We start from the raw sequence: 72,089 nt of genomic DNA on the forward strand, positions 1-72,089 counted from the left end.
ATGCATTTCACATCATGGGGTTGTGGTTAGCTTAGGACACAAATTTGAATTCAGGGCTTTGTCTGCCATGGTTGTCATTTCTCACTTAGAATCAGCTGTCCATAGACCATCTCACATTTCCAATGTACCTGGAAGTGGCTGCCTCCGACATTACTTTGCATTAATTGGTGCATAGTAATGAAGTAAAACAAATTAATATTTCTACTTTGACAGTTCTCTGCAATTTATTGCATAATTTGGTAAACCATAGTGTTTTTTCTGACATGCTCTGGTGGTTTCCAGTGATTAAGGGTGTCAGTGTGGTACTGGTGTGCAAGACTCACACTCCCTCTTGGCTATCAAACTTACTTGGAGTTGCTTCGCTGATCATCTTTTCAGGATAGCCACTTGTGATGTCCTGCACGACTTCTTCTCTGAATATAGGATACTACATGGAGGAAATTTTTTATACTTTAAAATATTCTTGAGTGTACGGAGTTATTTTAAAACTCAATCTCACTGTATTTTCATGACACACAACAGTTTCTGACAGACCGGAAGGTTCCAAGCTTACAAAAAATGTTTTAGTTGTATGAAAACTATCACATTCATTTTTCCATAAATACAGTCTACAAATCTCACAAAGTTTAACAAGACAACTGTCTGGACCTTAATTATTGATTCTTTCTCTTACATTCGTAATTGTCCCTTCTCTTCTTTCAACAACATTCAAATGTTCACACAGCAATGTTTCACGTCGCACGGAGTACGGCGCGTTTATTCCTTGAGCTGGACGTGTAACTCCAGGTGACTACCTGACCACGCCGATCATCCGTCCCATACACGTCCGTCCTGCACACACATAACTGTGGTGCAGTAGACACAGTTCTACTTATCTCTAAAATAATACGTGTTCAAGACGGTGGAAATACGAGGGTCTCTAGAATTTACTCCGAAATTCTTTAGGCATTACAATGCCTTCCAGAATTCTGGAAGTTAGAAAAGTATAATTATCAAATTGTCATTACTTCAACAACCCCCCCCCCCAATCAATTTAATAATTTCCTAAATTGCCCATAAAATTCACTATCCCCAGCTTTCGACACAGTCTATTGAAACGTGCACTCTTAGCTAATTTTGGTAAAATATGTGCCATTTGTTCCTCGGAGCTAATGTATTGAACATTCAGATGGCCTTTGTTGTACAGCTCTTGTGTAGAACGGATTTCACATCCACATGCTTCAGTCATCTATGTTCCCATTTCCGTAATTGACAGATTCTTCAAGAAGATGCTTAAGCCATGGGGTGTCTGTCATAGCTGTCGACGAAGCTGGATATTCTGCTTCTATTTCATAATGAAACTCATCTGTCTCCTTGTCACAAGAAACAGTTTTTCAAACAAAAATCTATAAGAAAGTGAAGAAGACAGAAGATCTACAACATAACACAGTCAGAATCAACATAGCATTAATAGCATTTAAAATTTCCTTTTTTGTAACACAGACCAACATCAAGTCTCCCTTTAATATATCAAAGAATTCATTTCAAAAATTTCTACTCTAATTCTGTTGGTTTACTTTGCTGTCTACTAAAACAGTTAAGTGATGCAGTTCGTCTGGTCATAGCTGTCATTTCCTTCATAAAACAGTCAAAAGTTTTTTTTTAGTTTGCATACAAGACTTTTCTTAATCTTTACACCAGGTCTCAATGCAGGAATCAATTTTGTACATCTGTTTGTTCCATAAATGAATTATGTTCCTTCACCACACTAAGGAGCATTCTTAGTGTTGTGAATTGAGCAAGTGGAGTATAGTCATATCTCTTTCAATATTTCCAGACATGTCTATTTTTATTTTGAACATCCTCTTACTGTCAGTGATACTTTTATTTGCTGTAAGTGGTGCATAAGTCAAAGTTCCATTAGATGACTGAGAGCCCAGTTTTTCCATTATTGCTTTTTTTCCATTCTTCTTCTACTTCTTCTTCATGATGCCTAACCTGAACGTCTTCAGACTTCTGAGGTAAGTTTTCCCACGAATGTTTTTGCATTCAAGGGAAACACTGCATAATCCTTGAAAAACCTAAATTTTCTTGTTATTCTATTGCTTTTCCACAAAGTTTCTGCTCGCTTCCACTTCTTCTGACATCGTGGGCCTTGAGTTACCTTCAACAGTTTGCACAAAATCAAGGACTTCAAAACAGAACTAACTTTGAGGAAACTAAAGAATGTTCTGAATTACGTTGTTCACTTGAATGGTCTTCTTCAAGATCCAATCATCACTGCTTTCACCTTCAAATAGAAACTTATCTTTTTCAAAAATTACATCTCTCCCAAATACAACTTTGTGTTGCTTGGTGCACCATATTCTGTGGCTAATTAGACAGTTTCCAGTCACGAAACATTTTAATGGGCTAGTTCCTTTTCAATACTTTCCTTGGAATGTGCCACTATGCAACACACCCAAAGTCATATTTGTTCAAATTTGGCTTTCTTCCAGCCGATAGCGTTTCTAGAATTTGTGCATCTAAAACTGAAGTATAACTATGGTTAATGATAGAAGTATCTACCAGTAACTTTTGACTAAAATGGCTTTCAAACTTCACGTCCAAGAATTGTGCAATGAGCCTTTTCAATGACAGTATGATTTAGTCGCTCTGCCACTCCATTTCGTAATTGAATTTGCAAATATACTCACGACCGTTGTCACTTTTTAATCTCCTGATTTTCAGCAAATACATACTTTGGAAATATGAAGCAAGAATTGTTACCAATATTGTATCGACCACCATGCCATACAGTTCAGTGAGCAGACACATGGGTATTATATACTGCAGGACTGTAGGTTTCGGAGTGTTTTTCTCGTGAATGGCTAGCCATCTGGCCGTATGGCTGGGGCATTGTAACTCTATGGGATAGTGCTGCCAACACATGCCATCCCACTCTTAACTTCATTTCCCAACCCCCGAACTCCCCTTGTTAGTGTGTGTGTATACACGATTGAATCATTTCTGTGAGCAGCAGCTATAGCTATCACCCTTTTGAATTGAACCCGCTGAATTTTTAAAAAAAAGCATCAGCCAGCCATTTATAGTTTATGCACTGACAATCAATTATTTAGTGAACCTGACACTAGAAGAGCACCTTTTAGTTTTAATTTGAAATTCCAGTCCACAAACTATGCTTTCAACATAAATTTCTCCAACCTTTATTCATATTTGATTCACCAGTTCATTCACATCCATCAAAGAACAGATTAATTAACTAAATATCCTGTTACCCTCAAATCCAGAAACCAATCCACTCTGCCACCTGGAAAACTTCCAGTAACAGCTGAGAAAGAAAAATTATTTTCATTTCTGTTTATTTTTTGGAGAGATTTAGCTAAATTTGCAGAACTATACTTCTATGCGTTTGTGGCAATCTAACATTGTATTTTTCCCCAATAATGGCATTGTTTCCCACATCTGTTACACATATATTGGGTTGGTACATAAGTTTGTTCCATTTTTCTGTATGTTTGATAAACACAACAGATACACATACACACCCTACTCATCCATAATATATTCTCCTCCACTATTTACAACAGTCTATCAATGCTGAGATAACTTTTCGATTCCATGACTGTAGAGTTCGAGTGGTTTTGAGGTGAAGAACTCGTCGAGCCATGGTAGGAGCACCTTTTGCATCCGGCAAAGCTTAGCTTGAAGTTTGTTCGATAGGGAGCAGGAAAAACTGAGGGTGCAAGATCAGTTGAATAAGGTGAGTGCAGAATGACCTCCCAACCCAACTCTAGTATAAGGTTTTTGGTCAGTCTAGCAGAATGGGTGCGGGCGTTATCGTGGAGTAGCATCACTTTTCGCAGTTTGCCTGGTTGTTGTCCTCGAATTGCATCCACAAGATGTCTCAGTTACTGACAATAAATATCATCAGTGATGGTTACATCTCGGGGAAGCAATCTGTACTACACCACATCATCACTGTTCAACTAGATGCATAATATTATGGATGCATGCAGGCTTTTATATGGGGAGTTGCTGCTTTGTTTGGGGGCAACCATTCTTTTCTTTTCCTTATGATCTTAGGATAAAGACACCATTTCTTGTCACCTATAAGGCTATAACGATACAAGTTAGGAATGGTCAACGTTGCTTTCAAGCAAACTGATCACTAACAATGAGAAAAGCACATACATCCACCTGCTGATTTATGTGTTTTCGGCTTAGAGCATGTGGTACCTTTTTGCAACCTTCTCCATTGCATGCAAATGTCGCACGATGGTAGAATGATCACAGTTAATAACATTTGCCAGTTCTCGAGTTTGCTGACATTGATTATTGTGGGTTAATGTGTTTAAACAATCTTTATGAAACTTCGACTGTCTTCCTGAATGTACTGAATCACTAATGTCAAAATGATCCTTCTTAAAACGAGAAAACTGCATTCTTGCCATGATCTGTCTCATGGAATTATCCCCCTCCCACATGTGGCATGAATGTTTCTGACTGCCTCCGTAGCTGTCATTCCTATTGAACTGTAATAGAAGAATACATCAGAAATATTTAGATTTCTCCACTAGGCACTCCATTTTCTAGTGTCCAAACCTCCACTCATTATCTCTATATTTCAAAATGACAATATGTGAACTCATATAGCAACAGTGAACTACAAAGTAAAAAATGACAACTCCTAGCATCCACAATATCAAGCAAAATCTTATTTTTAGACAAAGCTTTGGCTGCATCATACATAGCTTGAGACTTGGTTGTCTCTGAATACATCCTTTTACCTTGCTGTCAGATGCTGTCGACGATGGCAATTCATTTACTGTCCAGTTGTTACCTTTAGAATTATTAAGTTTTGCTTCTTTGTCTAGTAATCTACCCTTTAAGAAATTCGGTTCCAATTCCTCACTTGAGAAGGTATTCAGAGCAGTAACAACTACTTCGGATTCTGGTGGAATTGTTTGTAAGAAACCGCATACTATATCAGTTCCTCCAATATTATCATCCGATCCTTCAAAATACCCATTAACTTACGAAACTCCAAAAAATTAATTTCAAGAGTTATTGTCATTTGCATTAAACTTTAAAGGTCGTTCTTAATAAGAGCCGCACCTTTCAGCTCAAATGTTTGAATTAATGTATTTCTCATTTTTGGTGTAGGCCTACTCCAAGCAACTTTGTGAAATTCTTTGGATTACTTGAGACTTACACTTCTTATCGGTTTTGCCAAGCTCTCCCAGAAGAGTTTGCTTCCACGCACACTATACAGCTGTCTCAGCCATGTCCATGTATCTCTTTCACACAAAACTCACTTCCAGCTCACATAGAAGTATTTCAGTCCTAAATTTTCAGTTGCTAATGTTCTTCCCATTAAATAACAGTACCTTGTATTCCTCCTCCTCTTGAGCCATGACTCTAAATTAGGTACTGGATTAATTATTTCCACCTTTATTTGTTGTACTGCAAAACCTGGCACCTGGGTCCATGACCAGTTTGCTAAGAAAATAACAGTTATTTAGGATAAGTAATTTCAACTCGTTACTTCACACAATTTACAATTACAACCACGGGACAAAAATGAAGACAAAATACAAACAGAGCGAAGAAACACAGAAAAAACACATAAAAAAGACAAAGAGAAAATAACTCAAAGGATTATTATTACATTATCATCATTTCCACACACTTTGTATTAGATAGGAAACTCCATGTCCAAACAATGAACAATGGCACCATTTAACCAAGATACAGAACAGCCTACCACCACAAGTAAAAAACATAGCCTTGATTTTAGAAATCTGAAATCATTAACTGATCATTGCTCTGAATTGTGTGAATTTTTGGTCCATATGTGTACAGTGAAATATCAAACAAGCTGCAGTGCATGAATGATTTTTATAAAATTAATAATCACTGTGAATGAGACTTTTATACAATGTGTAGCTATCTCCATACTGTTGTCTTTGTCCATGTTTGTACTGTATTGTAACACTCTTTTGGTCTCCTTCAACTATTATTTATGCTACTTGTCAACTCAGATTATACAACCTGGGTCCAGCAAAAATTGTCATTTTAACAGCCCTGGACATCTGCTGCCGTTTAGGTTACGGAATCTTCTTCTTGATACAGTTATGAAGTGTAGTGGTATGACCGAGAGGGAATTTGTTCTCGCTTGATATGGCTAATCACTATATGACATTGTTTGTCGTCTATCTTGATATACACACTCCTGGAAATTGAAATAAAAACACCGTGAATTCATTGTCCCAGGAAGGGGAAACTTTATTGACACATTCCTGGGGTCAGGTACATCACATGATCACACTGACAGAACCACAGGCACATAGACACAGGCAACAGAGCATGCACAATGTCGGCACTAGTACAGAGTATATCCACCTTTCGCAGCAATGCAGGCTGCTATTCTCCCATGGAGACAATCGTAGAGATGCTGGATGTAGTCCTGTGGAACGGCTTGCCATTCCATTTCCACCTGGCGCCTCAGTTGGACCAGCGTTCGTGCTGGACATGTAACCACGTGAGACGACACTTCATCCAGTCCCAAACATGCTCAATGGGGGACAGATCAGGAGATCTTGCTGGCCAGGGTAGTTGACTTACACCTTCTAGAGCACATTGGGTGGCACGGGATACATGCGGACGTGCTTTGTCCTGTTGGAACAGCAAGTTCCCTTGCCGGTCTAGGAATGGTAGATCGATGGGTTCGATGACGGTTTGGATGTACCGTGCACTATTCAGTGTCCCCTCGACGATCACCAGGGGTGTACGGCCAGTGTAAGAGATCGCTCCCCACACCATGATGCAGGGTGTTGGCCCTGTGTGCCCCGGTCGTATGCAGTCCTGATTGTGGCACTCACCTGCACGGCGCCAAACATGCATACGACCATCATTGGCACCAAGGCAGAAGCGACTCTCATCGCTGAAGACGACACGTCTCCATTCGTCCAACCATTCACGCCTGTCACGACACTACTGGAGGCAATATGCACGATGTTGGTGCGTGTCCGGAGCAAGTGTGGTTGGTCTGACACATTGGTGTCAATGTGTTCTTTTTTCCATTTCCAGGAGTGTATATAAGGCTGTAAAAATGAATTTTACTGCAGATGTTTTCCCCAGTATTCACTAAATCAGTATCTCCTGGCGTAATGGTGTACATTAGAGGTGACAAGAAAATAACATAACTGATAGAAGTAACTGATTATTGAGAAGTAGCAGTTACTGTGATAAGGGCTCATCTGATACTAGCAGTTACTTAAATAACAGTGTTTGCCGCCACCTGTTTACAGAAGATCATACTATGCTTTCACGTCAATTAATCTGAGATCTGGCTATGATAGAGAGGGATATATCATCTGGAAGAAGTTCTACATGTCATGGAAATAACAGAGACTATGCGCCATCTATTGATACAACTATGTGTTATTTTGTGCGCTCTCACTACTTTCAGCACAAAAATTAAATAAAGTTAATGTCAGAGTGGTTGCTGATAGGAGCAAACTTAAAGGCATTGTACATGTACTAGAGTTCCCTTGCATCATTAGTTTGGGCAGTTAGTACAAATAAAGCAATTGGAGCGACAATGGAAATAACTGTCAGAGGTTGTTATTTTTCTCTAGCTGTTATTATTCTCTCACAGTTTCGTTCTCTGACACTTAACAGGCTACCACTACAGGTAACCCAGTGACATTTCTGGAGAGAATAGTTACTGGAGTGAGCAAAATATTTTTGTACCGCTATGGAAATAACTATCTAGAACCCCAGGTGTCCAGCAGTTGACAACTAATGGGATTCTATTCTTCCCATTTCTTGTAGTTCCTGAAACAGTTGACCTTCTATCTGGCCTTCGGTTGTGTTAGAGGGTATTGTTAATGGTTTTTAGAGTTTTACACATATTGAAATATTTGAGCATTGTACGTGATCTAAAAATGGAAAATAGTGGAGTACCTTCTCAAAGAACACCATATCCCCAATGCCTAGTGGCACCATTATGATGAAAAAACGCTGGTGCTGTATGTAATTAGTGTATCTTATCAACTTGAGTACAAAAAAAAAACTTGTCTAATTTCATAAAACTTGTCTATGTGGCTTTACTAAGAAAAATGAGCTTTCTCAATTTGTACATATACACTGCAAATGGACTTTTTTTTATTTAATTAATTATTTGCGACTGATTTTGAATCATTTTCCACATAGTATTGAGCACATCAGTTTTATACAGGGAAATTTTACAATGGAATATTTACACTTCACACACAAGTATGGAAAATTAACCATTTGATCGCAGCATAGATGGAATGAATACAGGTATGCTTACAACAATAGTCAGATCAGGTACTTTGTCAGGAGCATTCAAATAAAAATATAGATTTACTTATATTAGGGTCTACTTGTACTTGGGTATTCTACATGAAATTTTTTGAATAATATATGCTCTTTCTGTTTTGAAAGAGGCCAAGGGTGTTCATTTTGGCCCTTTGGCCCTTTATTTTAAGTGTTCATCTATCTCGTTCATGAATTAGTATAATACATATTCAAATAATGGAAAATCCAGGATAGAATGTAACAATATTACGAGAAAGAAAGCTGCTACTTGGCAGCATGTTCAGCAACAGGGTGGTCCATTTGTTTCTTGGTTGCAGTTTGTTGGTGGCCATTTGTGTGGACAGACAGCTTGTTGGTTCTCATTCCTACATAGAATGCAGCACAGTGGTAGCAACTTAGCTTGTAAATCACATGACTATTTTCAAAGGTAGGCCTGCCTTTGATGGGATTAGTGGTGATGGTGCCTGAACTGGAGTAGGTGGTGGCAGGAGAATGTATAGATGTAGGTGTGTTACAGAGGTATGAGGCATGAGGTAAGGGATTGGGAGTAGGGGTTGTGTAAGAATGAGTACATTATGTACGTTCGTGGATGACAGAATACCATGTGAGGCATGGGAAGGATAGTGGTCTGGATACTTCTCATTTCAGGCCACGACAAGAGGTAATCGAAACCCTTGCAGAGAGTGTAATTCAGTTTCTCCGGTCCTGAGTGGTGCTGAGTTATGAGGGGCATGGTCGTCTGTGGTCAGACAGTGGGATTTTGGGAGGTGGTGGGAGACTGAATAGATAAGGCACGCAAGATTTGTTTTTATACAAGGTTGGGAGGATAATTATGGTCAGTGAAGCCTTTAGTGAGATATTTAGATTGGGGCTGCTCATCACTGCAGATGCGGTTACCGAGTGGGGATAGGCTATATGGAAGGGACTTCTTGGTATGGAATGGATGGCAATTGTTGAAGTGGAGGTATTGCTGGTGGTTAGTAGGTTTGATATGGACGGAGGTACTGATGTAACCACATTTGAGGTGGAGGTCAACATCTAGGAAGGTAGATTGTTGGGTTGAGTAGGACCTTGTGAAGCAAATGGGGGAGAAGTAGTTGAAGTTCTGGAGGAATGTGGATTGGGTATCCTAATCCTCACTCCAGATAGCAAAGATGTAATCATTGAATCTGAAACAGGAGTGGGGTTTAGGATTCTCTGTTTTTAGGAAGGGTTCGTTTATATGGCCCATGAATAGGTTGGCATTAGATGGTGCTATGAGGGTGCCCATAGCCATACCCTGGATTTGTTTGTGGGTAATGCCTTCAAAGCAGAAGAAATTGTGTGTGAGGATAAACTTGTCATGGTGACTAGGTTGTTGGTTTGGAATCTGTCAATCTTTGGGAAAGGGAGTGTTCAATAGCAGGAAGGCCATGGGCATTAGGGATATTAGTGTACAGGGAGGTGGCACCAATAGTGAGAAGCATGGCACTTTGTGGTAAAGAGTCAGGAACTGTGGAGAGTCAGTGAAGGAAATTGTTCAAATGCCTCTGAGCACTACGGGATGGCTACAGGACAAATGTAAGGATGTGGAGGCTTATCTCACTTGGGGGAAGATAGATACTGCCTACAGGAAAATTAAAGAGACCTTTGAAGAAAATAGAACCACTTGTATGAATATCAAGAGCTCAGATGGAAACCCAGTTCTAAGCAAAGAAGGAAAGGCAGAAAGGTGGAAGGAGTATATAGAGGGTCTATACAACGGCGATGTACTTGAGGACAATATTATGGAAATGGAAGAGGATGTAGATGAAGATGAAATCGGAGATAAGATACTGCGTGAAGAGTTTGACAGAGCACTGAAAGACCTGAGTCGAAACAAGGCCCCAGGAGTAGACAACATTCCATTAGAACTACTGACGGCCTTGGGAGAGCCAGTCATGACAAAACTCTACCAGCTGGTGAGCAAGATGTATGAGACAGGCGAAACACCCCCAGACTAAAAGAAGAATACAATAATTCCAATCCCAAAGAAAGCTGGTGCTGACAGATGTGAAAATTACCTAACCATCAGTTTAATAAGTCACAGCTGCAAAATACTAACGCACATTCTTTACAGACGAATGGAAAAACTAGTAGAAGCTGACTTCAGGGATGATCAGTTTGGATTCTGTAGAAATGTTGGAACACGTGAGGCAATACTCACCTTATGACTTATCGTAGAAGAAAGATTAAGAAAAGGCAAACCTACGTTTCTAGCATTTGTAGACTTGGAGAAAGATTTTGACAATGTTGACTGGAATACTCTCTTTCAAATTCTGAAGGTAGCAGGGGTAAAATACAGGGAGCGAGAGGCTATTTACAAATTGTTCAGAAACTAGATGGCAGTCATAAGAGTCGAGGGGCATGAAAGGGAAGCAGTGGTTAGGAAAGGAGTGAGACAGGGTTGTAGCCTGTCCCCGATGTTATTTAATCTGTATATTGAGCAAGCAGTAAGGGAAACAAAAGAAAAATTCGGCGTAGGTATTAAAATTCATGGAGAAGAAGTAAAAACTTTGAGGTTCGCCGATGACATCGTAATTCTGTCAGAGACAGCAAAGGACCTGGAAGAGCAGTTGAACGGAATGGACAGTGTCTTGAAAGGAGGATATAAGATGACCATCAATAAAAGCAAAACGAGGATAATGGAATGTAGTCAAATTAAATTGGGTGATGCTGAGGGAATTAGATTAGGAAATGAGACGCTTAAAGCAGTAAAGGAGTTTTGCTATTTAGGAAGTAAAATAACAGATGATGTTCGAAGTAGAGAGGATATAAAATGTAGACTGGCAATGGCAAGGTAACCATTTCTGAAGAAGAGAAATTTGTTAACATCGAGTATAGATTTATGTATCAGGAAATCGTTTCTGAAAGTATGGAGTGTAGTCATGTATGGAAGTGAAACATGTACGATAAATAGTTTGGACAAGAATAGAATACAAGCTTTCGAAATGTGGTGCTACAGAAGAATGCTGAAAATAAGGTGGATAGATCACGTAACTAATGAGGAGGTATTGAATAGAATTGGGGAGAAGAGCAATTTGTAGCACAACTTGACTAGAAGAAGGGATCCGTTGGTAGGACATGTTTTGAGGCATCAAGGGATCACAAATTTAGCATTGGAGGGCAGCGTGGAGGGTAAAAATCGTAGAGGGAGACCAAGAGGTGAATACACTAAGCAGATTCAGAAGGATGTAGGTTTCAGTAGGATCTGGGAGATGAAGAAGCTTGCACAGGACAGAGTAGCATGGAGAGCTGCAGCAAACCAATCTCAGGACTGAAGACCACAACAACAACAACAACAACAAAACATTTTTCGCAAGCTCGGAACCTTCTGGTCCATCAGAAACTATCACATTCATTTTTCCATAAATACAGTCTACAAATCTCACAAAATTTAACAAGACAACCCTCTGGACCTTACAAAAGTAAGAGAAAGAATGAATAAGTAATTGTTCCTTCTCTTTCAACAACATTCAAATATTCACAAATAATGTTTGACGTCGCACTGAGACGGGGCGTTTGTTCCTTGAGCTGGACATGTAACTCCTTACAAATGGAAGGCCTCAGACACGGCCAACCGATTCGGCTCAAATTTGGCAGGTCGCTTGTGTACAACTTAAAACGGAGGAATCTAAGATATTTTAGGTCAACACCGCCGCGTTATTGAAAAAATCATCCCTAAAAGTTATGAAGAGCAATCGACTCAAAATTGGTGGGATCGATAGATAATTGTAAATAGAGCATTTTTCAGTATCAGCTATGGTATCCGAAAACGCATACTATTCCAGAAACCGAGGAAAGAAAGTTTTACAACTGTCGCTTCTGTTCCAACTTTTTAAACGGTTTTTGCCGACAGCACTGATAGCGCAACAGCCAAGGTAACTGGCTGGGAATCTGAGAACCCGGGTTCGAATCGCGAGGAAACCCAGTGGATGTTATTATTTTCGTTTGTATTTTTCCATATCTCAGTTCATAGGAATAGGAGGGTTAATAAGGTCAATCTATAAGGAACGATAAAAATAAGGTAGGCAAATAAATTTCTGAAACTTCTTGGGGTAGTAAACAACTAAAATGTTACTCCAGGTCACTTTAGAATGGCTCTTCCAGTCACTGTTACGTGTCCTCATTTTTCGTCGAACAACTAGATGGGTGGTACTTGTCACATAAAAATTTGAAACAAATATACTCACGGCACCAAGAACATCTAATGAATGCAATCTTTCGAAAGCTACACTGTTCCTTCCCAAGAGTAGGCGGAAAACAAACTTGGTTTACATTTAAAAATGTCTTTTTCGGGAATTAATTTTGATGCGTACCACGCATACGATATCATTGCGTGAAAAATCGATGCTGAAAGTTGGATATGAATTATGTTGTAAATAGTTATTGTATCCGTGCGGTTGTCCAATTCCCGCTGGGTTTCCAGAAGCACACTGCAATCCTGAAGCCTGGAAATAAAGTTTTTAACCTGGCGATAGAAATCAACATCACACGGCTGGTACACAGGTGTACAGTATTACTTTTACCGTGCACGTCGGCTGACCCTCGCCATTTATAATCATTGTGTCATATAATATAGCATTACTTTGTCCACTCCAGGAATCCACTACTAGAAAAAACTTGCTATTGGGAACGTATGGTTTTAAAACATTCTCAAGAAATGTTCTGTAAATCGCATTCGTCAGTTTGGAGAAGGTAATGTAAACATTTTTCAACGAGTCGGTTAAACGGTTGACCTCTTTATAACCTGAGGACCAAATGTAACATTCGTTTCTTGTAAACATAGGAAAACCTTACGTAACAGTTTTCCAGAGGCTGTAGTGGCATGTTGCGCCGTGTACGAATGTGTTAGTAGGTTTTTACTGCCAACTGCGACAAGGATTCGTTTTTCTCCCTTATGCGATAACGTGCGTCGAATGTTCACCCAATACTCGCATCCTGTATGACCGGTGTTGATCACGTAATCACTATTAAAACCGGTCATAAGTGACGCCGTTTGCTTGTTGAAAAGAGCTCCCTCTTTCTGTATATCTTCTATATTTTGTACCCCCTTATGAGAGACGTATTTAGTGACTCGCCGTTGACGAATTTTATACCGATCTGAAATTTTTTGCCCAAGATAATGATGCAGCAGACGTAGAATCCTTGTTGGCCGTATATTGAAGCGCTGCACCTGCAGCCCACTCCTGAAGTATTCTCGCTGTTACATTCTCGTTACGTCAACAAGATTCGACAATTCGGTCGTATGTCCACATATTTATCGCCTGGTATTTGTCGTATCTTGTCCCTCCTTTAACGATATCACTTTCCCACAATTTCAAGTCCTTCTTCTGTTCCAGGGCTGTTGTTGCTCCATTCTTTTGCAGTGTTTGTAAGTTCAAATTTGGATGATTCCTGGCTAGCGCTACCGCCTTAGCTTTTACTTCAAGGGGTATAGAGCTGTAGTTAAGTCGTTTAGTAACCGGTTCGTGATACTCATCGGGAACGGATGAAGCACATAGTCCCAGTGACGTGGAGATTTCTGAAATGTTATGACAATTTAGCGATTCACTAGTCGGGATATCTTCCACTGAATCACCTTCTGCTTCGTCTTCATGGTATAGTACCTCAGTATCAAGAAAAGTTATTTCGTTCGTCACCACAAAAATCTCTCGACCATAGCCGTTCCTATCAACCTGGAACGCCGAGAAACAGACCTGGCTGCTTCCAGTAGTGCGTTGATAATGCATCTGTATTTGGCAAACCAAAACACAGTGACGGTAACTTCCATCGTCTGTGACAGGCTCCCAACTATATATTACAACGCTAGTCGAAGGGTGTACATCCTCCGTTACTCAGATTATGCACCTGAAAGATATGACAACAAATAATAACTAGTTACTACGGCATAAACAGACGAGCTAATTTCTACAAACTACATACAGCACTCGTCATATGTTACTTACAGAATAACACTGTATTCATTCACGAAACTTATTTCATTCGGCACATTAATGATGGAAAAATCACTACTGTATCCGCCAGGATCGCGGCAGCCAAATGACGGAAAACAACTCTTTCCGATTTACGTCTATAAGGCTCGTGCTGGACACCTTCTCTCTTCCAGATTCACAACTATGATATGACGAACAGGCAACCGGGACAACATAACTCTCCCCGCGTGCATTCTGTCCCGTGCCTCGCTGTAAACAAGCGTCGCGCGGTTGGCTGTCTGTGATCCCTCGTGAGGAATTGGAAGCACTGTTACAAGGGGAGGCCGCCAATTGTGAAATTCAGATTCAATTCATACTGCGCATAATAAAAGCTTATGGCCAGAGGTGCTATGTGGGAAAGCACCAAGATGTACTTCTCAGCCGTTGTCGAGAAAATCGACAGTTAAAAGGAACCGTTGCGGTGAAATACTCACTACGATTGATAGTTTTCTACAGCGTCGTGGCGCAGCGGTAAGCTCTCGGGTTCGGGTTCGTAATTCCGAAGTTCGCCGGATCGAATCTCACGCCATGCAACCATTTTTTTTTTAGTATTTGTTTTTTGTAATTCAAATGTGTGTACATACACACAATATATATATATATATAATTCCCAGCAATCAGTTGCAACAATTATGCATATAATAAGTTGTTGAAAGTCGTTTGTCGTGGAAAAACTGGCAACTTCGAACATCATTATGTTTTCCGCAAACAAAGTTGTATTTCATTAATGTTATTAATTGTCTTCATAATGTTAACCAAGTATAGTTAACGGAAGACGTAGAAACGATATTCCGAAACGAATACGTATAGCGTAAATCAAACGTTCGAATTAGAATAGAAACCCCACGTACACAAATTTGCTGTGGCAGGTATGAAATATAAACTCCGTTACTCACTCGTTACACTCGAAGAACAGATGTTGAATGGACCGAAACGAGCCGCCGCATAACATCGTAGTTGCCTGCCAACTTCGAAAGAAGGTAGGTGCGGTCCCTAGCGCAACTTATAACATCGTCGAAAATCAGTGCGGACGTGAGAGCTTTGGTACACCCTGTTAAACAAACGGAAAAATGGAGGCGGTACAATTGGAGAGCGATCCGCCTTCACCAACATGTGTAAGCAATTCATATATGAATTACAAAACACTAATAATAAAAAATGTTGCATGGCGCCAGATTTATTTTTTTATTTTTCCCCCTCTCCCGACACGCTTCATATACCCTGCGCTGCTTGTGCTGCTAGTTAGTTGGTTAGGCGTTCCATAGATTTTTTATTTTGTTTATTTTTTTATTTAATTTTTGTTCATTGTATCGGCTCGGGGCGGACGTCGCAAGACACCCGTTTCAGTTCGTCGTTGATCCATTAACTCAGTTTTTTTTTTTTTTTTTTTTTTTTATTACAGACGGCAGCTAACACACTGACCGAACACGCTAAGCTACCGTGCCGGCTCTTCGATCCGGCCACCTTCGGATTACGAACCCGAGCGTTTACCGTTGCGCCACGACGCTGTAGAAAACTATCAATCGTAGAGAGTATTTCACCGCAACGGTTTCTTTTAACTGTCCATTTTCTAGACAACGGCTGAGAAGTGCATCTTGGTGCTTTGCCACATTACACCTCGGGCCATGAGCTTTTATTATGCGCAGTAGGGATCGAATCTGAATTTCACAATTGGCGGCCTCCCCTTGTTAGTCGTAGTTGTGGTCATGTGACAAGGCTTAAAAGTTTAATACTTTACTAACCAACGGCGTTGGGGTAATTAGTTTGCCTACCTTATTATTATCATTCTTTATTAATTTACTTACCTTATTAACCATCCTATCCCTATCAATTGACACATGGAAAAATACAAACGAAAATAATAACATCCACTAGGGTTCTCCGATTCCCAGCCAGTTAGTTACCTTAGCTGTTCCGCTATCGCCGCTGTCGGCGAAAAGCGTTTACCATGTGGGTACATGAGCGACAATTGTAAAAGTTTCTTTCCTCGATTTTTGGAAAAGTTTGCGTTTGCGGACCCCATACCTGATGATGAAAAATGCTCTATTTACAATTATCTATCGATCGCTCTAATTCTGAGTCCGTTGCTCGTCAAAACCTTTAGGGTTGATTTTCTCAAAATTGCGGGGGTGTTGACCCAAAATATCTTGGAGTATTTCATTTTAGGTTCTACACAAGCAACCTGCCAAATTTGAGCCGAATCGGTTGGCCGTGTCTGAAGCCTTCCCCTTGTTAGCCAGGATCGGCGACTACCTGCCCGCGCCTATCATCCGTCCCATACATGTCCGTTCTGCACACACATAATTGTGGTGCAGTAGATACATTCTACTTTACCACACTTGTCTCTAAAATATCCCGTGTTCAAGACGGTGGAAATACGAGGGTCTCTAGGTTTTACCCCGAAATTCTCGAGACACTACAATGCCTTCCAGAATGCTGGAAGTTAGCAAAGTATAATTATTAAATTGTCATTACTTCAACACCCCCATCAATTTAATACTTTCCTTAATTACCAGTAAAATTCACTATCCCCAGCTTTTGACATATTTTACCAAAAGCAACTAGGACTGGACATTTCAGTAAACTGCCATTTGTTCCTCAGAGCTAATGTATTGAACATTTAGATGGTCTCGCCCTGTATAAAGACCAACAGCCGTTCTATCACATTTCGTTGTCTCTGATGAACCCTCTCCGTCGATGACCACATACTGCGTACTATTATTCAAGAAGTTTTCGAGCCATTCACATATCTGTGAAGTTATTCGAAATGCTCGTAGTTTCTTTAACAATCTGCAATGGGGCACGATGTCAAATTCTTTCCGGAAATCTAGAAATATGGAATCTGCCTTTTGCCCTTCATACATAGTTCTCAGTATGTCACGTGAGGAAAGGGCAAGCTGAGTTTCGCACTTACGATGCTTCCTAAAGCCATGTTGATTCGTCGACGTAAGTTGCTTAGCGTCAAGTAAGTCTATTATAATCGAACTGAGAATGTGTTCAGGGAGTCTGCAGCAATCAGAAGTTTTGGATATTGGTCTCTAATTTTACGGGTCCGTTTCTTTACCTCTCTATATACTGGAGTCATCTGCGCTTTTTTTCCAGTCGCTTGAAACTTTACGCTGGGCGAGGGATTTACGACAAATGCAGGTAAGGGACCAATGACGTATAACACTCCTGTAAAATCCAAAACCTATAACAATATTAATATACAGAAAAAACGCTGCGATCTTATGCACCATCCTAATAGCTTGCGATCTCAGAATTTGCGGCGTGAGGCACCGTCACACGTCGCGAGGGCCAGGGAAGACCACCCTCCCTTGGAAAAAGCACTTGCATTAACGTGCCTGTATACTAGACTTGCAGTCATTACGACACTCGCTTTCTAAGTGGCGCACACATTCCGCCAGTATCAGGGTTATCGCCTGCTAGTTAGACAGCAAGCTATACACGCCAGCTCCTATCTACACTCCTGGAAATAGAAATAAGAACACCGTGAATTCATTGTCCCAGGAAGGGGAAACTTTATTGACACATTCCTGGGGTCAGATACATCACATGATCACACTGACAGAACCACAGGCACATAGACACAGGCAACAGAGCATGCACAATGTCGGCACTAGTACAGTGTATATCCACCTCTCGCAGCAACGCAGGCTGCTATTCTCCCATGGAGACGATCGTAGAGATCCTGGATGTAGTCCTGTGGAACGGCTTGCCATGCCATTTCCACCTGGCGCCTCAGTTGGACCAGCGTTCGTGCTGGACGTGCAACCACGTGAGACGACGCTTCATCCAGTCCCAAACATGCTCAATGGGGGACAGATCCGGAGATCTTCCTGACCAGGGTAGTTGACTTACACCTTCTAGAGCACGTTGAATGGCACGGGATACATGCGGACGTGCAATGTCCTGTTGGAACAGCAAGTTCCCTCGCCGGTCTAGGAATGGTAGAATGATGGGTTCGATGACGGTTTGGATGTACCTTGCAATATTCAGTGTCCCCTCGACGATCAGAGGGTGTACGGCCAGTGTATGAGATCGCTCCCCACACCATGATGCCGGGTGTTGGCCCTGTGTGCCTCGGTCGTATGCAGTCCTGATTGTGGCGCTCACCTGCACGGCGCCAAACACGCATACGACCATCATTGGCACCAAGGCAGAAGCGACTCTCATCGCTGAAGACGACACGTCTCCATTCGTCCCTCCATTCACGCCTGTCGCGACACCACTGGAGGCGGGCTGCACAATGTTGGGGCGTGAGCGGAAGACGGCCTAACGGTGTGCGGGACCGTAGCCCAGCTTCATGGAAACGGTTGCGAATGGTCCTCGCTCGCCGATACCCCAGGAGCAACAGTGTCCCTAATTTGCTGGGAAATGGCAGTGCGGTCCCCTACGGCACTGCTTAGGATCCTACGGTCTTGGCGTGCATCCGTGCGTCGCTGCGGTCCGGTCCCAGGTCGACGGGCACGTGCACCTTCCGCCGACCACTGGCGACAACATCGATGTACTGTGGAGACCTCACGCCCCACGTGTTGAGCAATTCGGCGGTACGTCCACCCGGCCTCCCGCATGCCCACTATACGCCCTCGCTCAAAGTCCGTCAACTGCACATACGGTTCACGTACACGCTGTCGCGGCATGCTACCAGTGTTAAAGACTGCGATGGAGCTCCGTATGCCACGGCAAACTGGCTGACACTGACGGCGGCGGTGCACAAATGCTGCGCAGCTAGCGCCATTCGACGGCCAACACCGCGGTTCCTGGTGTGTCCGCTGTGCCGTGCGTGTGATCATTGGTTGTACAGCCCTCTCGCAGTGTCCGGAGCAAGTATGGTGGGTCTGACACACCGGTGTCAATGTGTTCTTTTTTTCATTTCCAGGAGTGTAGTTTAGGCGACAAGACTTCATAAACACTGACTGCGTGGAAAACTACCATATCATGCAAGACGTTTAAATCTATTACTTAGTTGCTACTTATTCTATTCGCAACATTTTTTGCAGACAATATCTACATTTGTACCTACAATATATCATTCTACAACTCATCTCAGTATTTGACATGTCTCCTGAACCATGAGTGAAAAACGTTCAGATTATACATGACGTTTTAATTTATCACTTATTAGAAACCAACTCTAGTCGCAAACATCATTCATATATGCCGGTCAACGTACCTACAAAAATATATAATTTTATAACAAATAGTTCAAAAGATATGACGTCATAAACACTGAGATGCGCGAGAAACTGTCAGATGATCTGTGACGTTTTAATTTATTACTTCTTTACTGCCAACTGTGTTCACAACGCATTTCGCAGATAGTGGCCACGTATACTGCTGGATCTACCTGGAAAATTATCTCATTGTACAACACATATTTCAGGATATACGACGTCATAAACATTTAGCTATATGAAAACACAACAGCAGGGTGAAAATTCGCTAGGCATACAGGTGAAATATGTATACAAATATGATCGAAATTTGTCTGAAATTAGGTGACGTGTACGTATACGAGCAAACTAGCGGTAAAATGCTCATCCTAATCCTTGAAACGACTTCAGTCATATTTGGCACACATATTTGTCCCTGTCTAGAATGAAGAGCTAAAATCCACCAGCTTCCTGCTGGGGTGAGCGTGATAGCGTGGAGAGAGACGAGGGGAGGAGGAGGAGGAGGAGGACATGGACAGCAGAAGAGAGGAAATGGACAGAGAGAGGGGAGAGGACGAGATGGCAAGAGAGAGGGGAGATGTGGAGGCCGTGGATAAAGGAGGGACGGGAGAGAAGAGTGGATAAAGAGAGAGAGAGAGGATGGCTAGAGAAAGGGGGGGAAGGAGGTGGACAGAGTGAAGCGGGAGGAAGAGATGGAATAACAGAAGACTAGAAGAAATAAATACCTGCTCAATGCCTGGTTTCTCTTCTAGTTAGAGTACTTAATTTTTTGCTCATTCAGGCTTCGAAAATTAATAGACAGTGAAGCTACATCAGGCAGTGACAAGCGGCAGCACATCGAGACGAACTAAGCTCGTGTGACAGACAGGGGTGCCGCGAGGCATTCCACGCTGATACGACTCTGTATCGTACTGAATGGAGGGTGGTGATCCGCCACACAGAATACCAAAATATCACAAAAGTAGCGACTATGTTAAGGTACGGTCGCAGAGACCGACACTAGCGCTCCAAATGGCCTGGCGGTGAACTTTGAATTCGGGGAAATATGACGTGATAATCTGTATTCTTGCTCTGCAAAATGCGAGTACTATATGATAATATTTTTCATTTATATGAGTGGGTCTGGTGCCAAAGTGCATTTATTTTAAAACCCAATAATGCAATTTCTACCGTTTGGCTGTAATCGAGTTGAAATTATGTTCCCGATGAAGACATCTCTACCGCGAGACCGCTACGGTGGCAGGTTCGAATCCTGCCTCGGGCATGGATGTGTGTGATGGCCTTAGGTTGGTTAGGTTTAAGTAGTTTTAGGAGGCTGGTCACCTCAGATGTTAAGTCCCATAGTGCTCACAGCCATTTAAACCACTTGAGGACCTCTCTGTGTGTATTGCAGTCTTTGAATTGCATTGCATGTACGTTGCTCGTATTCTGTTTAATTTTTGCTGACATCCGTATTATAGGGTGAACTAAATGCTTCTGTATTTGTTTTTGTTGCATACTAAAGGACGCTGGTTTTGTCGCGCGGTGTTCTGCAGACTCACGTATTTTTGTTACAGCTTAAGAACCTCGATTGAAATCCATTGTTAGTGTACTCTTCGTATCCTTTGTTATTTTTGTTCCTATTCGTTTTTCGTACTCCACCAAAATTTTCGTTGACTTCTGCTAAAATGCACTATCTGCACTGCCTGTTAATAACGTGTGAAAACATTTGCTAGTTACTGAGACTACGAAACAGACATCTACACCTACATCGACACTCTTCGAGCCATTGTGAAACGCATGGCATCCAGTGACGAGAAGCAACAGCACTCAATGCAGAATTAGATACAAGTTCCGCAACAGATGTAATAATGTGGAATAGCAATACTGTCGACACCCGCTAAGATGGAGTTCTTCATTAAAAGCGTGAAAGTACAGGACACGTATGTAAACAGATATAAAGTGTTGTGTTGGCAGAAGAGCCAACACCGTGTTACAAGAGGAGGGCGAAATGCACGCGTTGTAGCTCACGCAGGCTGGCGTGAGGAGGAAAGTACTATACTGACGTCACATCTGGAACATGACAAGGAATTAGAATTCAGAAAGCGGACGTAATTATTTTGATACTTAACTTTAATCCATTAATGATGAACGTCGCTCTTGACGGTAGATGATTCACAATATTATCTGTTCAGAATACATTCATATTAACTGAATATGGCGCCTTGCTAGGTCGTAGCAAATGACGTAGCTGAAGGCTATGCTAAACTGTCGCCTCTGCAAATGAGAGCGTATGTAGACAGTGAACCATCGCTAGCAAAGTCGGCTGTACAACTGGGGCGAGTGCTAGGGAGTTTCTAGACTATACCTGCCGTGTGGCGGCGCTCGGTAAGCAATCACTGATAGTGGCGACACGCGTGTCCGACGTATACTAATGGACCGCGGCCGATTTAAAGGCTACCACCTAGCAAGTGTGGTGTCTGGCGGTGACACCACATAAAGTATAATAAAAGCAGCGTTCTTAACAATTGTCTAAATCGCGTAGTGAACACACAGATTCGTAAGTGGTAACAAAAATCATAAATCTCAGAACATCATGTGAAGAAACCAACTTCTGTTTTATATGAACAACAACCAAATATGGAATCATTTACCCGACCCAGTATTACTGATGTCAACAGAGCTCAATCAGAATATGAGCAACATACTTACAACGTAACTCAAAGAGTGCAAAGCACACAATAAGGAATAAGAAGCACAATGATTTGAAACGAGCATCTGTTAAGTTCCGTTCACTACGGAACGAAAACAAACACAGAACCTAACGATCATCCAATAAGAAAGCGACATGATACATTAATAAACTTGCAGCACTGCAAGTGGCCTGACAGCGAACCGAAGTCGTGTTACGTGTAGCCCCTACACGGGTTTCACCCCCTGTTGTGGCTGTCTCTGCACAGTTCGTAGCCAGTGTTTCTGGTGTCTGTTTAAAGCAACAGTCTGGAACGCTCTGTATCGACGCAAAGAGGATTATATACTGAGCATGGTGGCGCAGTGGTTACCACACTGGACTCTAGTTAGGGAGAACGACGGTTCAAACCCATTCCGCCATCCTGATTAAGGTTTTCCGTGATTTCCCCAAATCGCTTCAGGCAAATGCCGGGATGGTTCCTCTGAAAGGGCATAGCCACCTTTCTTCCCCATCCTTCCCTAATGTGAGGGACCGATGACCTTGCTGTTTGGTGCCCTCCAACAATTCAACCAACCAACAGTGGATTACATGTACCGAAATCCTGGCCAAAATTATTTTTGATAGTTTCAAACCTTTAAAGCACTCCCTTTCACTACTAGGTTAACTGTAGTTGTGAATACCCCTAAACTACTCCACTGCCGTCCATAGAGAGGTGCCTGGGATGACTCGGCATGCATTTGTTAGTTTGTGTGCCTGTCTTTCAGTTTGTACCATGCCACTTACCACAAGTTCTTAACCTTTTGTACTTGAAAATTTCAAAGTAGATTCGTGTGATACCCTTAATTTGCTGTAACGATTTTACTGGTGACGTGATGACAGGACTGCTTCTACTAGGGCACCGAATTGCTCGTCACGTGTATGATTGTTCCATATGTAGTTAGTTTGCCATACTTTTCTCGCAATTTTTAAATGGGCCTTCAAACTAATTATAGCTATGTACTGTGTTATATATGTGCGTATTGAGAAGTGTATGTTAGTGTGTGTAATCTAGGTTGGTTCTGCTACGTTAATTTGTCTAATGTTACCGATCACAGCAGGTGATTGTCCCAGGCCTGTCGCAAAGTTCTTTTCAATTGCACGTTGGTTTACTTTCTAACTTCTCGCAGTTCACAGCCTGATGCGATAGATGGTGCTGCATGCAGCGCTAGATTGCAAGCAAAATCTATCGACGTAGGGGGGCAACACATCTGTACACTTCACCGTGACGTAATCCAGCAAATCAGATGCCTTCCTATGAGTATGAAAGAGGGAACCTTGCCAGTTCACGACAGTCAGTTTTAGTCCCTGACGACGATGGTGGAGGGTATCATCGAAAGCGTGGAATTTTCTGAAAATTTGACGAGGCAAGTGAACCGAGAATCTTTCATGTAATAGTTGACCAAACGTCCATTTTTGCCATTTTGGCCATAATTTCGGTAAATATGCTCCGGTGTGAGGCACAGTTCAGCACAGCAAGGGCAACATGCGATGTTGCTGTAATGTGTTGAAAGATAATGTCAGGAACATCTCGAAGAAGGGTCATAGCCACCGTCCTTAAGGCGCCATAAATGTGATAGGTACAGTCGAAATTACCATCTGTGTGGACAAGACGCGATTATCTTATTTACCCAGTGGTACTCCATACCAACAAGTCAGATGATGAGCCCATGAGAAGATGACGAAAGCAGTCTGGCAACGTTCGTCCTCCTCAGAGCTTGCATGCATGGATACGTCCAATGTGATGTTGTACACAGGACTGGGACTCCTCTGCAAAGACGACATAGTGCCACATTGGTATGTCCAGTCTCCTTGTTGGGAGTTCCTTGTCGGCCGCCTCGGTCTGCTGTCGCGTCGATGTGGGCTTCGACAGCAGTTGTCGCTGGACGTCGCCGCACTGTCCGTGAGGGCGCTCTTCTGGCCACCAGTGAGCTCGCTGTGTTCCCAGACACAGGGGACCTGGTGTGTCTGTGTGCTCCTGCACAGCCAACCAAACAGCATGTCGAGCCTCTCAGGCGCTAGTCTCGTAGGGCCATTAACAGCCTACGTGACCCTCGCGAACCGATAGGCACCGTATACACGTGACAGCGCGAGCAGCGTAACGACAAACTGCAGTCTCGGACTTTGGTACGTGCTGGTAGACGTTTCCCCTTCGTACACAAGGTGTCACACAGTCTTCCCACAAACAAACAACACTCAAATGCGATTTCTGAACAACAAACCCGCTGTAAAATCTTTACTTACATACAGAGCATAGTGGCAGCTGTGGAAAATCAATGTCCACATCTACCCTATACCCTGCAAGCCGTGTAATATGATGTGGCAGATGGTGGAGTCCGTGCTGGATACAGTGGCCGATGCGCAGGGAAAAGTTACTGAGCGAGTTCATTTGTTTCTTTAGGCGGGGCCGACCTTGTCTGGTCACTTCCAGCCGGCTGGCGACACACTGCGATGGCAGAAGCGAGCCACACGCCCTGCGTTCTTCCTCAAACGATTTTACAGATACTATTCCGTAAAAAAAAAAAAAAAATCATTTTTCCCTACTTATAGCTTTATATGCCAGCTTCGTGTGACGTGCCCATCATTTCGTTAATGGTGACAGTTATTATGGTACTTCGATTTAAGTAAGACACTGCATGAAATATGAAAAAGTTTAAAATAGAAAATAGGGGTTGCTAAGATTTTGCGTTTGGTACACATTACATAATATGTTGCCGCGTATAAAATTCAGCTGAGATAATGAATTTTTCTTTAGACTTTGGTGGAAGTCTCAGTCACCAATGACGGAAAAATTAACCTGATGTAGCGCACTCATCTGCAACCGTCCGAGCCAGCGAAAAAGCCAGAATGAGACATTCTCAACATTCCTCACATCTCAAACGGTTTGAGATATGGAAACAAGATTTTGGCAAATGACAGCACGCAAAGAGAAGAGTGCTTTGCCGTATGGTTAACATGCAAAACTTAATTATTGACCGCATTATACGATGAAACAATGTAATTATTAAGGGTCATCGATAGCTGGTCAAACGAGACATACTGTGGGATGTAGTACAACGTAAGTGAAGACATTACAAGCTCATTTTTGTATCGGCGATGTGCTTTTTCATAAACGTTTCCTCCCTATTTTTCCTCAGTTTCTTACTTAAAAAACTTCATAACCACTGTCCATTTTCAATTTCTCGCGGCGTAATGAACAGTCCATTAAATTTTGGGCACGCAGGCGCGCAAATAAAATTTCCTCCACTGATATTTCGGCCGCGTATCGTCCGGCCATCCTCAGAGTGAGTCATAAGACTGACGACAAGATGCCAAGCGCGGCCTTAGATGCTCCACCGCGGCGGTACTGCGCATGCGAGTCAGAGATGGTCGGCGGCAAAGAAATACGCTTATACATGCACCGCCTGTGGCGAAGGCGTACAGACATTTGATTCGCTTATCGATGTATGATCGGCGGCGGTGACACCGTGACGACTTCTCTGCAGTTCAATTACCCCAAGAGCCGGATTCCATGCTTTGTCCAAATTAAAACCATTATCTCTGTTAATTAAATTATTAGCTGCTCTAATCTCTATACCTTGAAGACAGATTCCCAAAAGGAAGACGTGGATGTTAAAATATTCACATCACTGTAATTCATGGAATGACCTGTACCAAGACAATGTTCGGCCACAGCTGACTTGTCTGGCTGTAATAAGCGTTTGTGTCTTCGATGCTCTACACATCTCTCGGTGCGTGTTTGATCTCTGTACGATTTCTCACAATTTCCGCTATAAATCTGATACACACCCGCTTTACGAAGCTGTAAATCGTCCTTCACAGAGTATAGCTGCAGCAGTCTTCGTTGGGGGGGGGGGGGGGGGGGTGAAAGACCACCACAACACAGAGTTTCTCAAGAATACACCCACATCGGCAAAAAAGTACTAGATTTGAAAGAATTAATATCTTCTTCCTAGGTTTTACATTGAATGCTCTACAAATTTGTTGCGGGGAAAATCCATTCGATTTAAAAATGCTCTTAAGGTATGTGAGCTCTTGTTGCAAATTGTCTTTATCGGAAATACAGTGTTCCCTATGCACTAAGGTCTTAAGAACACATACGGTCTGTGAAGGGTGATGGCAGCTACTGGCATGAACATTTAGATTTGTATACGTTGGTTTCCGGTATACGGCGTGTCCTAATGTGCCATCAACTTTACGGCGAGCGACAACATCCAAAAATGGGAGGTAAACGTCTTTTTATATTTCCATAGTAAATTTGATACTACAATTGATGGAATTCTAATGCTCAAGAAATCGATGTAATTCATTCATCCCGTGCGGCGATACCACAAATGTGTCGTCCACGTACCTCCAGAAGACCGTTGGTTTAAAACTTGCTGAGTCCAGTGCCTTGTCCTCGAAGTCTTCCATGAATAAATTAGCTACCAGAGGGTAGAGGGGCGTCCCATGACAACACCATCGATCTTGTATGAATGCATGGTTTCTCGGCGATATGAATTAATAAAATGTTCTCAGGCTTCCAGCGGTTAAAATCGCACGAGCTTCCGACCGAGCTCTCCCCGGTCATTGTCAAGTGGTAAGACTGACTACTGTGTCGCCGTGGCTGCGTCGTTATACAGCCGCACTGCTAGCTGTGACGTCACTGGTGCTCTCTTCCTCGACAAACAGGGTGTTGCAAAAAGGTACGGCAAACTTTCAGGAAACATTCCTCACACAAATAAAGAAAAGATGTTATGTGGACATGTGTCCGGAAACGCTTAACTCCATGTTAGAGCTCATTTTATTACTTCTCTTCAAATCACATTAATCATGGAATGGAAACACAAATCAACAGAACGTACCAGCGTGACTTCAAACACTTTGTTACAGGAAATGTTCAAAATGTCCTCCGTTAGCGAGGATACATGCATCCACCCTCCGTCGCATGGAATCCCTGATGCGCTGATGCAGCCCTGGAGGATGGTGTATTGTATCACATCCGTCCACAATACGAGCACAAAGAGTCTCTACATTTGGTACCGGGGTTGCGTAGACAAGAGCTTTGAAATGCCCCCATAAATGAAAGTCAAGAGGGTTGAGGTCAGTAGAGAGTGGAGGTCATGGAATTAGTCCGCCTCTACCTGTCCATCGGTCACCGAATCTGTTGTTGAGAAGCATACGAGCCCTTCGACTGAAATGTATAAGAGCTACATCGTGCATGAACCACATGTTGTGTCGTACTTGTAAAGGCACATGTTCTAGCAGCACAGGTAGGCTATCCCGTATGAAATCATAATTACGTGCTCCATTGAGCGTTGGTGGAAGAACATGGGGCCCAATCAAGACATCACCGACAAATAATGCCTGCCCAAACGTTCACAGAAAATCTGTGGTGATGACGTGACTGCACAAATGCGTGCGGATTCTCGTCAGCCCACACATGTTGATTCTGAAAATTTACAATTTGATCACGTTGGAATGAAGCCTCATCCGTAAATGCACTAAAATGAGGATTGACACATTATTGGATGAACCATTCGCAGAAGTGTACCCGTAGAGGCCAATCAGCTGCTGATAGTGCCTGCACACGCTGTATATGGTACGGAATCAACTGGTTCTCCCGCAGCACTCTCAATATAGTGACGTGGTCAACGTTACCTTGTACAGCAGCAACTTCTCTGACGCTGACATTAGGGTTATTGTCAACTGCACGAAGCATTGTCTCGTCCATTGCAGGTGTCCTCGTCGTTCTCGGTCTTCACCAGTCGCGAGTCATAGACTGGAATGTTCCGTGCTCCCTAAGACGCCGATCAATTGCTTCGAACGTCATCCTGTCGGGACACCTTCGTTCTGGAAAACTGTCTCGATACAAACATACCTCGCCAGGGTTATTACCCCGTGCTAATCCATACATCAAATGGGCATCTGCCAACTCCGCATTTGTAAACATTGCACTGACTGCAAAACGACGTTCGTGATGAACACTAACCTGTTGATGCTACGTACTGATGTGCTTGATGCTAGTACTGTAGAGCAATGAGTCGCATGTCAACACAAACATCGAAGTCAACATTACCTTCCTTCTATTTTGCCAACTGGAGGTGAATAGAGGAAGTAGGGTACATACTGACGTAACTAAAATGAGCTCTAACATGGAAATTGAGCGTTTCCGGGCACATCTCCACATAACATCTTTTCTTTATTTGTGTGTGAGGAATATTTCCTGAAATTTGGCCGTCCCTTTTTGTAACACACTGTATACAGTCATGTTTTCATTCCGCGTCCGTCGCGCCCGTTTTAACATCGCGATAGTCGGGTTCCGTCCTTGTTGATGGTGTTTTCAGCGGTTTTTATTTCAATAGCTTCTTTTATGACGCTATCGCAAAATCCCTCCTTCATATCGACATGTTTCGTCGAATAGAATTCGATGTCCACTTTCTAAGGCGTGTTCTTCCACGGCTGAATTTTCTGGATAGCGTAGGTGTAAGCACCTCTCGTGTTCCTTCCCGACGTTGCTCTACCATGCGTACTGTTTGGCTGACGTAGTAACAGCCACACTGACATGGTATCTTGTACACTCGAAGCGTTCTAAGCTCTAGATCGTCCTTCACAGGCCTCATGAGCTGACAAACTTTTGCTGGGTACCTGAACACCGATGAAATGTTATATCGCTTCAGTAGCCTGCTAATCTTTCCCGACACTGTACCACAGAAAGGCTAAAACACAAGTTTCTTGTTTTCTTCTTCGGTGGTGTTCTCTTCTCTCTTAGTTTGTTTTTTGCGTGTCGCGCCATATATAGCCTATGATACCTGTCCGTGGCTGTACCCGTTTTCCCGGAAGACGTTTCGGAGGTGGCTCAGTTCTAGTGGCAGACTTGCTGCGTCTGGGACGACTTTAGCACAATGAACGAGGGTATTCAGAAGGCCACTTTTTGTGCCGGATGGTGGTGGCTGAGTTACCGATCTGTGTGTGTAGGTTTCCTGCGGGCACTGTGGCTGAGGTGCCCGTTGGTTTTCCGTCGAACGAGTACGTCAAGCAAGGGCAGTGCATCATCTGTCTCGACTTCCATCGTAAACTTGATGTGGCCGAGGAGAGCTCGGTCGAAAGTTCGTTGGATTATAACCACCTGACGCGGCTGGAAGCCCGAGAAAATCTTATTAATTCATATCGTTACGAAACCACGCATTCATACATGGCGTACCTCTACGGGGGGGGGGGGGGGGGGGGGGACGTGGCGCCTAGGGAACCTGCTTGGGAAGAAGGCTAACCTGTTAAGCTCTGTAGCCTTCCTGCTACGCTGTTGAGATGAGAACGCGATTCCACGATTTACCTCGGCAGCCAGGTGAATCTACCGTTCAGCCAGCTCTGCCCTGTTGCGGGAAACGATATACTTCACTAGGAGGCAGCTGGATTTAAAAGGTCGCGAACTGCTGGCTATACATCTGCAGTTGACAGAGGTACTCTCACAATTAGATTTTGAGTGGGTCGACGCTGCCACCACAGCAAAAGAAGGCCACAGAGAAACAGAAAGGGTAGTTCGCGCGGATATCTTAACAACAACACGGTGCAGAACGGAAATCAACAGAAGGAACTGTCATCAATATGACGGAGAAAGAGGTCGATGCTGGTGCCATTTCGGCGCTTAAGAAAGGTCTTAACTTCGCACCAGCGCCTCAGAGCATCCCTGTCTATGATGATATAAGTGGGGTTGAACAAGCAATCCGTAAGATGCCTTGTGAGAATGCTGACGAAATTCATCGCGAAACGTGTGGCATCATTTCAAAATCTAAACCACCGAGGTCTAACTTGACTAGGGCTAAACGGAATAGTCTTCACGAACTCCGCAACGACGCACTCATCGTGGTTCTGCCAGTCGACAAGGGCAATGCATCCGTCATTCTAAATAAAGCTGACTACGATGCCAAAATTCAGTTAATGCTTGAAGAGGATATATAGCGTTAACTGCCACGGGACCCGACGTCAAGAATAATGAGGAAGACATCAGAGCTTCTAAAACAGTCAATGCTGGAAGAGGGCGTTATTAAGACTCTGCTCCCTCAGGCGCCGAGACCACCTACGCTTTATGGACTACCAGAAATCCACAACCGGATTCTCCTCTTCGTCCCATTGTGAACACCATTGGGTCACCCACTTATAGACTGTCAGAACACCTGACCAGCCTCCTTGCACCGCATGTGGGTCGTTGTGTGCATCACATCAAGAACACCGTCGACTTTCTCAACAGAATTGAACAACTGTGTCTTAGTCAAGGAGATATGATGGTTAGTTTTGGTGTGGTCTCCCTGTTTACACGTGTTCCGGTCAAAGACTGTATAGATCTCCTCTCACAATTATCTGATAGCACAATTGTGGGACTGTTTAAGCACACAGTGACATAGTCGTACTTCCTACATGGCGGCCAGTATTTCGACCAGTTGGACGGCGTGGCTATGGGAAGCACTCTGGCTCTATCCATAGCCAAACTTTTTATTTCAAAATTTGAAGACTTCGCCTTGGACACGGCTCCAGCTAAACCAAGTTGCCTTTAGCGTTACGTTGATGACACTTTCATCATGTAGCCCCATGGTCGTGAATTTTGGAACACGTAATCAGCATTCACGGCCACATCAAGTGTAAGATGGAAGTCGAGACAGAGGGTACATTGCCCTTGCTTGACGTCCTCATTCGACGGAAAACCAAGGGGCACCTCAGCCACAGTGTCTACAGAAAACCGACACACACACACACACACACACACACACACACACACACACATACACACACACACAGATCAGTATCTGCACGCTCTCAGCCACCACTATCCGGCACAAAAACGTGGCGTTCTGAATACCCTCGTCCATCGTGCTAAAGTCGTCCCAGGCGCAGCAAGTCTGCCACTAGAACTGAGCCACCTCCGAAACGTCTTCCGGGAAAACGGGTACAGCCACGGACAGGTGTCCAGGCTACATCTGGCGTGACACGCAAGAAACACACCAACAGAGAAGAGAACACCACCGAAGAAGAAAGCAAGAAACTTGTGTTTTAGCCTTTCTGTGGTACAGTGTCGGGAAAGATTAGCCGACTCCTGACGAGATATAACATTTCATCGGTGTTCAGGCCCCCAGCAAAAATTCGTCAGCTCATAAGGCCTGTGATGGACTACCTAGGGCTAAGAACGCCTGGAGTGTACAAGATACCATGTCAGTGTGGCTGTTACTACGTCGGCCAAACAGTACGCATGGTAGAGCAACGTCGGAAAGGAACACGAGAGGTGCTTACACCTACGCTATCCAGAAAAATCAGCCGTGGAAGAACACGCCTTAGAAAATGGACACCGAATTCTATTCGACGAAACATCTGTCGTTATGAAAGCGGAGGGATTTTGCGATAGCGTCATAAAAGAAGCTATTGAAATAAAAAACGCTGAAAACACCATCAACAAGGACGGATGTTTGCAGCTCAGCACAGCCTGGGACCCGGCTATCGCGATGTTAAAACGGGCGCGATGGACGCGGTATGAAAACATGATCATATATGGCGTGGAAGAGAGCACCAGTGACGTCACATCCAGCAGTGCGGCTGTATAACGACGCGGCCACGGCGACACAGCAGTCTGTCTTACCACTTGACAATGACCGGGGAGAGCTCAGTCGAAAGCCCGTGGGATTTTAACCACCCGACGCGGCTGGAAACCAGCAAATTTTTATTAACTATCCAATCTTCTCATAAAATTCACCATTAAACTGGAAATAAGATGATAAAAGCACATGTTCAAATAAGGCCGTAATGTTCTTATCAAGATGTTGGCTGATAAGAGAAAGAGTCCTTTAAAGGTACCGATGCATAATGACAGCAACGTCAGGCTAAATAATAATGATGTGCTAGTTAGTTTTGACGTGTTAAGTCTCTGAATAAAATCCATAGAATTACGAATGTGGTGACTCCATTTTCCTACCAATTGTTTTAATTAGGAAGTCAAGTGTTTGGCAGAAAAATACGTCGGTGAACCAATAGCGCTCGTTATAGGTCTCATAGACCTCTACACTCTCATACTTATACATTTTGTGAACTTTAGGAAGACCATAATATCTCGGTGGTACTTCTTTTGACTTCCTTTGGTAGTGATGAAGCGTTCAGCAAGGAAGCAGTCCATACTGTCACCTTGATAGTAGGATCTTTGTTAATCTTCCGGTATGCACCAGAACTAAGTAGACCACATAGCTCTTCCTTGTAGACTTTCTGAGGCAAAAGGACCGGAGCATTACCCGCACGCGCTGCAGTCGGAAAACTATAAGCGCGACGCCATAGATAGTACAAGGGTACTAATATCGATACGCGCTGCTGCTGCGACTCACGGAGAGAGAGGATAACAGCATAACCGCGAGAGACTAATCACAGAATATCAACCAAAACCAAGATTTAATGGGAAGCATAACACGAGCCAGCCACGGCTCAACCTCCCGCCCTCAAACAAACACGATGCCGGAAGGGGGGGGGGGGGTGGCTACTTAACCATCAGACTAACTAACTGGATTTAACCTGGCTAAGGTGAACCCAGTACTGGTTACCGGAATGGTTATCCTTAACCAGCAGATTCAATGGGCCTAAAATGCTCAAATTGGTGCTAGGCCCCAGAAAATGAGGAGTAAATTTACTCATATTTCCGACACGCACCTGCCTACTGGGGAAACTACGGACATAGACCTGATCTCCTGGCCTCCCTCTAAAGGTTCGCCGATTACGATTGTAACGCTCACCTTGATTATTATGGACCCTGAGTATATTACGTCTGGGACGGTTCCAGTTTTCATTGATGACTTGAGGAACTAGATCTTGAATTCCCCACAAGTTCGAAAAAGGGGAATTAACAGGATAGGAAAGGATCAAAGAGGCGGGAGTAGCTCCCAAGGCTTCATGATTGGCGGTATTAAAAGCAAAACTAAGCCAAGGAAGACTAGAGTCCCACTTGGTAGGCGTTTTCTGAAATCAAAGCGGATTTACGATTTCGGTTAACCCTCTCCGTAAAGCATGCCTGCGGATAATACGACGCAGTCGTGATATGCTTGACACCGTTCTGAAAATAGGACGCCTTGAAAGGAGCCGAAAGGAAGGCCGGCGCATTATCGCTAACAATTTTCTTAGGGGGGCCAAAAACAATGAAAACTTTAGTTAAATGAGAAATAGTGGTGGTAGCAGTGACGTTACGGCTCGGAAGGAGCCAAGTGAATCCGGAGAACGCATCAATAATAACTAACACGTATCGATGACCTTTCTTAGTACGAAGAAAGGGTCCTAGATAATCGATATAGAGCTTGTGCGTAGGACAGGACTCGCGCTCAGAGCTCAGCAAACCCTGTTGAAGAGCATTCTTGGGTTTGACTACATTATACAGCCGATATTGCTATACCATCTCTCTGACATTTCGCTCCATGGAGGGCCAAGAGGCTTTGACTTTTTTCAGAGTCTTAGGAACTTATAAGTGGCTACCCACCAACGAATCATGAAAGTACCGAAAAACCGGGCGCACCAGAGCTACTGGCAAACTTCTTTAACTGCTTCGCATGCCCGACCCTTTTACGCAGAATGCAACTGTTAATAATATACTCATGCGACAGTTCTCCAGCCAAATAGGGTCCTGATCCCGACGCTAAACGACATCAAACTGAAGAGGAATTTCTCCCAATCCTGCCTCCATCTGTCTCCCGGGTTCCCTCACTAGGTGTAGATTCGGCGAACTACCGGCTGAGGACATCCGCAAGGATATTTTCAGTGTCTCTCACGTGTTTAACTTCAAATTAAATGCGTACCTCTCATCTGGCACTACGGCCAGTTTTACGCGGCCTAGCCAGCACCCAGCTCAAAGCCTGATTGTCGGCTTCTAACTGAAATTCCCGATGCTCAAGGCAGAAGTGGTACTTCTCCAATGCAAACAAAACGGCCAACGCCTCGCACTCGTAGATGGAGTACTTAAGTTCGGCGCCAGTGAACCGACGAGACGCGTAAGCTAATGGCTGCGTCTGACCTTCGAACAGCTCAAATACCAGCATTAGATGTGTCATTTTGGACAATAAGCCTTTTATTAAAGTATGGTACTCCTAGAAATGGAGGATTGGCTACAGCTGCCTTAATATACTCAAACGCGGGCTCCTGGACAGGTCCTTATTCAAAACGCACTCTCTTCCGGCACTGTTCGTTTGAGGTCGCGGCCAACTAAGCAAAATTAGGGACAAAACGATAAAATAGTTCAACATGCCTATGAACCTAGCAAATTCCGCGTTTATCAGTAGGCGGAGGCAACGCCCGTATGGTCTTAGTTCGCTCTTGTTCGATGCGAATACTCTGACCTGACACTAGGTGACCTAAGAAGAACACCTGCTGCGTTTCTAATGTCATCTTACTGGGTTTAACAGTCAGCCCGGCTCCCTGAAACCTCGAAAGAACTTTCTGGATATGATCCAAATGGTCCTGAAACGAACGGCTATAGATGACTAAATCGTCCAAATAATTATAGGCAAACACTAATTTCAAGTCCCTAATGATATTATCCAGCAAACGAGTTGCCAAACCAAAAGGAACTCTGTCAAACAGATTCCAATCAGTACAAAATGCGGTAACATGTTTACATTCTTCAGCTAATGGAATCTGATAACAGGCTTGGTTCAAACCAAGAACAGTAAACCAATTAGTACCGGCAAACCAGGTAAAAGTAATGTAGATCAGAGGCAGAGGCACATTCGAAGACAACCTTAGTGTTCAAGCACCCGGTAGTTAACCACAGGTCTGAAATAGTGCTCCTGATCCTTGGGAACATGGCATATGGGGGAAGCATAAGTAGATGTAGAAGGCGTAATAACTCCTTGTTGGAGCATTTGTGATATTCTCGCCTTCAGTATCTTCACCTTAGGAGGTGAGAGGCGACGTGGGGGCTGCCTGACAGGACTATCGTCGGATAGAAGGATATGGTAATTAAGAACATTAGTGACACTCACGTTATCACTAAGAAGCTCAGGAAAACTCTGTAACAAATCCCGTAATTGAGAAGCGTGATGCGGCGAGAGATGGGTAAGATCAAACTCATTAGCCACATCCTGAACGGCCAATGCATCTGCATTTCGATGCACAATACGTTTAGCGCACTTATAAAACGAAACATAAGGTGGCTTGCGGAGTATGGATGTAGATGTAGAAACTTCTCCACAGGACCTAACTTAAAGAAAAAGGTGTGCCCAGAATAATCCAAGAATAACCCAGTATTTACTGAAATCACATCCCAAAATTAGATCGACCGGCAGCTCCTTGACCGAGGCTAATGACAATGGCCAGGAAAAATCCCCCATCGATATACTCCCTCGGACCCAATCATGCAGAGGCAACACCTGGTCATTGGCCACCCGACATCTCTGCACCGGAGAAAGCACCGACCGAAGTTTCGTAAAATGACCAACTTCCAAAAACCACTCGAAGCACAATAATGAAAATGAGCTACCAGAATCGGAAAGAGCACAGATCGGTTCGCCACCTACTCGAGAACAAACGTAAGGCGAGGGCGGTGAAGAGGGAGCGACAACACGGGTACGCCAGCGTCTAAAGGCTCGATCACGAGATAGCTGCCCAGTCCGGCGTCATTTATTGGCTCTGAGAGCGCGAGGCTGAATCCGAGAGAGCTCCAAGTGAGCCGTGCTGCCGCACCTGAAACAACACCGGGGTTCCAGTTCTACTGCTTCAGCGGATGCAGACACTTCGGAATTTCCCATGCCAGCGCCGGTGGCCTGCCCCTTAACTTCGTGACATACATCGTATCCAAGCGGCAACGCCCATATCGCTACAACCGCGGCACGGAGTTCTTCCCAAGCTGAAGGCTGATTACGGAAGACATAGTGCTACTTATCCGCAACGCGCATTCCCCTAAGAACAATAGACAGCGGCTGTTGTTCAGGCAAATCGATTAACAAAGCCAAGGACGCCGTCTGAACTCTGACCACATACTGATGTAACTGCTCTTTATCCCGCTGCAACTCCCAAATGTAACGACATTCAAGCGGTTTTCGAACTCCTGTGGTCAATCTCTGCCTAATGACGAGCTCCCTGAACTGCTGTAAGGAGAACACTTCAGCCATGGCTCGGAAGAGGAGGTTCTGCAACTCACTTCTAGCTAACAGGTACGGCAGTGACAAAATTACTTGGTGTGGAACCACGAAAGGGAGAAGCATAAAGTTCAAGACGAACCGACAACCGTAATAATTTTTCGACCTGTTCAAGCCGCTCCACGACTAATTCAGTAATATCACGAGAGGATTAGGCAACTTGGCAAACATTGCGTCTAACTTCACCAAGGACGTAACAGTACCATCCCGGGCAGGCTCTCGCCCTCTCCCGAACACAGCAAGTCCCGCTACTCAATCCTCCTCTCACCAACTCTAAACACGTAAGATTAAACTGCAATGCACTAACCAAAGAGACCAATTCGGCGGCTAATTTTTAATGGTGATCTTCCAAAGCTAACATGCCCAAATCCGCTTTCCGATTTGTTAAATACATTAACTGGGCCTACACCGTATCCAATAGACTGGCACTAGGTTGAGTGCCTTCCAAAACGCAAATAGTGTCCACAAGGCCCCTAACAGCCTTCAACAAAAATTCAGTGGCCGCTCCTGTCTCACCCAACACCGCCGGCGTGACGTCAACCGGCTGAAAAACGGCAGCACCTAAACGGGCCACTAAATCCGGATCACTGCCCTCAGTAGCTTGGCGCCTTATTTACAACTCGTAAACAAGATGTTTCTGAGCAGGCCGATCAACGGACTCTGACTGACCGCCATTACAATACACCTGAAACAATCAACACCCAAAACAATGTGGTGTCACAGAACAGAAATAAAATTGAAACTAACAGTAACTGGAATGGCAAGAACACAAACGTAACCACGCTCTGCTACCAGTGAAATCCCTGGGCTAGCAGGACGGAGCGGATGCGGTTATATTTGTGGAAAGAGGTCAAAATATGTTACTGTCAGTTGCACACCAACATACAAAATTTATTTCTTAAAACACACAATCAGACAAGCAAGAATCAAAACTCTCAAGGTTTTAACGAAAGACCTCCTTTGATTTAATTTAGATCAGCTGAAGGCCACATCGAAAATCCAAGGCACAAGGCCTAAGCAAGGTACAGGAGTTCTTCTGGCGGTTTCACTTCTTCAGAATTTCTTTTATCTTCAATATAAATAGGTTGAAAGCCTTAGCTTTAATTTTATCCCATATAACGCGGCTGAAGGCCTCACGTTAATCAAGAATAGTGTCCCGGCTTAAGGCCGAGACAAAGATTTTCAAAGTTTAATTTAAATTGGCTGAAAACTCGGTTGAAGGCCGCATATCAACAAAACAATTTTACGGATTTTGCCTGGGAAGAAGAGCTTTCAATTTGAAAAGGCTGAAGGCCTGATCTCAAAATACTTCGTGTAAAACTCTGCTGCAGGCCTCATATTAAAAAATAACAATCTTATGACTTAAGGGCAAGACAAGGATTTTGAATTTTTAATTTAATAGAGATTAAAACACACATCATGGAGAAAACAATGTTACGACTTAAGGCCTAAAGGAAGAGATTCTGAATTTCAACTAAAATAGGATAAAGTCTTTATCCTAAAATGCTTCACATAACTCTCGGCTGAAGGCCACATACGAAACCCAAATAATCTCACGTCTTAAAATTAAAAATTGGAAATTTCTTTGTCTGGGCTTTAACTGAAAAATTCGGCTGAAGGCCACATAAAAACTACAAAATATTTCTTCCGGCTTAAATCCTAGACAAAATTTTCAACTCTTGATTTGAAAAGGCTGAAAACTCGGCTGAAGGCCACATACCTACTTGAAACCAATTTACGGCTTAATGTCTAGGCACAAGGAATTTGCAATTTTAATTTTGAAAGGCTGAAACTCGGCTGAAGGCCACATACCAGTCAAGAAACTTTTTTACGCCTTAAGGCCTAAGAAGAAAAGCCTTGAAATTTCAATAAGCAAAAACTCCGCTGAAGGCCACACACAGTACTTAAGACTAAAAAGGAAATCACTCTGTAAAACACAAGGAGCGGCGCTCAGAAGGTTCCAACCTGGGGAAGTAACTAACGCACTTTTAGGTGAAACAGGCAGCCAGACCGACAACTTCTTAATCAAAAGGCAACCCAACAAAAAGCCAGCCGAGGAACCAACCAACAACATCAGTTCTACTGCACCTGAACAGCAAAACGACAACAAGATGTCAATCGCACAGCGTTCCGGATACTGGTGGCCAATCAAGCCAAATGAGAATAAACGCCCAAAACTACCAACACCTCAGCTGTCACACTACACGCTGTGCTGTACAATACCAACACGATGTGGAAAATACACTGCCAGAAACTACGTCAACAACCACTTTAGGTCACTGGAACGTCAACGGCCACAACACAGGAGATACCTCTGGTTCACTTAATTTAAGTCATTCCTTCATTAATGAAGTTTAACACCACACAGGAAGACGGCCGCAATTCTAATCGACTTGAACCCACACACGTTGTTGCTCGCGTGGATCTCTCAGAAAGTGACAACCAGGATCAAACCAAGAGATGTGATAGCAGTTGAGGCTTGATAGTAGGGTAAGTGAGCACTCAACTTTAGTGTCCAGTTTCGGTGGCTGACGAACTTCGTAACCCTCGCAAGAAGCGCCTCACAACTCCAACCGCACGTGCACGCCGCCAGCGGCTCCGGTCTGACCACGCGCCACAGAGACTTCCTCGTTGCTCTGACCCAACGGACCGACTGTCACACACAGCACACCCGGAAAACATATCCGCCACACCAGACATAGTACAGCAGTACTAGTATCGATACACACTGCTGCGGCTCACGGAGAGAAGAGAGCAACGTTATTGCGGTAACCACTGGGCTACAACAAATGATTAAAAAAAAAAAAAGAAGCAAGGCACCCATCCAGCCAGTCACGGCTCACATACGTTGCAAAGAGCAATGGTGCTGACAATTCTTTTCAGTATTCAATACTGCCTTCTCACGTTGCCATCCTGATAAGTCAATGTTGACTTTTATAGAAGAGATATTCATTTTCCAAAAACATCGCAGTTCTTCCACATAAAACATGTTCCTTAATTCTACAACAGTTATTCAAAAAATGGCTCTAAGCACTATGGGACTTAACATCTATGGTCATCAGTCCTCTAGAACTTAGAACTACTTCAACCTAACTAACCTAAGGACAGCATACAACAGCCAGCCATCACGAGGCAGAGAAAGTCCCTAACCCCGCCGGGAATCGAACCCGGGAACCCGGGGGTGGGAAGCGAGAACGTACAACAGCTATTGTTTCTATACAGGCTACACTTAAGTTTCTCTTTTTGGCGTGCTTCTGCCTAGAGCGAAATGCTGTCTGTGTATTTCATTGGTCAAATTTTTCAGTGTAACGAAAATATGATTCTCTATAAATTGTTCGAAACAAAGAGTAGGATATGACCAAATGAGGAAGCAAATAGACCAGCGTGAGGCCTAGTTTTGCGAAAAACGATTTAACTTCTTTAAATAAATGAGGGTAACAGAGAAAAAGTTAAATCTTTCGTTGCTGATGGGATACATCTGTCATACTAAAGTCATACGCAGTGTTTAGAATTGTCACGTCGATGTCTCATATCTGCCTAGTGTTAGCGAGATGCTTTAGGAGCTTTAAGTAGAATGCTATGGACCACAGGGTGTACTCAAAAAATGTCTGAAGTAACTAATTGTGTTTTCTTATACATCATAGGTATTGTTTTGCAACACTACTATAAATCTCAGAAATTCTACTGGTTTGTACATAATGCGGATGTAGTGGAACATAGATGCTCCAGAAAATGGCGCAAAATGTGCAAAATATTGATTTGTGTTATGTCAAAGTCATCTGTAAATATTATATCGAAATTTTGTGACCATACTTTGCCCATAATTAGCGTCCTGATACAATCGCTCTAAAACAAAAAATTTAAGTCTGAAATCCTAGGTTCACTTGAAATTATGTATCTATTAGGCTGGTGCAGAAGTTCACAGCTTTTTCTTTTTTTTTTTTTTTTTTTTGTCAGCTGGTATTCAGGTTGCTATGGGTTTATTTAACGATTGTCAGTTTTTATTTTTAGTTTACTGTTGCTATTTGAGTTTACATGTTGAAATATTGTGTCTGAAGATAGTGAGTGGAGCTGTCGACGCTACAAAATGGAGTACAAACAGGAGAAATCGGAACATTTCCGACATTTTTCACGGTCTCAGTTCATTCGAGGGGCTACAGCAACGGAGGCACCCAGAAACATTTGCACCGTGTGTGGGGATAATACTATTGGACAGAGAACTCTAAGGAAGTGGTTTTCTCTTGTTAAGGAGGATCGTTTTGACGTTAATGATTTCGCTGTTTGATGGAAGTCGTTCACACTCATGAACCCACAATGATCCACGCGAGTGTACTCGAGAGCTGGTAAATGTGGTAAACTGCAATTATTTCACCACCGTACGAATTTAAGTGTAATGGGAATGGCTCAAACATCAAGAGTACGGGTGCCGCATGCCCTAAGCCAAAATCACAAAATCAGCAGGTGACCACATGTGCATCATTGCTTGGCTCGTGAACAACACCGACGATGACTACTCCGTACCGCTACTGGGGTGCAAAATAACTGATGATGGTCGAAGTACAGAGGATATAGAATATAGACTGGAAATGGCAGGGAAAGCGTTTCTGAAGAAGAAAAATTTGTTACCATCGAGTATAGATTTCAGTGTCAGGAAGTCGTTTCTGAAAGTATTTGTATGGAGTGTAGTCATGTATGGTTCAAATGGTTCAAGTGGCTCTGAGCACTATGGGACTTAACATCTATGGTCATCAGTCCCCTAGAACTTAGAACTACTTAAACCTAACTAGCCTAAGGACAGCACACAACACGCAGTCATCACGAGGCAGAGAAAATCCCTGACCCCGCCGGGAATAGTACCCGGGAACCCGGGCGTGGGAAGCGAGAACGCTACCGCACGACAGCCGTGTATGGAAGTGAAACATGACGATAAATAGTTTGGACAAGAAGAGAATAGAAGCTTGCGAAATGTGGTGCTACAGAAGTATGCTAAAGATTAGATGGGCAGATCACATAACTAACGGTGAAGTATTGAATAGAATTCGGGAGAAGAGGAGTTTGTGGCACAACTTGACAAGAAGAAGGGACCGGTTGGTAGGACATGTTCTGAGGCATCAAGGGATCACAAATTTAGCACTGGAGGGCAGCGTGGAGGGTAAAAATCGTAGACGGAGACCAAGAGATGAATACACTAAGCAGATTCTAAAGGATGAAGGTTGCAGTAGGTACTGGGAGATGAAGCAGCTTGCACAGGATAGAGTAGCATGGAGAGTTGCATCAAGAAAGTCTCAGAACTGAAGACAGCAAACAACAACAATGCTAACACAGGGAAACGAAAGGAATGGTTGAGCTTAGCAAAGCAGCAACTCCCCGAACAACGACCTGTAATCATCTACAAAAGATGATGTTATGCATCTGGTGCGCTACGAATTGCTTCCCCGAAGTGTAACCATCACTGCTGACGTTTATTCTCAGCAACCGCGACGTTTTGCAGACGCAATCCAAGAACGACAAGGAGGAAGACCGCGTGAAGTGATGCTACTCCACGATAACGACCACCCGCATTTTGCTAGGCTGAGGGAAGACACTATACGGGAGTTGTGTTGGGGAGTCCTTCCGCAACCACGTTATTCAGCTGATCTGGTGTCCTCATACACAGATACAACCTTGAAGGAACTTCCCTTTCCAATGAAGATGTTCTATGAACATGGCTCGACGAGTTCTTCGCCTCAAAACCACGTGATTTCCACAGTCGCGGAATATAAAACGTACTCCAGCGTTGACGGATTGTTTTAAATAGAGAAGGAGAACGTATTATTGATAAACGTCTGTGTTACGTTAGAACTTATGCACCAGCCAAATACCTTTTCTGCATGAGACACGGCAGTCCGCAGAGCTTACCGGTGTGACGGGATGCCGCAGCGTGAGGGGAACGTGCATCCAGCCATGAGGTTGCCCCGCTGAACCGCAGGCGTTCATGTACAGTACAAGGCGTAGGGTAGTATCTGACAACTTCTCGCGCTTCAAACTACCCATTTCAGCGGTAGTATTGCTCGTAACGGGAATATTTTTCAGTCTCTGAGTTTTGACGTTATAACAACAGCAGTTGCCGAAGAGCACTGAAACACATAAATCAAAAGAAGGCAGCTGTAGTAGACGAAATTCCTTCAGAGTTCTTGAAACTCTGGGTGAACTTACCTTCGTAGCACCATTCCACTTGGTAAGCGAGATATATGCATCGAGTAACACATACTCTGACCTCAATAAAAAATATAAAACAGCAATTCGGAAGATGCTGACATCTGTGAAGAATATTACGGCTACGAAGAAGTCTCGGACGAAATATCAGCACAGGTTAGTTACTGGATGCAGCAGTATTCCGAGCACTTTATTCACCGTGGTCGTTTCTTTACGTTTGATTAGCCAGATAGGATTCTACAAGCAGTCAGCTGAATTACTTCTTGGCAGCTTCCCTTACGGTTGGGCAATGCCTTTGCCACACACATAAAGAAAGACGTATTTCACAAAAAAATTGTCAATGTAAAAGGATTCCTTTCCTGGTTAATGGTTGGTTTACGATATCTCTCAGCATTCGCAACCACTGTGTCCTGATGATTAGTAAATCTTCTTGGCCTCAGTATCATCCACGGGCAATTATCGTCCTAACTTACAGGCAAAGCAAGTGGAGGTCCTTCTGTTCATACAAAAGCTTGGTGAATGTTGGGCGGTCACATCATTGTCCGGCGAGTTGCAATACCTACCTGTCACTCTGGGAATGATGGGATTCCCTCAAACATATATACATGAGATAGTCCTTCGGATGTACGCGTGAGACTCCTAGCAGTTGACGTCTAAATGTGGTTTTTTATGTATTTATTTGCAATGGATTTCGGTGTCTCTCCATTTTCTGGCATGTCTACGGTACCACGTGATCAGGCGTGTACCGGGTAATCATCAATATACACATGTCTCATAGAGGGTATAACACCAAAAATGCAGACAAAGTACCGTCTGCAACATCCAAAATTTTCGCCGTTTAATTTTCGTTGATATCTTGCACTATACTCTTGATTCTGATGCTATATGCTGCACTACAGAAATTAAATACATCAATACTTCGATTACGTATTAAATAAAAATTTGACTGTATATAATTGATTGTAATTATAATAGAAATATTATAAATTGCCGGGTAATAGCCAAGGGAGCTTTATTGAGATGTATTAATAGCAACGACGAAATGATAATAGCTGTACCGATGTTTATCTTTGCGCATGGAGAGCCTCTGTCGCGTGGCGTGCAGATGGGAGGCAGAGCAGTTTGTGTCATGAAAGAGTGCGGAAGTGTTTGTTGAACGCTCCGGCCGACCCGGTGTGTACCTATACTCGCGCCAGTGTAGACATCCCTCACTCGTTAACCTGCGATTACTGAGAGCACGGTAGGAGTGGACAGGCGGGGGAAGCTGCAGTTTCAGCTGTTGCCTGTCCCGTACGTATCCGTGGCTCTGGAGACGACTCGGGGTTCCTCTCATCAAGCAGCAGCAGCAACAGCAGCTCCGCATTGTCGTCGGCTACATACGTGTCATCCGCACAGCTACAATATCGAATGACTGTTAATTGACAAACATTGTAGTGTAGAGAGGCTTCAACCAGCAACATTTCATTCACAGAGTATGAATAACTTGAATAATAACTTGCAAAAGTTAAAATTTCTAGGACACCTGTGTTGCATTGTCCTCACACATTATTACCATGCAGGGTCCCTTTCCTTTCCATGCAATCATCGAGTGTCATAAGAATATCAAAACTGATTCAGCAGATTGTAGCGCAGTCGTTAGGCATTTGTACAGGTTAGTTGATATATTCTTTGCGTGTTCCGCTTGCGTTATCTAGGCACGTTGTCGTGTTTCGGTAACTGTTGTGAAACATCGATTAGAATGGACAGGGACTGCGATTGCTGTGTTCGGATGAGGGTTGACTTGGCATCCCTTCGCTCACAGCTGCAATCGGCGCTGACTTCGGTCGCGCAGCTTGAGGCTGTTGCCAATGGGCACCACTGTGGGGAGCCGGGCTCGGGTATCACGGGGATGTCAACCTCGTCCCGTCTGTCCCCAGATCGGTCTGCCGCTGTGGTTGCCCCGGTTGCTGCCCGCAGTGGGGCTGAGCCCTCGCCTGTGGTTGATTGGGAGGTCGTTCCAAGGCGTGGCAGGCAGCGAAAGGCGTCCCCGGAGGCTGATCAGAAAGCCTCCCCTGTGCGTCTGACAAACCGGTTTCAGGCACTGTCTCTGGCTGAGCCAGATGTAGCTGCCTGCCCTGTTTAAGAGGATCATTCTCAGCCTTCAAGGTCCGGGCAATCGCAGAGGGTGGGCTTACTGGTAGTTGGGAGCTCCAATGTTAGGCGATGTAATGGGGCCCCTTAGGGATACGGCGGCTAAGGAGGGGATGAAATCCAGTGTGCACTCCGTGTGCATTCCGGGAGGAGTCATTCCTGATATGGAAAGGGTCCTTCCGGATGCCATGAAGAGCACAGGGTGCAGCCAGCTGCAGGTGGTGGCACATGTCGGTACTAATGACGTGTGTCGCTTTGGATCTGAGGAAATTCTCTCTGGATTCCAGCGGCTATCTGATTTGGTGAAGGCTGCCGGTCTTGCTTACGAGATGAAGGCAGAGCTCACCATCTGCAGCATCGTTAACAGAACCGATTGCGGACCTTTGGTGCAGAGCCGGGTGGAGGGTCTGAATCAGAGGCTCAGACGGTTTTGCGACCGTATTGGCTGCAGATTCCTTGACTTGCGCTATAGGGTGGTGGGGTTTCGGGTTCCGCTGAATAGGTCAGGAGTTCACTACACTCAGCTGGCGGCTACACGGGTAGCGGAGGCTGTGTGGCGTGGACTGGGCGATTTTTTAGGTTAGAAGTCCTCGGGAAAGTGCGGGATGGGCTGCAATGTCAAAGGGTGCTTGGCAATTACAGGACGTGCTTGGATCAAGGAACAGTCGGAATTATAGTTGTAAATTGTTGTAGTTGCGCTGGAAAAGTCCCTGAGCTTCAAGCGCTAATAAAAAGCACAGAAGCTGATATCGTTATAGGTACAGAAAGCTGGCTAAAGCCTGAAATAAGTTCTGCAGAAATTTTTACGAAGTCTCAGACGGTGTTCAGGAAAGATAGATTAGGCAGAATTGGTGGTGGACTTTTTGTGTCTGTCAGTAGTGGTTTATCTTGTAGTGAAGCCGAAGTAGGTACTCAGTGCGAATTCGTATGTGCGGTGGTTATACTTAACAACTGAATTGGCTCCTCCTACCGACCCCCAGACTCCGATGATATAGCTGCTGAACAGTTCAGAGAAAATTTGAGTCTCGTAACAAATAAATACCCTCACTCTAACGGTTATAGTTGGTGGGGAATTCAACCTTCCCTCGTTATGTTGGCAAAAATACTTGTTCAAAACCGGTGGTAGGCGAAAACATATTCCGAGATTGTCCTAAATGCTTTCTCCGAAATTGTTTCGAGCAGTTAGTCCACGAACCCACTTGAATTGTAAATGGTTTCGAAAACACACTTGACCTCTTAGTCACGATGCTATTAGCTCTGGACTGTTTGTGGCTGATACAGGGATTAGTGATCACAAGGTCGTTGTAGCTAGGCTCAATGCCATTTCTTCCAAATCCACCAGAAACAAACGCAAAATAAAAGCGGATGAAGTGTCACTAGAAGCCTTCCTAAGAGACAGTCTCCATTCCTTCCGAACTGACTACGCAAATGTAGACGAGATGTGGCTCAAATTCAAAGATATAGTAGCAACAGCAATTGAGATATTCATACCTCATAAATTGGTAAGAGATGGAACTGATCCCCCATGGTACACAAAACAGGGCCGAACGCTATTGCAGAGGCAACGGAAAAAGCATGCGAAGTTCAGAAGAATGCGAAATCCCGAAGATTGGCTAAAATTTACAGACATGCGAAATTTGGCACGGACTTCAATGCCAGATGCTTTTAATAGGTTCAACAACAAAACATTGTCTCGAAATTTGGTAGAAAATCCGAAGAAATTCTGGTCATATGTAAAGTACACAAGCGGCAAGACGCAGTCAATACCTTCGTCGCGCAGTGCCGATGGTACTGTTACCGACGATTGTGAAGCTAAAGCGGACTTACTGAACGCAGTTTTCCGAATTTCCTTTACCAGGGAAGACGAATAGAACATTCCAGAATTTGAAACACGAACAGCTGCTAGCATGAGTTTCTTAGAAGTAACCTTCGGGGTTGCGAAGCAACTCTAATCGCTTGATATGGGCAAGTCTTCAGGTCTAGATTGTATACCGATTAGGTTCCTTTCAGATTACGTTGGTACAATAGCTTCCTACGTAGAAACCATATACAACCGCTCGCTCACCGATAGATCTGTATCTACAGATTGGAAAATTGCGCAGGTCGCACCAGTGTTCAAGAAGGGTAGTAGGAGTAATCCATCGAACAACAGACCTGTATCATTGAATACAGGATATGCTCCAAAACCCTACTGAAAACCGACGTCAACCATTATGAATTACCTCGAAGGGAACGATCTATTGATACGTAATAAGTATGGTTTCAGAAAACATCGTTATTGTGCAACGCAGCTAATTCTTTATTCGCACGAAGCAATGGCCACTATCGACAGGGGATCTGAAGTTGATTCAGTATTTCTAGATTTCCGGAAAGCTTTTGATACCGTTCCTCAAAAGCGCCTTCTAATCAAGCTGCGCGACTATGGGGTATCGTCTCAGTTGTGTGACTGGATTCGTGATTTCCTGTCAGGAAGGTCGCAGTTCGTAGTAATAGACGGCAAATCATTGAGTAAAACTGAAGTGATATCAGGTGTTCCCCAGGGAAGCGCCCTGGGACCTCTGCTGTTCCTGATCTATATAAATGACCTGGGTGACAATCTGAGCAGTTCTCTTACTTTGTTCGCAGATGATGCTGTAATTTACCGTCTAGTAAGGTCATCCGAAGACCAGTATCAGTTGCAAAGCAATTTAGAAAAGATTGCTATATGGTGCGGCAGGTGGCAGTTGCTAAATAACGAAAAGTCTGAGGTGATCCACATGAGTTCCAAAAGAAATCTTCTGGAAATCGATTACTCGATAAATAGTACAATTCTCAAGGCTGTCAATACAACTAAGTACCTGGGTGTTAAAATTATCAACAACTTCAGTTGGAAGGACCACATAGATAATATTGTCGGGAAGGCGAGCCAAAGGTTGCGTTTCATTGGCAGGACACTTAGAAGATGCAACAAATCCAATGAAGAGACAGCTTACACTACACTAGTTCGTCCTCTGTTAGAATATTGCTGCGCGGTGTGGGATCCTTACCAGGTGGGATTGGCGGAGGACATTGAAAGGGTGCAAAAAATGGCAGCTCCTTTTGTATCATCGCGTAATAGGGGAGAGAGTGTGGCAGATATGATACGCGAGTTGGGATGGAAGTCATTAAAGCAAAGACTTGTTCCGTCGCGGCGAGATCTATTTACGAAATTTCGGTCACCAACTTTCTCTTCCTAATGCGAAAATATTTTGTTGAGCCCAACCTACATAGGAAGGAATGATCATCAAAATAAATTAAGAGAAATTAGAGCTCGAACAGAAAGATTTAGGTGTTCGTTTTTCCCGCGCGCTGATCGGGAGTGGAATGGTAGAGAGATAGAATGAATGTGGTTCGATGAACCCTCTGCCAAGCACGTAAATGTGAATTGCAGAGTAGTCATGTAGATGTAAATTGGGGGTAAGAAATGAAAGAGGAAGCAGCCTGGTAGAATTTCGCACAGAGCACAACTTAACCAAAGCCAACACTTGGTTCAAGAATCGTAAGAGAAGGTTGTATACATGGAAGAATCCTGGTGATACTAGCAGGTATCCGATAGAGATTTAGGAACCAGGTTTTAAGTTGTATCTTACCGTTGTATAGTCTAAGAGATTTCCAAGGGCAGATGTGGACTCTTACACAATCTGTTGGTTGTGAACAGTAGATTAAAACTGAAGAAACTGCAAAAAGGTGGAAATTTAAGTACATGGGACCTGGATAAACTGACTAAATCAGAGGTTGTACAGAATTTCAGGGGGAGCATAAGGGAACAATTGAAAGAAATGGGGGAAAGAAATACAGTAGATGAAGAGTGGGTAGCTTTGAGGGATGAAATAGTGAATGCAGTAGAGGACAAGTAGGTAAAAAGACAAGGGCTAGCAGAAATCCTTGGGTAACAGAAGAAATATTGAATTTAATTGATGAACGGAGAAAATATAAAAATGCAGAAAATGAAGCAGGCAAAAAGGAATACAGACGTCTCAAAATGAGAACCACAGGAAGTGCAAAATGGCTAAGCAGGGATGGCTACAGGACAAATGTAAGGATGTGGAGGCTTATCTCACTTGGGGGAAGATAGATACTGCCTACAGGAAAATTAAAGAGACCGTTTGAGAAAAGAGACCCAACTGCATGAATATCAAGAGCTCCGATGGAAACCCAGTTCTAAGCAAAGAAGGGAAAGCAGAAAGGTGGAAGGAGTATATAGAGGGTCTACGCAAGGGCGATGTACTTGAGGACAATATTATAGAAATGGAAGAGTATGTAGATGAAGATGAAATGGGAGATACGATACTGCGTGAATAGTTTGAGAGAGCACTGAAAGACCTGAGTCGAAACAAGGCCCCGGGAGTATATAACATTCCATTATAACTACTGACAGCCTTGGGAAAGCCAGTCGTGACAAAACTCTACCATCTGCAGGCGAAATACCCACAGACGTCAAGAAGAATATTATAATTTCAATCCCAAAGAAAGCAGGAATTGACAGATGTGAAAATTACAGATCTGTCGGATTAATAAGTCACAGCTGCCAAATACTAACGCGAAATCTTTACAGACGATTGGCAAAACTAGTAGAAACCGACCTCGGGGAAGATCAGTTTCGATTCTGTAGATATATTGGAATACGTGAGGCAATACTAACCCCACGACTTATTTTAGAAAATAGATTAAGTCTACAAATGCTAGAAACGTATGTTTGCCTTTCCTTAGAGTATTCCAGTCGACACTGTCAAAAGCTTTCTCTCTTTCAATTTCTGAAGGTAATATACAGGGAGCGAAAGGCTATTTACAATTTGTACAGAAACCAGATGGCAGTTATAAGAATCGAGGGGCATGAAAGGGAATCAGTGGTTGGGAAGGGAGTGAGACAGGTTAGTAGCTTCGCCCCGATGTTATTCAATCTGTATATTGAGCAAACAGTGAAGGAAACAAAAGAAAAATTCGGAGTAGGTATTAAAATCCATTGTAATTCTATCAAAGTTTTTATTTCATCTCAATGTCATCGGCAAACCTCAGAGACAGCAAAGGACGACGAACAGCAGTTGTGGGGAATGGATAGTGTCTTGAAAGGAGGATAAAAGATGATATCAACAAAAGCCAAACGAGGATAATAGAATGTTGTCGAATTAAGTCGGGTGATGCTGAAGGTATTAGATTAGGAAATGTGACACTTAAAGTTGTAACGGAGTTTTTCTATTTGGGGAGAAAAATAACTGATGTTGGTCGAAGTAGAGAGGATATAAAATGTAGACTGGCAACGGCAAGGAAAGCTTATCTGAAGAAGAGAAATTTGTTAACATTGAGTATAGATGTAGGTGTCAGGAAGTCGTTTCTGAAAGTATTTGTATGGAGTGTAGCCATGTATGGAAGTGTAACATGGGCGATAAATAGTTTAGACAAGAAGAGAATAGAAGCTTTCGAAATGTGGGGCTACAGAAGAATGCTGAAGATTAGATGGGTAGATGACATAACTAATGAGGAGATATTGAATAGGATTGGGGAGAAGAGAAGTTTGTGGCACAACTTGACTGGAAGAAGGGATCGACTTCTAGGACATGTTCTGAGACATCAAGAGATCACCAGTGTAGTGTTGGAGGGGAGCGTGGAGGGTAAAAATCGTAGAGGGAGACCAATAGATGAATACACCAAGCAGATTCAGAAGAATGTAGGTTGCAGTAGGTACTGGGAGATGAAGAAGCTTGCACAGGATAGAGTAGCATGGAGAGCTGCATCAAACCAGCCTCAGGACTGTAGGCTACAACAATATAAATTAAGAGAGCGCAATTTCATTTACTCTGTATTAACCTTAGAGAGTGACTTCTGCTACCTTGGTATTTATTTGATTGTTGTTATTTTAAAAGTGAAACCGATTTCTCATATGCTTAAAGGTAATTCAGTTCAATCTTTCAATAGTCAAAAATAAATGCTTGCCGTTTTCTAAATTTTGCATTAAGTTACACTGAGGTTACTGAACGTCTTTTTTTGCATTACATTTAACGTTACTTTCAAAATTTAGTGTTTCAGAATGAGTAACTTCAAGTAGTGGGGCAACTGATAACGCGATTGATGTTAGCTGATGACACGATTACCGTTATCCAAGATAGTGGCTTTTGGAGGGATGATAGCTCAATTGCGCTACCTCTACTAACCTAAAAAAATGGCGAGAAAGAATTGGCTATCTCCACTAACCTAAGTCAACTCTTCCTAGGAAGTAGGCATAAGTCTTTATTAAAACCATTAGAGGTAGTACCACTATCAAGTGTTTTCGCCATGCTCTTGTCAAATGTTCACGAATTTTCCTCTAAGAGCTTACTCCTGCAGCTGATGCAAGTTATTATGATATTGTCATTCAATTCGAATATAATTTTTATAAATTTGTTTAAATATGTTTAAATTTGATTAGATTTCTTTAAATTTATTATCTACCTACGGCATTAGTGTGTTACCACCACGAGGCTGAGATATAGGTTGTCGGTATGTTACATGAAATCATTCAACTCTACACCTAAGTCCTTATTAAGCAGTTAGAGCGAAATTAACGTGCATTTTCCAAGAGGATTGTGGTACTGCCTCTAAGAGCTTACTCCCACAAATCATGGGAGTTAGTGTTGTGTTGCCTCCACTAGAGCCTGCTCATTCAATTCGGATATAATTTGTTTAAATTTATTATCTACCTACAGCATTAGTGTCGTGTTGCCGCCATAGGGGGCTAAGATATCGATAGCTCTATTACTTGCACTGGACATAAGTCCTTATTTAAACAATTAGAACCTCTACAACCATCAAGTGTGTTCGCCACCGTCTTTGAGAATGTTCACGAAATTTGCTCTAACAGTTTATTCTTGCAGCTGATGAGAGTTAGTATGGTGTTTCCTTTCAATTCGAATATAATTTGTTCAATTTTTTATAAACTTATGGCCTATCTGCTGCATTAGTTTCATGCTACCGCCATAACAGGCTGAGATATGAATAACTGTATTACATGAACTAGACATAAATCTTTTTTTAACGACTATAGCACTACAACCATCCACTCTGCTCACGAAATTTGCTCTAGCAGCCGATGGGAGTTAGTAGCGTGTTTCCAATTCACTTCGAATATAATCTCTGTAAATTTGTATTAATTTCTTTAAATTTGTTTAAATTTATTATCTACCTACAGCATTAGTGTTGTATTACCGCCACAAGAGGCTTAGATATCGATGTTTTAATAGCTGTAGTACATGCACTGTATCTACGTGACAGCGTTGTGTTTCGTCCTCGGATAATAAACATCGTCCGGGTAGAGTAGAGTGCGGGAATCGGCATAAGAGGGTGACATACGTAAAAAGAGAGCCAGACTTTGACGCTCAAAACACCAGATCTCTTCCACTGGCCCACAACGGAGCCGGTGTTGGTCTGTATTCTAGACGTTGCAGTTCACACATAAGGCGAATCTGCAAGATGGGTCCTATGGAGAGTCCCTCGAATACCAGGTCGAACGTACACCAGGATCGAGCGTCACCGCGTTGACAGTGCACCATACTACGTTCCAGTGCACGGTAGGACACGTCAATTCGACGACATTAAGCGACCGGCGGCGAAGTAGTGTGCGGCAGGTGACTGGCTGTTGGTAAGCGAGAGACGGGGAGGTTGCCGTACTCCAGGTAAAGCCTGCCAAAGCAGGAAAAGGGCACCCGTGTCTGACCTGAGGGTCAAGGGAACACGGTGCCAGGCCATCCGTCAGTAGGCCGGTGAGGCTGGTCGGTCATCGTCGCCAAAGCCTGCGGTGCAAACTAACGAAGAGAAATACTGCTCGATAGTGAACACTGACAAGGCCAAGTCCGCCTCGTTCTTTCGGAAGAGTGACGGAGTAATATCGAACCTTTAATATCATTCCAGCGCTGACAATGGAACCGAATGCGGCCACGATGCTCCGAGCTATGTGTTTAGGCATCGGTAGTGTTTGCGCTACGTGCGGAATTCGTGATGCCCGATAGACGTTAACATATTTGGTCCGTTGATGTAGGTCCTACACACGAAGACGAAGATCCACAAGCCCAGCACTTGCAAGAGACTCCGATAATTGATGGTGGTCGTGCGTGAGATGTAGTCCGTGAAGTCGATACCGAGACAACGGATTTTATCGCGCAGTGCCACCCTCGCAGGTGTCATCCCACGCCAGTGTTCAAAACCATTGATTTATGTACATTTACACGGCATCTCGAAACTTCGAAGTGGCTAACCAATCCAATGATTTGCGAACATCACGTTCGTCACGAAGAGGTAACATCAGATCATCAGCATACGCAGTGCACCTAAAAAAGAAGCCACCAAGAGACAAACCCGTGAGGCGGTGTCGCAGCCCGCACAACAAAGGTTCTACTGCAAGGCGTACAGTATTGTCCATAATAGGCGTACCTGTGTAACACAGCGGCGAATTTACAAGGTGTTCGACAGTCTAACGTTGACAAGCGCTTTCCCTGTTGCGCCACGTAGGAGACGAGTAACACCTCGGAGGAAGCGTCGGGGTAATGCTTATTCTGAAGAACAGCAGTTTAGTACGTATGACTGACGCAATCAAATGCTTGACGAACATCGCAGCCAGAGCTCCCGATACGCGACGCACCTTAGCGAGGGCAATCAGCGCCACAGGGCGGAGCGGATATTATGCATCCCACCTATCGATGACTCATCAATTGATAGGACACGGGATGTCGTACGCAGAATTCGAGCTGGCACTCGATGCGTGAGATTTAGGAACCAGGTTTTAAATTGTATGACATTTCCAGGGGCAGATGTGGACTGTGACCACAATCTATTGATTATGAACTGTAGATTAAAACTCAATAAACTGCAAAAAGGTGGGAATTTAAGGAGATGGGATCTGGATGAACTGAAAGAACCAGAGGTTGTAAGGAGTTTCAAGGAGAGCATAAGGGAACAATTGAGAGGAATAGGGCAAAGAAATACAGTAGAAGAAGAATGAGTAGGTTTGAGGGATGAAGTAGTGAAGGCAGCAGTGGATCAAGTAAGTAAAAAGACGAGGGCTAGTAAAAGTCCTTGGGTAACAGAAGATATATTGAATTTAATTGATGAAAGGAGAAAATATAAAAATGCAGTAAATGAAGCGGGCAAAAAGGAATATAACCGTCTCAAAAATGAGATCGACAGGAAGTGCAAAATAGCTAAGCAGGGATGGCTATAGGACAAATGTAAGGATGCAGAGGCTTATTACAAAAAACTCGATGGTTTGTCACCTAATGGTTCCATGTCACAGACATCAGCGAAAGTTCTTCACCAAGTGTTATGCACAGATCACATCTGGATCACCAGTGAAGACGGAACAGGCTAATATTGTTGCTCACATGCCAGTTGCGCAGTGAACTAGCTTTATTGCTGTACACCTGTACTGTGTTGAGGGACAAGGATAAAGTGATGGCATGGCGATGGAACTTGATGAGGTTTGTTTGCCATAAATACATTGACTCTGGACAAAAGAGTAAACAAGTAACCGGCAAATGAAATCTATTTATAATGTCTACTAGCTGGTGAATGCGGTAAATGATGTTCTCACAGGAGTGCACGTTGAGGGCATACAGGCCTCAGTGATATGAGCATGTCGTCCGATCACGTGACCACGGAATAACAATGGACGTAAGTCTGGAGTGAAGCAAACTTTCTTTATGAACCACCAGGCACACTGTACTTAGGAACGAAAGCGAAACATGTGGACAGCCCTAAATAAAGCCAAACACATCAGTAGCTCACGTTAAACTCAACCCAAGTAGTCCATGGCTTGTGCACCAGACCCTGAATACGTGTATACACGGTACTATAGCCCATCTCAAACTGGTTTGTTTTTTACTCCTGTGTGCATCATACCATTGTCATAATTCGGCCTAACAGAATATTTGCTTGTCAGTGGACACCACGTGCCACACGCTTTGCGCTGATTGCCGTCCACATATTTCTGCGGGACAGCTGTCGTGATAGTCACTAGGGGAAAGATTGACACTGCCTACAGGAAAATTAAGGAGACCTTTGGAGAAAAGAGAACCACTTGCATGGATTTCAAGATTTGAGATGGAAACGCAGTTCTAAGCAAAGAAGGGAAACCAGAAATGTGGAAGGAGTATATAGAGGGTCTATACAAGGGCGGTGTTCTTGAGGACAATATCATACAACAGGAGGAAAATGTAGATGAAGTTGAAATAGGAGATATGATACTGCATCAAGAGTTTGACAAAGCACTGGAAGACCTAAGTCGAAATAAGGCCCCAGGAGTAGACAACATTCAATTAGAACTACTGACAGCCTTGGGAGAGCCAAGCCTAACAAAACTACCATCTGGTGACCAAAATGCATGGGACAGAAAAATTACCCTCAGACTTCAAGAAGAATATAATAATTCCAATCCCAAAGAAAGCACGTGTTGGCAAATGTGAAAATTACCGAACTATCAGTTTAGTAAGTCATGGCAGCAAAATACTAACGCGAATTCTTTACAGACGTATGGAAAAACTGGTAGAAGCCGACCTCAGGGAAGATCAGTTAGGAAATATTGGAATACGTGAGGCAATACTGACCCTACGACTTATCTTAGAAAATAGATTATGTCTACAAAAGCTAGAAACGTAGGTTGGCCTTTCCTTAGAGTATTCCAGTCAACACTGTCAAAAGTTTTCTCTCTTTGAATTTCTGAAGGTGGCGTGGGTAATATACAGGGAGCGAAAGGCTATTTACAATTTGTACAGAAACAAGATGGCATTTATAAGAGTCGAGGGGCATGAAAGGTAATCAGTGGTTGGGAAGGGAGTGAGACAGGTTTGTAGCCTCTCCCCGATGTTATTCAATCTGTATATTGAGTAAGCAGTGAAGTAAACAAAGTTTTTATTTCTTCTCCATGGATTTTAATACATACTCCGAATTTTTATTTTGAGGTTCGGCGATGAAATTGTAATTCTGTCAGAGAGGGCAAAGGACTTGGAAGAGCAAATGAAAGGAATGGATAGTGTCTTGAAAGGAAGATATAAGATGAAAACCAACAAAAGCAAAACGATGATAATGGAATGTAGTCGAATTACGTCGGGTAACGCTGAGGGAATTAGATTAGGGAATGAGACGCTTAAAGTAGTAAAGGAGTTTTGCTACTTAGGAAGTAAAATAACAGATGATGTTCGAAGTAGAGAGGATATAAGATGTAGACTGGTAATGGTAAGGTAACCATTTCTGAAGAAGAGAAATTTGTTAACATCGAGTATAGATTTATGTATTTATTTCATCTCAATGTCATCGGCAAACCTCAGAGACAGCAAAGGACTACGAACAGCAGTTGTGGGGAATGGATAGTGTCTTGAAAGGAGGATAAAAGATTATATCAACAAAAGCCAAACGAGGATAATAGAATGTGTTCGAATTAAGTCGGTTGATGCTGAAAGTATTAGATTAGGAAATGAGACACTTAAAGTAGTAAAGGAGTTTTGCTATTTTAGGAGCAAAATAACTGATGATGGTCCAAGTAGAGAGGATATAAGATGTAGACTGGCAATGGCAAGGAAAGCGTTTTTGAAGAAGAGAAATTTGTTAACATCAAATATAGATTTAAGTGTCAGGAAGTCTTTCCTGAAAGTATTTGTATGGAGTGTAGCCATGTATGGAAGTGAGACATGGACGATAAATAGTTTAGACAAGAAGAGAATAGAAGCTTTCGAAATATGGTGCTAGAGAAGAATGCTGAAGATTAGATGGGTAGATCACATAACTAATTAGGAGGTATTGAATAGAATTGGGGAGAAGTTTGTGGCACAACTTGACTAGAAGAAGAGATCGGTTGGTAGGATCAAGGGATCACCAATTTAGTATTGGAGGGCAGCGTGGAAAGTAAAAATGGTAGAGGGAGACCAAGAGATGAATACACTAAGCAGATTCAGAGGGATAGAGAAGCATAAGGAGCTGCTTCAAACCAGTCTCAGGACTGAAGACTCCAACAAAAACAACGTGGGATATGGATGGCAGTCGTTGATGATTCCAACCATTTGACGAGTTCAAATGATGGTCCCTTCACAGTGTTGACGTGCTCGGTTGACAGTCATCTGTCGAGCCCGTGTTTGTCGCATAACGGAACAATACCTGAGGATGGCGTAGTAAAACTCTGTGATTCCCGGGGGGGGGGGGGGGGGGTCAGGGATTTTCTCTGCGACGTGATGACCGGGTGTTGTGTAATGTCCTTAGGTTACTTAGGTTTAAGTAGGCACAGTCTACACGTGTCTCCAACTGCCGGTTGACATTCCGTTGAGATCAGGTAAGCGGGCAGCGCCTACGCCATAGTAGTTGTCGTCGAAGCTTGATGGTACAGGCGTAAGCAGTGTGATCTGTAAATGCAGCTGGCCACAACTCGGCTGCCTTGACCGCATCCTCGAGAGAGCGGGATGTATACATCCTTTTAATTCTGCCTGATTAATGTCCCGTAAAGTGCGCGAAACCCTATCAGCACAGATGATGATCCAAGTGTCTATCTAATCGAGCTCGCAAATGACAGTGCCGAGTTCTGGGCGTAGTGTATGCTGAGGAATTTGGTCATAGCGAATTGTACAATAAAACTGCCCCCGATCACCATATCATCTATCCTGCCTGGGCATAACTGTGTTAATTCCTCAGTAAAGAACTGAGGAACGTTCTCGCCTTTTGTTGGTACCGGACGCTGCGTAATCATTGACGAGGAGTATCTCTGGGATTATAAGAGCCATGCCCCTGGCATTTGATAGGTAACTTATATCGGTCGCTATTAAACTTTCTTTGAAAAGTTTTGCGGGGCCACTGCCTGTATCCAACGCATGTGATACGCGTGTCGTGCATCCAGAGATGTCCTGGAAGCCAAGAATGTATATTTCCTGCAATAAGGCCACCTCAGTGTCGGCTGAATAAAGTGTGTCGCATAACAATGCAAGATTCTCGCGCAACTGGATGATATTGATGTTATCCTCCACGAATCGACATGACTGTCGTTCGCCCCCGACGGCAGCGTCAGTCATCGGTGCACCCGGTGGCGACAGGTTCGCTCACCCGCACGCCACCCTGACGTTACCATTACCATGTTGTCCGCAGGAGATGGGTAGGATGATGTAACTCCCCCTCTTCTGCATGTGGTGTGCCCACCTGAGAGTCGTCCGCCCACGAGTTACTGGAGAGAGGCTGTCGGTGTGGTTCATCGGCTATCAAAGAAGCCCCTCTTGTTACGATTCCTCGCGGCTGCGTCGGTGTTCCATCGCCCCTCCATCCCCGCACTAGTGTCAGCAAGAAGAAAAGTCCGTCGTGGCAGTTCCTAAGAGTGAGCAGCGTCGGTCGACAACTCCGGAGCACGGACATCCACGACACTGTCTACATCGGTGTGATCGTTTGCCCCTGCCCACAAGAGACAGTCCCGAGACGGCATGCCTCCGTGCCTCGGCGCCTTCAGAGAGGAAAGTTCGGGTTGGCACGACTCGTGAATCAACATCCAGCCGCTCGTTGTGAGGTGACGATTGCTGTTCAGGTCAATCAGGCGACTCCGTCTGCATAAGGAGGACCGTATGTGGCTCATCAACAGCGTCTTCGCCCGCCTGCGGTGGCAGCATGTCCCGATCCCCGCCGCACGACGTCGCAGATGTACATAAGTAACTGGCAGGATCGATGGAGGAACGTGCTGTGCCGCTTCTCTTGAAGGACTCTTGGCGATCCGCCCCTGCAAATAATCAGAGCGAATGTGACTCTCCTGGCTGCTTCCTGAGCATGTGCCCGGTTGTCCATCGTACGCGATAATTGTACGACATCTCATTTTCATTTTGTTCGTTGCATCTGCTCGGGGCGGACGTCGTAAGCCATCCGTTTAAGTTCGTTGTTGCTCGATTATCTCAGTTTTTTTTTAATACAGAGGGCAGCTAACCCTCTGACCGAGCACGCTGAGCTACCGTGCCGGCGTCCATCTAAGCCACCAAGGGCACAGAGGATAGCGCGACTGCAGGGATTTACCTCTGGCACGCCTCCTGCGAAATCCACATTGTGCGAATGCACGAACAGTGCCCGAACTCTTACGGGAATCGGCAATGCGCCGTGAGGAATGAGTATAATGGGCGGGACACAACGAATGTAGTGCGGGACAATACGTTGAGAATGTGGGTTTCGCAGGAGGCGTGCCAGAGATAAATCCCTGCAGTCGCACTATCCTCTGTGCCCTCGGTGGCTCATATGGATAGAGCGTCTGCCATGTAAACACGAGATCCCGGGTTCGAGTCCCGGTACGGGCCACACATTTTCATCTGCCCCCGTTGACGTATGTCAACGCCTGTAAGCAGCTATGGGTGTATATATATACTTGAGAGGGGGGGATAACGGACTTCGTGGATACCTCAGAAAGTGGCCTTACACCCCTGCCTGCGTGTTCAGCGGTATCAGCACCGGTAAGTCCATCAAAGTACGTAAACTGTGGTTTGTCGGCAGTGCACTGTTCTTCGTCAATCATCTAAATATTGACTACGCTGGCTGTGTGCTAAAAGTGAATAACAGTTGTGTCCTTTGGATCTAGACGCAGTTCGTCACGCAACAAGTTTTCTACTTCGTGTGCTCGCGGTCTCGGATATTCGGCTTGGAATGTAATCTTGGTAGTGTTCTTCCTAAATGAGTTCGTCATGTCATTGCAGTGAGCTTGTAGTAAGCGTCTCGCGCTCGCGAACGCCACGAGGCCGGCGGGGCGGCGACGACGCGTCCTCGCCGGTCCGTCACTGACGGCCAACTTTGGTCGCAGTAATTCTACCGACGTGGAATTCTTATATTTCGACCGTGTCTACGAGTTCGAATAATGATTTCCAAACGAAGCGAAAGGATGAGTTAAATTGCAATGTATCTTGACAAATACTATATCCTAACTATTGTGTTGCTTCTATTTGCAGTCGTAAACAGCAAGCTGAATCTCCACAAATCGCTGAGATGTGAATACAGGCTCTTCTGAACTTGGGCATTGGTAATGCTCTGTTCTTGGACTCTAAATTATTATTTTGCCTAAATTGTTATTTTGCCCCTCATTGTACATTAGTCATAGCAGGACGTCAGGTTTTGCCGGCCTCTGTGGTCGAACGGTTATAGACGCTTCAGTCCGGAAACACGCGGCTGCTACGGTCGCAGGTTCGAGTCCTGCCTCGGGCATAGATGTGTGTGATTTCTTAGGTTAGTTAGGTTTAAGTAGTTCTACGTTCTAGGGTTAAGTCCCATAGTGCTCAGAGCCATTTGAGCCATTTTAATAATATTGTTTACTTTTTTCGCACTCCACGGGGTCAGTAATCGTGTTCTGATGCAACCCCAACTCCAATTGCGAGACGAGCTGCAATAGGTATCCAGGTTGAGGATCCGTGGTGCGAACACACGGATCCAAGTGGTCCCCCAGATTCTCGACTGGTTTTAAATCCGTGGAGTTTGGTGACCTGGTCCTCTTCGAACTACACACGTACACTGCCAACTGTGTGACAAGTTGCATTGTACTGATGATAGATGCAGTGGTGCTGAGGAAAAACGAGCTGCATATAGAAGTCGACACGGTTCACAGTGGTGGATGCATACATGTTATGATCGACTGTGCCTTCCGGAATGACGATATCACCCACGGAAGGCCACGGAAAGATTTCCAGGTCATAACGTTGCCCCACCCCTTCCCCATCACCCCCTCCCCCGCCTGGACCATTCCGATGACTGTTGAAGGGTACCTGCTTTCAGATGTCTCATTCAGATGAAGCGTAAAACGTGATTTACCTGAAAAGGCCACTCGGTGGACGTACAGTTGCAGTACTGGCGTGCAAACTCCACCCTTCGTCGCCAGTGAATGGCAAACAGCAGTCGCCACGGGCGCAGGAAGCGGGCGCCTACTGCTCAAGCCCACAAGTAGCACCGTAGGAGTACGCATTAGGAGTGATTTAAAATGGAATGATCATATAAATTTGATAGTCTGTAAAGCAGATGCCAGACTGAGATTCATTGGAAGAATCTTAAGAAAATGGAATCCGAAAACAAAGGAAGTAGGTTACAGTACGCTTGTTCGCCCACTGCTTGAATACTGCTCAGCAGTGTGGGATCCGTACCAGATAGGGTTGATAGAAGAGATAGAGAAGATCCAACGGAGAGCAGCGCGCTTCGTTACAGGATCATTTAGTAATCGCGAAAGCGATACAGATATGGTAAACTCCAGTGGAAGATGGAGAGATGCTCAGTAGCTCGGTACGGGCTTTTAAAGTTTCGAGAACATACTTCACCGAAGAGGCAAGCAGTATATTGCTCCCTCCTACGTATATCTCTCGAAGAGACCATGAGGATAAAGTCAGAGAGATTAGAGCCCACACAGAAGCATACCGACAGTCTTTCTTTCCACGAACAATACGAGACTGTAATAGAAAGGGAGAACCGATAGTGGTACTCAGGGTACCCTCCGCCACACACCGTCAGGTGGCTGCAGGGTATGGATGTAGATGTAGATTATGTCAACGACTGGCAAAGGTCCCGAGTTCGAGTCTCGGTCTGGCACATAGTTTTAATCTGTCAGGAAGTTTCAACGACTGTATTGTTTTCCGCTTCCCTTGACATCTTTCATGTACCCTCCACTGCCACTGCTGCGGCGTGCTGTCTGTGAGTGATTATTGCACGCTGACGTCAGACTTAGGCAGTGGTCACGTGGACTGTCTACATACAGACCATGCACGCCACTGAGCGAGGTGGCGCAGTGGTTAGCACACTGGACTCGCTTTCGGGGGATGACGGTTCAAACCCGTGTCCGGCCATCCTGATTTAGGTTTCCGTGATTTCCCTACATCGCTTCACACAGATGCCGGGATGGTTCCTTCGAAAGGGCACGGCCGATTTCCTTCCCTATCCTTCCCTAATTCGTGCTTGTGCTCCGTCTCTAATGACCTCGTTGTCGACGGGACGTTAAACTATAATTTCCTCCTCCACAATGCACGCCCTGCCTCCACCACGCTTGCGTGTGACACCAACTGAGCCGTGCTGCGGTCACGTTGGTGCTGTTCTACAACGTACAGTTTTCGCCCTCTGTTTGAGGCCAGACGGTATCGTTTAGTTGGCACGGTTGAGTTTGTTTGTCAGCTTCTCGTGTTGACTGGCGCCACTCGGTTTCGCAAGGGTTGCATGCCAGCTAGTGGCAGCTGCGGCTGTTATCGATATGTAGTAACTGTTGCCCCATCTTTGGGGCGACGTCGTTGGTTTTCTGGGTCGTGTGAGTTGGCCAGTTCGGTTGGGGACTCAGGAGGAGCCAGGCCCGCACAGTGCCAGAACACGTCGGGGCCGCTGGCGGTACGCATGGACTGCCGGATGGAAGGGCTGTGTTCACGAGGGAGTACGACCTCGTCGTAAACCGGATCCAGCAAGCTTTAAGGTCAGTGCATTTCAATCCATGTACAGAAACCTCCACCAATGTGATATCTCGCGATTCTCCAGTGACTTGGGTTCGTGTTGTTGCTCGTAGTTTCGCCGACGCGAAGAGTAGCGAGTGGAGTGCTTGGGAAAGGCAGATCTGATTAGCTTCTTATTACTATTTACTGCGTTCAACTTGTTACAATTTGTTAAGTTCAACAAACGGTAATTTTTTTTTGCCTGGTGGCCGCTAACGTCCCAGTTACCTACCCTGGGGGTTAGTGTGCGTAACGGCAGTGTAAGTTTCCTCGCCTTTCCTCTGCTGTCCAGTAAAGCGCGTAGTTTTGGAAGCTTTCTTGATCGTAGGCCGGCTGGTGATTCTTCTACTCCGGTTGTAGTGATTGCTTTCTCGTTCCGGGGGCTCTAAACACAGTATTCTGGGGACGTAATACAGACTGCCGGTTCCAGCTTTGGCGTATTGTTCCATCGTTGCATTTGGTTTATCAGACGTCAGGTAGCTTCACCAAAATTACCATTAGTCATCCGTCTGAATTACCATCTCGTGAAGTGAATGCAACTCTTGGCTGTCAATCTCATCGCTCGCGAAAGTGTTTGTTGCCGGAGCTTCTCTGAGGTCGATTCCTGGAGCACCGTCTGTGGCCCCTTGGTTCTTGTAAGACATGCGTGTTCCAAAAGGACTGATGGCCAATAGTTCTGTGTTACGCTCCTTCAGCTCACGCCTTCTGCTGGTATAATCTGCCTCAGTACCCTTTAGGGAACTTATGTACTGGTCCTTGTGTTTTAGTATTGTATTATTTACTACAATACCTTGTAATGCCTACATTAGAGGTTATATATGTCTACTTAATAGTTCTGGTGACCTTCTGGAATAAATCTAGCAGTGTAGTGTTCAGTGGTTGGTTAACTTTGAAAGCGTTGTTTTTTAATTAACCTTTGCTATTGTATTTGCTGTTTTACAGCAGATTTCTAAACTTTTTATATTATTGCCGTTCCTGGCGTGATTGTGGCCATCTGCCTTAAAATTCTAATTTGTCATTCCTGGCCTCTGATGCCTTCTGCTGTGTTTGTGGCGACTTACCTTTAATATTCCAATACCAGTAAGTTGTGAATTGTAGCTAGTTCTTATACAATTCTTAATATATTGCCATTCCTGGCGTGTAAGACTTTCTGCCCAGATCACAGTGGCTTGCTTTTAAAACATTATCTGCTGTATCTGTATTTAATGGTGATTTGCTAAATTCTAACACATTGAAAACTCTTTTTTAGACAGTTGTTTACTTCTTCATTATTAACGTGTGATATTTTTTATTTATTGTTGAGTATGGAATTACTGGTTTAAAATAAATTGTGTATAACGGCCCCGTCCACAAGCGTAACCAAATCCTGCTTTCTCTGGCCTAGCAGGTTTCACCAATAACTAACAACGTAAGCCACATGAAGGGGAACGGAACAAAATCGGCAGATGTAAAGGTAATATGCAGAGTACCACAGGGACGTGTTATAGCACCGTTGCTGTTTACACTATATATATATAAGCGTGGGATGCCTTTGAAGGCTATTCGCAGATGATGCAGTTGTCTATACCATAGTAGCAACGCCACAAGATGGTACGAATTTGCATAACGACCTACACAGATTCGATGAGTGGTGCAGGCTCTGACCGTTGACCCTGAACGTAAATAAATGTAACATTGCATATAAGTAGGAAAAGAAATCCGCAACTACACAGCTATACCATTGATGACAAGCACCTGGAAATAGCATATGCCGTAAAATATCCGATAGGCGTAACTATCCAGAGCGACCTTAAGTGGTATGACCACGTAAAAGAAATAATGGGAAAAGCAGACACCAGACTCCTATTTCCTTACGATTCTTGCGATCAGTCTAACTCAGCAACGAACGAAGTGGTTTATAAGGCGCTTGTTCGCCCGATTCTTGAGTATTGTCCATCCATCTGGGATCCCTGTCAGTTAGGACAGAAGTTCCAACGAGAGCGGCGCGTTTCGTCACGGGATCGTTTAGCTGGCGAGAGACCATCAGGGAGATGCTAAACAAACTCCACTGGCAGACGTTACAAAAGAGGCGTTGTGCATCACGGAGAGATTTACTACTGAAATTTCGGGACAGCACTTTTCAGGAGGAGTCGGACAACATATTACTTCCCTCCAAATACCACGCGGAGAAAATTACAGATCTTAGAGCCAATACAGAGGCTTACAGTCAATCATTCTGCCCACGCAGTATTCGCGAGTGGAACAGGGCTGGAGGGATCAGATAGTGGTACCGTAAGTACCCCCTGTCACACACAATTAGGTGGCTTGCGCAGTATGATGTAGACGTAGACGAAAATCTGAGTTTCTATCATTAAACACGATGTGAAGAGGAGCTGACATTTGCAGTTATTCTCATTTGTAATTAAAAATCAAGCACTCATTTTAACAACTGAACGAATTATATTAGTATTACTCTTGTAATACGTAGTTAGTGTAATTTTTACGAAATTCGTAGTTTTAATGCGATTATTAAAGTTTTTACATCTGGCCAGGTGAAACGTATTGACAGTCCTTTTTACAGGCGACACAGCTACAGTTCTACAATGATTTCCTGGTTCTTGTTTCATTATGGGCCATTTAGTTCACTGCTTCCGCAACAGAAGAAGAGAGAATGTTAGTTTGGCAGGAAGAATAGTTTCCTGACGATTCCTGAAAAATGTTTTTCACCCTTTTGTAACAAATGAGTCTCCGTTTCTGTCCACAGCGTCTGGTTCTTACACAAAAAGAGCGTTTATGTTTTACGACTTTTACTTACTCCAATGCATACACGGAAACATTATCAAGACAAGGTCTTCATATAAGGGTTGATCAAAATGTTTCTGTTCGAAGGCCGTACAATCCAGAAACGATATTTCAATCCGGCGAAATCCCCGTCAGCATTGAGGTACTCGCCCCATCGGTGCACCATGTTGATGAAACACGGTGTCCTGCTGCGTGAAGAAGTCCGTTGCTGCGTGCTACACATCGTCCATCCTTCAGTGGCTTTTCTGAAGGGACGAAAGGTATGACAATCACATGGGGCAGAGATCAGTAGTTGGCACAAATGCGTCACGGCATGTGCAATGTGGAGACGTTCGTTATCGTGAAGCACCAGCAGCCCTTAGCGCACGCATTCTTCATTCTCTGAAGGGCGTCTACCGCTGCTTATCCTTCGGCAGTGAAGGAAACAATAACAGCACGTTGGTCCCTTTTCGACGCATTTGGTAATATGCCACGTTTAGACATTTACCGAACACACGTCGGATAGAAAGGGATACCACACTAATCCCTTGCCTGCATCTTACTGTTTATATACCCACATATAAGTCAAGTTACGTTATATATATGCTGCAGCAAAGCCCTAAAACGGAACTTTTTGGTCGACTCATATTATACAGAGTGTTACAAAAAGGTAAGGCCAAACTTTCAGGAAACATTCCTCACACACAAATAAAGAAAAGATCTTATGTGGACATCTGTCCGGAAACGCTTAATTTCCATGTTAGAGTTCATTTTAGTTTCGTACTTCCTCTATTCACCGCCATGATTTCATACGGGATACTGTGCTGTTCGAACACGTGCCTTTACAAGTACGACACAACATGTGGTTCATGCAATATGGAGTTCCTGCACATTTCAGTCGAAGTGTTCGTACGCTTCTCAACAACAGATTCGGTGACCGATGGATTGGTAGAAGCGGACCAATTCCATGGCCTCCACGCTCTCCTGACCTCAACCCTCTTGACTTTCATTTATGGGGGCATTTGAAAGCTCTTGTCTACCAAATATACAGACTCTTCGTGCTCGAATTGCGGACGGCTGTGATACAATACGCCATTCTCCAGGGCTGCATCAGCGCACCAGGGATTCCATGCGACGGAGGGTGGATGCATGTATCCTCGCTAACGGAGGTTATTTTGAACATTTCCTGTAACAAAGTGTTTGAAGGTACGCTGGTATGTTCTTTTGCTGTGTGTTTCCATTCCATGATTAATGTGATTTGAAGAGAAGTAATAAAATGGGCTCTAACATGGAAAGTAAGCGTTTCCGGACACATGTCCACATAATATATCATCTTTCTTTGTGTGTGATGAATGTTTCCTGAAAGTTTGGCCGTACCTTTCTGTAACACCCTGTATATATTATACAACGTTCGTTATGGAGCAAACCTTCTAATGAGTTACATATTAACATGTTGTCGTCTTACGATCCTCGTCATTCCCGGAGTTTTAGATCTGAGTACCAACATAGCAATTTCCAAGCCGTGTAAATATCTCTACAAGCACTGTGAAATACTGAAATTTATTCCTGAAATTCAACTTAACTGTAAAAGGTATAGATGTACTACCGATGCGACATTTGAAAATCTGATACCAGGGCCGGCATAAATTTGTTTACAAGGTGTACAACTTTACTTCCCCCGTTTTTCCCCAACATTTGAGGCTTTAGAGACAAAAATTGATTACACTTGTATCATTCAAGGTATTTTCGACCGGTGGCCAATACGTTCTCCCATCTTTCGGGCACTGTACGAATCCAGCGTCGAAAAAGTTGTTCATCTTTTGAAACGTTCCAAGAATAGATCCAATTTCCTACTTCTTCACGAGTTCAGAACTTTTCGTCAGCCAGGCCATGCGCCATTGATCTAAACAGGTGATAGAGGGAGCAATGTGTGAAGAATACGGCGAGTGGGGTAGGACCTCCCATTTTAACGTTTCCAAGTACATTTTGACCTCCTTTACAACGTGGGTCGAGGGTTGTCGTGCTGCAAAATCACTTTATCGTGCCTCTCGCTCTATTGCGGCCGTTTCTCTTTAAATGCTCTGCTCAAACGCATTAACTGCGTTCGATAACGAGCACCTGTGATTGTTTCACTTGATTTTAACACCTCATACTGCACCACACGACGCCGAGCTGGTTCCACCAAATGCAGAGCATGATCTCGGAGACGTGAATATTCGGTTTGGACGAGATATCCCCATGATTTTCTGCCTTTAGGTTATCGTAATGAACCCATTTTTCGTCCCCGGTCACAATGCGATGCAGATCCCTTCCGTTTTTGTCTCTGAAGCAACTATTCACACAAAAACGCCGTTCAACATCTCTCGGTTTCAGTTCACAGGGGATCCACGTTCTTTCTTTCTGAATCGTGCCCATAGCCTTGAGCCGTTTTGAAATATCTTGCTGTGTCACTCCCACTAATCGTGCCAATTCTTCTTAAGTTTGACGAGAGTCTTCACTCAGCAATGCCTCCGATTCTGCATCTTCGAAAACATTCTCTATTCCACCACTATGCCGGTCTAAGACGTTAAAATCACCGCTCTTGAATCGTTGAAACCACTCACGCAACATTCTTTCACTAATAGCGTCCTTACCATACGTGCTTGAGAACATTCGATGAGACTCGCCGCTGTTTTGTTCATATTGAAACAAAAGAGTAACACCTCCCGCATATGACGAGAATTAGGATCGTAAACTGACTTTATTACGCAGACACAAATCGACTAATGTCTGAATGAGGTTATGTTGACCGAGGTCAAGGCTAACTGCCTGACGTCTGCGATCTGTTTCTCTCGACCGCTACTTATCGTTGCCGCCACCTATCGGCAAACGGCGGAAGCAAAGTTGAACACCTTATATATTACAGTTAAGTTGAATTTAAGAACTAAGTTTCTGTGTTTGAAACTGTAGTTCGTCATCAAATATAAATTCAGAAATATTTTTGCTGCTTTGACGTTTAGCTTAAAATTATATTTTCAAAATAAGGGTCCAACCATTCCTTCGCACTTCAACTGTGGGAGAACCGTAACCAGAGCTAAGATTACTCAAGTGCGGTGAACAGGAAACAGTAAAAAAGAAAAGACCTTGTAATTTATTTTTCATATTTCATTAATATCTGCAGGTACTTTTACGAAATAGACATTTGATAACCCTTATCAATCAGTTTCCAATTGTAACTGCTAGGTTCCAGATTTTCATTGTGTGAGTATGTGATCCTTACGGAAGCTTGTACAAGACTCGAGAATAAACTATCGGTAGTAGACAGTGGGGAGCGAGATTGTCGCGCAGTGCGGATACTAGTTGAAAATAACATGTGGAGTGGATTCTGACCGACCGCAGGAGAACAGTGACATTGCATTGCATTGTATTGTATGTTAACCGGGGACCTAGAAACGACGGAGAGGCTCCGTCCCGGCCGCAGCCGCAGTGGTTCACAACCCCACGACGACTACCGCAGTCCACTTCACCGCTCCGCCGCCCCACACCGAACCCAGGGTTATTGTGCGGTTCGGCCCCTGGTGGACCTCCCAGGGAACGTCTCGCACCAGACGAGTGTAGCCCCTATGTTTGCGTGGTAGAGTAATGGTGATGTACGCGTACGTGGAGAACTGTTTTGCGCAGTAATCGCCGACATAGTGTAGCTGAGGCGGAATAAGAGGAACCAGCCCGCATTCGCCGAGGCAGACGGAAAACCGCCTGAAAACCATCCACAGACTGGCCGGCTCACCGGACCTCGACACAAGTCCGCCGGGAGGATTCGTGCCGGGGACCAGGCGCTCCTTCCCGCCCGAAGACGTGCGTTAGACCGCACGGCCAACCGGGCGGGCGAACACTGACATAGTTGGATTAAAGTTTACATTGTCACGGTGAATTAAATACGTTAGGTCGTCTACTCGCAGTTGAAACAATTTTGGAGTAATTATAATAATGACAGCACGAAACAGATTAGTAACTGCAATGCTGTCGGCAATAAAGCTAACATGACACAAATCGAAACTCAGAGTGAGTTTGATGGATATCAGAAATCAAACTTGACAGTGCCGCCCATGACTTGAGTTGGGAACTGTCGCAGAGCTCGAACTCTGGCTGTGTCGATTGGCTAGGGTATGAGAGAGTGCTGCAATTAGGTGCCAAACTGATTCTTATAAACCGGATCCAATCCCCGCGAGTAACCCTTTCGCTACGATGAACTTCTGTAGAAGTCGGGAGCGAATGTGGCGCTCAACCGGTGGACTGGTGCAGCATTTCCGCTTCGCGTCATACTTCTCCGCTTCACTACGCTCGACTTGTGTGGAAGCTTGACCTATGCACCATCTAGCGGCTTTGTTCAACGTCTGTAGTTAACAACAGTCGTTAGATGCAGTTGCAATCACTTTCAAAGTGTTTGTTTCGCTCATTTCCCGCCTTGATTCTGATCGGAAGTGACGTGTTGTTAACTTCAGTTTCTACTAGAAGTGATATTGCAGGTAAGCGATATACTGTGGATGAAACTCTTTCTCTCATACTGGATAGTGACTCTGAAGATGAAAGGGAATCATCGTCCGAATCTGACGATTAATATGGAACACCTATGAGTGATTTGTATAAATCTTGCCTAATAAATATATAGTACAAAGTCCAATAATGGCGACAGCACTACGAGTGTGAAAGCAGGACAGAGCAGAGCTGCAGGGCGCGCAAAAACTGCGGCGTGCAGCGGGCACTGGTGCTCGGCCACAGCGCACGGCGCCGGCATCAAAGGCTGAGTATGAACTGCACTCACATAACGCACCAAACACACCACAAAGTTAATCCTTTTCTCAACATTCATTCCTACGGTACCATTTTTCTGGCAATTTTTGAAGCAGTACATATACACGTGAACTAATATTTAATGCGGATAACAAAACTGTCATGTTACAATTATGCATGTAATAGATATTTTTAACGGAATTCGTGTACGTCTCCAATGTAACAACACTTTTTAGTTTCTGTGATGTGTAAAGTGTAAGACTAACTTGCAGAGACGTTAATCAGCCACACTCAAACTAAATTGGAGGACCGAATAAAATAGTAGAAGTAGACGAATCTTATATATATTAGACGAAAGAACCAGAGAGGACGGCCTTCTAAAAGTGAAGTAGATCATATTTGGGTTATCGGTGGAACAGAAAGGGTGTCCAAATAAAATGGCTCTGAGCGCTATGGGACTTAACATCTATGGTCATCAGTCCCCTAGAACTTAGAACTACTTAAACCTAACTAACCTAAGGACATCACACAACACCCAGCCATCACGAAGCAGAGAAAATCCCTGACCCCGCCGGGAATCGAACCCGGGAACCCGGGCGTGGAAAGCGAGAACGCTACCGCACGACCACGAGATGCGGGCAAAGAGAGTACCGCAAGTGTTGTGAGGGTATTGTCCCGAGACAAGTTGAGTTTAATCGGTCTCATAAAACACTTCATACTGCCTCGAACAAAAGTAATCACACAGGATTTCAGTCGTACCAGCCTCTGAAGGCTGAAGGGTTCTACCACGAATTTGTGAACCACTCTAGCGTCTTCCAAAGAGACGAACTCCACAGTGTCCACACCCAGAATATAGAACGGCTGTGGAAGTCTGTCAAGTCTCCCATAAAAAGAGAAGGGCGTCCAGGACAGAGGAACGGACTGTACTCCTTCCAGTACCTGTACTTCCACAACTTGGCGTTTGCAGGGAAAAGTCGATGCATGCGACACTCTTCCGATATTCCTGCGCGATATTGGCAGAGTTTATCCTGGCCACAGGAAAATGGAATTGCCCCTGTAATTTATACATCACACGGTCTGTTACAAGACGATAACACCAACGACGAGTAAGGCAAGTCGTCTCCTTTGAATTTACAAATGCTTCTCCAACACTTTTCTTTGGTCGTTTTTGTAGTGACAACTTGAAACATACTCATAACGCCCGCCACGAGACTTCCGTAATCGATTTACTATCGCACGTTCGATATGTATCGTTTGGACCCCACCAACTTCGATAGGCAATCATTCTTGGGAATTACCAAAATTTCAGTATCTGTGCACGTACCGGAGACGTCAATATATGAATCTATTTTATACACAAAAATTAGGGCTAACATCCTGAGCAGTGAATCTGACAGACTATATTTTATTTTTCAGATCAGCAAATTTTATGGAGAAGGTCTGTACACGGCATATAATCTGATATAACAACTAGCATTTTTCTATTATTGCAGTTAATGGTGCCGAATTTAGCGCACGGTCTGTCAAAGATCATTATAAACAGTCAGCTACTCAGCGAGGAAGGCTTTCCGTTGAGATGTCAGTGAGGAAGAAGTTCACCTGAGAAAGTAAGTCGTCGTTCTTTTCGTTGTCTAAACAAAACTGTTGCACCCATCGTATGAAAAACAAAGAACAGATACGTAGATGCCCTACACAGAGTTATCATCAATTATCGAAAAGCTTACTGAAGGCTTACAATAAATATTAACTAGATGACGTGAAGTGTTAAAAGTACAACAAAAAAGACAGTTTCAACACAGGAATGTAGATCGTCACTATTGTGTTTTAATTTAACGGTATTTCTCGCAGCTGATACTGAGTAAATGATTTAGATTTATTTGATAATTCGCGTTACTCGACTCGAAGATATCAATTTAATTTTGTGATTTTCTCGTGTTACATTAGTTGTGTGATGAAGGCGTTGTATGAGAGTTTGATTTATTGGTGACAGACAATGATAGTTCAGTCTAGCTAAACGAATCACGATGCACTGAAGTACGATTCTTTCCTTTTTTGGCAGTATAGACTTGGTGGATCGAATATTAACACTCGATTGCAGCCCAAGTTGCAAAGAAGACGTGTGTGAAGTATAAAAGCGTATGTATATTGAACAATTGTTACCAGTAAGCTGGTTTGTTAATCGTTTTAGTTCAAAATTAATTGTTGACAACTTAAATTTTGTTAAACTGTCTCGGGAGGGTGCAGTACATGAGTGGCAGAAGACGCAGTTGAACCAAAAATGGATCCATACCTGAGGCGAAAAAAATTAGTTGACAAGTTGAGAGACTGTGTAGATGATATAACCTGAAAACGGAAGAAAATGGACTCTTTAATAGTTTATAAGTTACATAGCCACTTTTGTATCGGAATATTTAAACAACTCCACAAAATATATAAAAGAGTTTCTGTGTCGATGATTACACATTAACAATGAGCGTTTT

This window comes from Schistocerca gregaria, unplaced genomic scaffold (assembly GCF_023897955.1).
Source record: "Schistocerca gregaria isolate iqSchGreg1 unplaced genomic scaffold, iqSchGreg1.2 ptg000544l, whole genome shotgun sequence".
NCBI lineage: Eukaryota > Metazoa > Arthropoda > Insecta > Orthoptera > Acrididae > Schistocerca > Schistocerca gregaria.